This window comes from Lycium barbarum, chromosome 9 (genome assembly GCF_019175385.1).
Source record: "Lycium barbarum isolate Lr01 chromosome 9, ASM1917538v2, whole genome shotgun sequence".
NCBI classification, from domain to species: Eukaryota; Viridiplantae; Streptophyta; class Magnoliopsida; order Solanales; family Solanaceae; genus Lycium; species Lycium barbarum.
Genome location: NC_083345.1, coordinates 78,264,703 through 78,336,791, shown reverse-complemented (window position 1 = coordinate 78,336,791; position 72,089 = coordinate 78,264,703). Strand labels below are relative to the sequence as shown.

Genomic DNA, 72,089 nt, shown 5'->3' with positions numbered 1-72,089 from the left:
GAGCCGTCTGATGGCGAGGCTGATTATGATGAGTATGATAACTAGGCCCTAGTGGGCCTTAGGGAGTATTTCTTTCCTTACTTTGCTTTTAATTTTTCCATCTATATGCTTCGAGGGAAAAGCATGATTTAAGTGTAGGGTGGGAAATAAGCCCCTTTGTAACAACAATTTTGAGGTTAAGGATGGTGATCAAGTTGCCGTAGGGTTTCTTTTTGTTAGTTGTTGAGTCTTTGTGTTAGTTCTTTTTGTTAGTTGTTGAGTCTTAGAGTAAAAAAAAAACTCAAAAATATTTCTAGTTTTCTTGATTTAGGTTTTCTTTATAGCTTCTCGAGTCCCTCATTAGTGGCACACACCATCCACCCCCTTGGGTTTTCTTATGGCCTCAGTTCTTTCCTGAGGGGCGACCTTTGAGCCGAGTTAGTTTTTTTAGTTTTTGTAAAAGAGGCGTAGGAGTCAAGCCTATTAGACCACTTGAATGCTAGGTTCTCGGGTTAGGTGGAATGTGAAAACCATGAGCTATTCTTGATGATTTGGAAAAAAACATGCATGAAAAGAAGTGACCTCTCTCGAAACACTTTTGTAGTGAAGTGCATTGACTCTTATGTGTTGTGTTTGATGTGAGGAAACTCCTGTATGATCCATGTTTGATATTGGTGACTAGAACTTGCCCGGTGTGCTCGTAAAGCGAAATTGAGTGAGAAGTTTAGGAAGTGATCTAGGCATTTTTTTGTTAGCCGAATTTTGAAACGTTGCTTGCCTACCATTTGTGTATATATATATACATATGTATATATATACATATATATATACATATGTATATATATACATATATATATACATATGTATATATATACATATATATATACATATGTATATATATACATATATATATACATATGTATATATAGAGAACAAAGACTACAAGCAGTTAAGTTCGAGTAAGGGCAATCACAGAGTTCTCCATCTCAGACAAAAATGGATGAGACGGGTGTGCATTCCCCAATGAATGCAGTTAGACCCACTGTATCGAGTAAAGATACAGCTAGTCCGGTTCAAACGGTAGCCAGTAAAGACTCATCAAATCTGTTGATGGCTGTCACTTTGCCAAAAAGTGAAGATGACGGATTTTCATCTCTTCAGACAAGACGAAGACTACCAAAGACACTTACGCAAGGAGCACCTTCTACAAAGAAAAGCATACTTGCAAAAAATAAAAAGAACGAAAAAATAGAAAATATAGTAAAAGAGACACTAGAAAGATTTTTTCAGACAAAAGAACAAGATAAACATATAGTTAAAAATCCTAGTCCAGAATTATCTCCAAGTCAAGGGATGTCACCAGTCCATAGTTCAGATTTCAAAGGAGATGATATTAATTTCCAGGACAGTGCATTTCAAGACTCTCAAGATCCAAATGCTATAGACTCGGGCATGAGTTTTGATTCGGTTGCTCTACACAATTTGGATACATAGACAAGACTTTGGTGGAGACAATAATGATAGCACAAGACAAAATTAAAAAGAAGACATTTTAGAAAAAAAAGACTTTAGTGGAGACAATAATGATAGCACAAGACAAAATAAAAAAGAAGACATTTCAGAAAAAAAAGACTTTATTAAAGTAGCTCTAATGAAGTAGTAGCTTTAATAAAGTAACGGGACAGCTCAGCAAACGGACAAATACATATTTATATATATATATATAGTCAACTCCGTTGAGCCTTTAGCTTTTCTTTTGACAACATCCAATTAGCCTACCCTCGTTGTTCTTTTTGATCAATATTTGATCCCTGTTTACTCCTTAGGCATTTTTAATTGCAAATTAATGAAATTGGAGTTGGGATGTGAAATTAAGGGAGAGTTTGTTGAATGAATTTGAAATGAAGTCTATAGATGTACTTGAATGTTTTTGAGTGCTAGTTACTGGGAAATATAATCGTAAAATGCAAAAAAAAAAAAAGAGAGAGAGAGAGAGAGAGAAAAGAACTGAAAAACAGAAAATAGTAACTTTCTAGTTAGTCGTTTGCTTTCTTAGTATTGTTTCCCACTAGCTTGTCGAAAATAGGATAGTGCTTAAAGTTGCGAAAACAAATAGGTGTTGAAGGGATAAAATGGGTGGCTTGTGGTTGAAAGTTATGGATGATGAAGGATTGTGCAAAATGAACAATGTTGTAAGGTATTAAAAGTGCTTAGGGAGGTTAGTCACTCTTTCCAAAATATATCCTACCCATCCCTTAGCCTACGTCACAACCATACAAGTCGTAAGTGATCCTAAATTCATCTCACTCTAATTTGCGGAACAGTTACACTACGGGCAAGCCTGTGGTTCATCATGTTTGAGCATTGGATATTCTTTGTAAGAGTGAGCGATATTGTTTGCATCTTATTTCCGTTGAAATAGCGTCATTAACTTTGTGTGAAATATGGACAACTCTCTTTTGGGGTGATAGCACATAATCGATAGGAGATGGGTGAAGTATTACTACTCGGTAAAGTAGCATACTCGTTGTGTTTTGAGTGGTGTCTGGAGTCATATGCTTGTTTTTAAACGGATCGTTTCTTGAGAGGTCTGGTTGCTAATATTTTGAAATGTGAGAAAATGGTTGTTTTGAAGCATTTGGCATGACTTTTGAGAGAATTGGCTCAATGTGTGTGTTTTAATGTGATTTCACCAAATCCTGATGTAGACCTGTTCGAGTAGCATAGCTGTGTAAAGTATTAGGGAATGTTTGATAAGTAGTTGCTCGAGGGCGAGCAAATTCCAAGTGGGAGGTGTTGATATTTGGCAAAAATATCTAGATTTAGTGTCATTTGCACTTTACATCTTAGCACTTTAATCGCAATTTTTAATGTAAATTGTTGTATAAAAGCTTATGTTGGTATGTTTGTATGAATAGGTACAACAAGGACCAATGAAGGGTATTCCGAGCATTTTTTGATTGATTCTGAGGCTGTGCATGTTGGTTGAACGTTGGGAAGGAAGTTCCAGCACTTGAAGGGAGAATCTGACCACTAAAGAATCTCATGCACTGGCCATGCGTCGTACAGCCAGCGCACAAAAACCAGTCTCTGAATCTCAGACAGGCCATGCGCTGGTCGTGCGTCACGTGAGCAAAACACAATGAAGACCATGCGCTGGCCATGAGTCGCACAACCAGCGCACAAGAGGCGTCAATTCTCTTAATTTGATCGGGATTGGGCCAACTTATCTCATATTTTCCCTAGCTTATAAATAGTCGTTTTAAACATTAGAAAGGCGACTTAGACGATTTTTGAGACGTGTGAAACTCTTTCTAGGTTTTTATTGCTCTTCTCTTATTTTCTTTACATTGAAAAACTATGTTATTCATGAATTCTAGCTTCCATTTTCGAATTATGTGTAACTAAACACCTTAATTCTGGGTTGTGGTTTAGCCATGAATATTGACGTTTGACAAGTATTTTAATCTTAATAGCTTGTTCGTATGCAACTGTTTCTTTACTTCTGTGCTTAATTGCTTGATTGTCTGCGCAAAAGTTGAGTTCTATTTACTAATTGATATACGTGCTTGGGAAAGATGTTGTTAGTTTAGAGAAGAAGTAAAGAGATTGTGATCTGAATATCCTTATAGTTGGGCTAGGATTTGTGACTAGGATAGGAATATACTTAGTTAAATTACATACCGTGCTTTTATTGCGTTCTTGAAAAGTCAATACCATAGGAATATAGGAGGCGAATTATCTTGAATCGGCGAGTAGTGGTTCGGAAGAATACTACGAGATTAATAATCCGGTTAATTAGTAGTTGTGAACAAAGTTACTAAGGTAGGATGCTTGAATGACTCAATAGGATTGGTGAACCAACCACGACCCTGGAATATTTCTAAAATCTTGATAAAAGCAACTCTCAAGGACGTTCGTAGCACAATTCTAGTTTACATTGTTAGTTATTTAGTTTTCATCATTAAGTTACAAAACAAACAAAGCTTTTATTCATTACTTGCATAATTGGTAGCAATAGTTTATTTTCATGAAAGTATTGGGCATAAGTCTCTGTGGGTTCGACATCTGATTTTATATAATCACTATATTACTTGTACGACTACGTACACTTGCATGTGCATTTGGACGCAACAGTGTACATATATGTTGCGTACAAAAAATCATGAAAAATATACTTTCAAGTTTGTGTAGTGATATGAATATATTATTTGTAAAGATCATATCAATAGTTCAATACTTGAAAGTTAGAATATTATTTTGAGATCAAGAGGAAATAATATTGATTTCATTATTAGTTGAAGGCTTTTCGTAAATTTATATGATGAATTTGGTGCATTATATTCAGCAATAGTATGAATTTTGAGTTTCAGACGATAAGAAAGCTCTTAGAATATTGAAAGTATGAGGTATTTGACTATCTTTCAAAAGACAATATTAGATTGGATTTTCTAATATAATTTTGTTGAATTTAAGGACATAAACTTTGTTATGTCAGCCCCAAAAATCTTTGATGAGTACATTGAACTGTTCCGATATTGATGACGACTAGCTGATGGAATAAGAATTTATAGCTTTACCTTCTACTTGAGAAGAAATTTTCTGGATTAGAAGTATTATGGTATTTCGATATGGAGTAAGTCGGTGCCATTTTTTTTGACTATCTATTGTGATGATAAAATTGCTATATTTCAGGCTTCAAGTAATTGTTACAACAGTAGGTCGAGACGAGTTCATCTCACACGCAATCATAGGAGAAAATTATTGGACGATGGTATAGTTTCCGTTTAATATGTCAAGTCCCGGTTCAATTTAGCAGATTTTTGGTCTAATATTTAGACAAATAATTGGTGCTGAAAATTTGTAAAGGAATGGGAATAAAGCCTGTTGAAAATTAATTGTACTTTATGGGAACCCAACCTAATGATGAAATCTTAGGTTCAAAGGGGAAAAAAAGTAACGTTACAATAGTGGAGCACATCAATGAAATTTCCATATCCTAAAAGACTAAGTAGATGTGCATAGGTTGAGATTCTTTTCTCTTAATAAATCTATAAGATCAATCTTGGTTGGAGTTGGCAAGAACACTCCTGATAGATTTGTCGTTATTCCTACTAAAGAGGAGGATGAGATTATATTCTCTTAATAAGTCTATAAACCGGTTTTGGTTGGAGTGTGTAGGCACACTCTTGATAGATTCACCGACACTTCGTTGTAAAGGAGGATGAGATTAAATTCTCTTACTGAATTCATAGACTATTTGGTCGGAGTGTGGAAAGTTACTCTTGATGAATTCACCACGCTAAGTGCGAAGTGGGGGCCGCTTCAATAAGGTTTTAACAGGAAAATCTTAAAGCACTTAGATAAAAGGATTCATGACACATGGTCGTAAGTGTCACGCCCCGAACCATGGCATGGGCGAAACACGACACTCGGTGCCTTACTGCATGTGACTGAGCGAACCACATGGCTTGCTGAATCATCATGAGGCATAACATGAGCGGAATATAATGTGAATGCATGATGAGCCTTTATAAAACGTAAAAGTCATAATGCTTAATAAAAATACGTGTTTAAACATGAGTGCAGAAATAACACAAATGAGCCAAAATGGCTATACGACTCCGAATGTCTAAAATAATATAACTGACTTGTCTAATCTATGAAACCTCTATCATGAGTCTGACTGGAAAACATACATACTGGGACAAGGCCCCTAGCATACCGTAGATGCATAACTAATCATAAAATAAAAAGTTGACTAAACCCCGAATGAGATGAGGCTCACCAATAAGCTGATACGAATGCTGTCCTACTGAGCAAATGTGTCGTCCTGTAAATCAGTACCTGCATCGTGAAATGCAGGCCCCCGGGCAATAGAAAGGGGACGTCAGCACTTTGAATGTACTGGTATGTAAAGCAACTAAATGAAATAAGCATGGTATGTGAAATAATATGATAAGGGCTAAAACTGAAACTGAAACCTGGTCATAAACATGAGTATCTGACATGGACATAATTATATATATATATATATATATATATATATATATATATATATATATATATATATATATATATATATATATATATATATATATATATATATATATATAGGTGTAAGACATGAACTGAAACTGAATATAACCTGAACATGAGCATGAAGCGTGAGTGAAGTCTAAAAATAGTAAATCAATGGAAATACATGTATATATAACTGCTTGTAACGTGGGGAGTGCTATAGTATAACCGACAACATGATCTGGTACTTGCGTCCTACCAGCAGAACACTCACACCTTGCCAGGGATATGAGATTTAAATAACAATAAGCATGTAAGGATCCAAACTGCATAATGAAGTTATTGCCTCCTTGCTGACAACTCTTATCCTAAGGTGGCTACGTAGTTTCAGGCTTTACTGAGCCTTCTCGGTTAACTAAGCAAATCCCAAAACATGTGAATTATCATGATAGCTTGTGAGATCATGGTTTCATGAGATACTTGTCATAGTCTTGCAAACATGTTCTTGATTCATGATCATCATAAATACTTACATAATTAACTTGAAAACATGCTTGTAACTTGCTAGATAAAATCATGAAGCTTCATATAAACATAATGAGAACACATGAGGCAGAATTCATGATTCATGGATTAAGCTAGGGTTCCTAATAACCGTAATGGAAGATTAGAAATACAATAACGAATATAGATACAAAATTCATGTTCATAAATACATAAATACGGGCTACCAATATGTTGGGTTTAATGCCCTAGGATTTGAACTTCATGGATATCAAGAAACAGAGGGTGGGGAAGAACGTAGAGATTCCCACACGTGGATAGAAGTTCTACATACCTTAATCGCTAAAAAACTTGAATTATAAAAACTTGAGCTTCGAAGAAGAACTCCAAAAGCTAGAATCTTGATCTTTGTGTGGGTTTCTTGAAAACCCTAGGTTTGGAATGATTAATTCTTGATTAGTAATCATGGGTACATGTTAGAATTAACTTGGAATGACTTAGAATGGCTTACCTTAGAGTATCTTGAGTTTGGGAGAGAGGAATTTCGTCCTTAGGGTTTGGGAGAATGAAAAAGGGGAACAAAATAAGACCATACCCATTTTAAACGAGTTTTCTGCCAAAACCGGGCAATGTACGCCCTAGGATGTGCAGCCCGTACTTGAAAGTACGTCCAACACTCCTTGGGCGTACATTGGGTGAAATTTCCAGTGAAAATTCAGCTCTACCACCCTTCAGTAAAATGGTCATAACTCTTTGTATGAATGTCCGTTTGACCTCCATAATATACTGCTGGAAAGTCCTTTCAAATAGCTACAACTTTAAAGAAGGAATGTTTCCCAAATTCCTAACGCAAGTTCTCGAAAACTGGCCATGAATGAAGATTCAGCTCTGCCACCTTTAGTAAAATGGCCATAACTCTTTGTACGGATGTCCGGCTGATCTACATAATATACCGTTGGAAAGGTCTTTCAATGATCTACAACTTTCAAGAATGAAGTATTCCCAAATTCCTAACGCAAGTACCCAAAAACTGGTCATAAGTACAGATTGTCTTAGACGTAGACGGATTTAGAAGGCCTTAAGAACTTCACTTTTTGGTTTGACTTCAAAACGACTGTTTATCTCCCGAGTTCATCCCAAATGGATTCGTATGGCTAAAATATCACCTTTATACTAGATTCATACATTCACACCTAATTCAGATATACGGGATGTTACAATATCTCCCCCTTGGGATCATTCGTCCTCGAATGATGGGTCTTGGTTAAGAATGGGACTGGACATGGCTTGAATACATGAATGTGAAGAAACATGACATGAAACATAAAAGCTCGACATGATTACGTGGGAACATGGTCATGGATCATGAGAACTGAATATGTCATTACATAGAAACATACATGGGAGCATAAAAAAACTTACATGGGAGCATAAAAAAACATACATGGGAACATAAAACTGAGTCGTACCTACCTGAATGACATCGTGAAACAACTGTCCTTGATTTATGAATAGAGGGGTAAGAATCACTACTAACTACGGAATCTACAAAATGTTGTGGCATAACTTCCTTCGTAATTCGGATTCTCACGACATTTCTCAAACGCCTATCAGCTAACTAAAGTATCAACATAAATCTCACAGGTATCTTAATACGTACGATGTGACATAATATTGATTACTGAATCTTGAATGTGGCTAACATGAATACTGAGCTGGCCTGAACACATGATTATTGGCTGAATGATTACATGATTACTATGCATGGGGTTTGGAAGAAAATCTGTAGGCACGAATGCCATGAGTACTGGAAAAATAGGCACGAACATGACATGATTACCTGGACGTGAGGAGCATGACGTGGGACATAAATACATAAAGACTAGCTGGCATGAAAACATGAGTGCTAAACTTTTATAAGATACAAATACGTGTAAACATGGACATCATAACATGAGATCTGAATGTCGAAAACGTGATTGTTACAACATGAGGGTTGAATACTGAGCGCAGGTAGGATCTGAACAGTTAGAGACTTGGTCATAGATGTTCGTGTGTTACCACGATAGATATATGAGATAAGAGTACGACTTAGGCTCTGAATGTAAGTGCGACTCGGTGCGAATGAGATAGAGTTGAGTCATTTACTAGGAATATGATTCTAACATAGTGACACGACCCAACCTAGGGCCATGACGAGTGACCGAGCTTAACCTGCACGATAACCCAACTTATGTTACATGTACTCAATCATGGCATTTAACAAGGCTTATTTAATTAAATCTGAAAGCTGTAAATAAAATACCGAAGTCGACCTGCAACTCCAAAACATCCCAAAGCATATTTATATATACATAACATATGACAAGGCAAGCCAACGAGGCTACCAACACTTCTGTACAACAAAATAATGGCCGACAAGGCCAATCAGTAACCATGACACCCACGCTGTTCGCAGACTACTAAAAGAGTATGGCCGTGCATAGGTGATGGGACAGGTCCCCATCGTGCCCGCAATATATACACAGAATTATACCAGAACGGGAACAGTCTCCGAAGCAAGTGGAGCTGTCTGACTCTCAGCGCTGACTCCTCCTAGGTGGCTGGATTGCTGAACCGCGTCCCTGAACCTGCGGGCATGAAACGCAGCCCCCGAAGAAAGAGGGTCAGTACGGAATATGTACTGAATATGTAAAGCATTACTGAATCATAAACAAGGAAAGGCGTAACAGTAAACCAGTTTAAAAGCAACCCGGGAGTAACCTGGAACAGCATTTTAATCTGTGCCATGTAGTACCTTACAAATATTCTAGCATACACAATGTGAATATAGTATCACGATAGTCCCTTCGGACAGCCGCTTCCGGCATAATAATAATGATGGCCCCTTCGGGCATGCCGCTTCCGGCATAATAATAATGTTGGCCCCTTCGGGAATGCCGCTTCCGGCATAATAATAATGTTAGCCCCTTCGGGCATGCCGTTTCCGGCATAATAATAATGTTGGCCCCTTCGGGCATGCCGCTTCCGGCATAATAATAATGTTGGTGTCAACACAACTTAATCCACAAATATCGATACAAAGAAATAATGCTATGGAGCGTAAACATAAATCGTAAATGAAACGAAATAGTAAAATCTCGCACCCCCTTCGGAGTGGTTTTGAAAATCAACTTTATGTTAACTTTAGTACAAAACTAATTTTTCTCGAAATCATTAGTAAACCATAAACACTTTTCAAGTCAATCCGAGTTAGTATAAGAAAGTTATGGACATTATTCATTATAGAAACCTCCATGAACAATCCGAGTTAGCATATGAAAGTTAGGAACGTTATTCATTATAGAAACCTCTACGAACATTTCCAAGACAATCCGAGACCACCTGCGAGAGTTAGGGACATTACTACTTACAGAACTCTTTAAAAAAACCAAGAACTCTTTATGCTTTGCTTGTTATTCAATCGTACAATAAGCTCACCTATACTAAGTATACTCATATCAAGAAGTGAATAAGAATCATTAACAAGCTCGGAATCAAGAATAGAGTTACCCCAAGATACGTATCATAACTTACTTAGCTCTAGGACATGCAAAAAGAAAGAAAGGGTAAGCCTTACATACCTTGCCCGCTTCCTAAGCTAATTCGAACTTACGTCTCGGCTTTCGCAAGATCTACAACAACGTCAAAAGATCTCAAACATTAGCTATAGATACCTAAGAGTCCAATCCTAGACTAACACTTCATTTACAGAAATTTCGGCAGCATTTCCCCTGTAATTACAACCAAACACGATTATTCAACTTGGCCAAATCATCAACAACAATCCCAACAATCATGCCAACAACATCAATAATCAATTCAAAACGCATTCTAACGTTAGTAACTATTTTCTACATAATTCGACAACATCCTATTTACATTCAAATCGACCATATACAGTCAAGCTAACACCAATGACTTCACATTCAAGTGTTAATCCAAAATCATTCTAACATGATTCAAGAACACCTCAAACAATTCTCACAACATTCAAGACAACCCAACCAATATACCACTTCGTCCGAAACCTTCCAAATTCAACAAGAACAATAACAACACATTTCCTTCTTTTAAATTCATGAACTACACCAACAATCTACACATTACCACTTCATTGTCATAATTACAAGAAATCATACTAAAATCACATTAACTTCTACAACAACCCACAAGCAATTTCAATGCTAACTTAAACCATTAAATCTTCATTTGCATCATAGAATCCATAACACAATTAAAAATACTAGATAAAATTAGTTCATTCCTTGCCATACCAAACAACCCATATTCGGCCACCACCCCACACACCCAATTTCATGGTTTTCATCCATTTCCACACACTACAACATATACAAAACATCCACAACATATGAAAAAGAGATTAAACCTTACATTTTTCACTATACTTCTTAGCTTGGCTAAGGTTGTAGATTACAACAAGATGAATGGTTTGCTTGTTCCAATAACCACTCCACGTTAAAAAGGGCCCTCTAATTAGTTGAATTTCTAGAAGAAAATATTTTTTTGATCAAGATTTTTGGACCTTAATTTTTGGTCACCATGGCCGAATGGTCTCTTATGTTCTTCTCCAAGTTTCTTCAACTTTCTAAGTGATAAGGGTGATGAAAAATGTGATCAATTATCATCTTTTATTTACATATATTATGCATCCATGTGGGCCAAGGCCCACACCACCTTGGACGGCCCACTTGGCCCTTTTTCTTCATGACTTATAACTTTCCATAATTCACTTTCAACCCCAAATTTTCCTTAATAGTCCATACTAATAATACTTACAAGCAACTCGTGCATTAAGTCCAAGCCGGAAAATAACCTTGCCCTTGACCTATAGCGGTTAGCTCGGAATGTCCCAATGTACAAAATACGGGATATAACATCCTCCCCCCTTTTAAAACATTCGTCCTCGAATGTTGAATTGGTCCCGTAAGGTTCTATAAAAGGTAGTCTTTTATTTGCTTACCCTAGTTCGGATTTATAGTTATGGCCTTGCTATGCTGTGGGCACTTCCCCCCTTAAGGTTTCAACTAAGTGTCTCACGAAGTCTCTTGTCTCGATTTACCCTGTTAACCGCTATGCTCGTATTCTAACTTATGTTGTGATACATCATGTCATAGTGATAAGGAATGGTTCGGATATAGTTTAAATCCACCAATAAATTATCTAAAGAAGGGTATACCTGATCGTGCATCCTGCGGTGTCTCTAGAACCGGTCTCCCACCTAGAGCGTAGATACGATGCGGCCCAGTACTGGAACTAGATGCTCTACCTCCGCCCCTACCTCGGCTGGAAGAAGTCTGGAGTCCTATCTCGGGGGCTCTCACTGAGGGTGACGACGCTACTACCGAATTCTCAGGGACAATACTACCCACTTTTTGTGGGCAATCTCTAGCATAGTGCCACGGGTCACCACAAGTATAGCATACACCCTGACGACACCGTCCTACATGATGTCTCCCGCAAGTCGCACATCGGGGAGGGGGCATCACCTCCTGCCCTGACCCCACCTGCTGTTGAGGACCCGATGCATAAGAAGAACTCTGTCTCTGCCTAGGGGAAGTCTCCCTACCCCGCTGAGATCCTCGAAACTGCAAAGGTGCACTATACTGGGGTTTGCTCTCTCTAGTGGGACCCCTATTCTGACCCTCTGACCTGGCCCTCTTGGGCTGACTACTACTCTGCTCCGAGATAGCCTCTCGTTGGCGCCTACGATCCTCTGTCCCTTGAGCATAAGCCTGAATACGAGCTATATCCATACCCAGCTGCATTGCTACTGCCATACAAGCCTCCTGCAACCCTGGCTCTAATCCCATCACATATCGGTGAACTCTATCTTCCATTTCCTGCACAATAGAAGGGGCATATCTGGCTAAAGAATCAAATTCCACACTATACTCTCTAACAGACATGCTACCCTGTCGCAGGTTAAGGAACCTGTCAACCCTTGCCCGCCTCAATTCGGGTGGCATATAATGGCACAAGAAGGCATCCGAGAATTCCTGCCAAGTCGGCGGAAGAGCGTCCCTACCCCTCGATAATCTCCATGACTAAAACCAATTAATTGCTATACCCTGCAACCTATAAGCAGCTAACTCAACAGATTCTGTAGTTGATGCCTTCATCACATTTAAGGTGTGCTGCATACCATCTATGAACTCCTGAGGATCAGCATTAGGGTCCGTGCCCTTAAATTCTGGGGGATTTAATGTAAGAAAATCTCGAGCCCTGGCACTAGCAGCCTTGTCTGGATACTCATGACCTCTATCCTATCGTCCAGCCTGGGTAGCAAGTATCTGAGTCAACAAATGTATAGCATCTTTCATCTCTCTTATCTCCTGACTCTGAGCATCTGGCTGAGGGACTGGAGGTACGGGTACTGGTGCTGGAGCTGGGGCTGGATCAGGTGCCCCTCTGAGCTCCTCCGAAGATGGGGAAGTAGGAGAACTCTGGGACTGAATGTGTATTCCAGCGTAAGTCTGAGCTCTGGTAGACCTAGGGGCTTAGCTAACTACCTCATCCACAACTGGTTTGCCCTTCTGGGCTGCTGTCGCTTTACTCTTCTTAGTCATCACTGAAATCATACAAGGTTATTAGATTAAGGACTTCACTTACGACACAGCTCTATCCGCACGATCTACACCATGAAGGAAGGAATGACACCCTATTAATGTCTCATAGCCTCCTGTTTATAGATGTGGTGCATAACACACCGATAAACAAGACTCTACTAGACACCGTCTGTGAACATGCCGAGGACCGAACTACTCTGATACCACTTTTGTCACGACCCAACCTAGGGCCATGACGAGTGACCGAGCTTAACCTGCCCGATAACCCAACTTATGTTACTTGTACTCAAACATGGCATTCAACAGGGCTTATTTAACTAAATCTGAAAGCTGTAAATAAAATACCGAAGTCGACCTGCAACTCCAAAACATCCCAAAGCATATTTATATATACATAACATATCACAAGGCAAGCCAACGAGGCTACCAACACTTCTGTACAACAAAATAATGGCCGACAAGGCCAATCAGTAACCATGACACCCACGTTGTTCGCAGACAACTAAAAGAGTATGACCGTGCATAGGTGATGGGACAGGGCCCCATCGTGCCCGCAATATATACACAGAATTATACCAGAACGGGAACAGTCTCCGAAGCAAGTGGAGTTGTCTGACTCTCAGCGCTGACACCTCCTAGGTGGCTGGATTGCTGAACCGGCCGAGCGAACCCGCTAATTCTTACTACACACATAATCTCTTTGGACTCTAAAATCAAATAAAAATGAAATACATAGTAAAGGCTTTCAGGAACAATCTTTTCGTCGTTCTCAAATCAAGTAAAATCCGTAATCATATGGAATTTGTAACAAAATGCATAATGGTACGACGACTTGCAGAGTCGCTTACAAAACTGACATTCTATACACGTGACTCTGTCTGCAAAGTCTCTAACATCAACCAAGATACCGTAGTCATGAATACTCTGACTCGGCAATACTCCAGGAGGAAATGGAGCTCGCCCATCCAGCTGATACATCCCCTAGCAACGTCCTCTACCCATCTGTATACACCTGCGTGGCATGAAACGCAGCCCCCGAAGAAAGGGGGTCAGTACGGAATATGTACTGAATATGTAAAGCATTACTGAATCACAAACAAGGAAAGGCGTAACAGTAAACCAGTTTAAAAGCAACCTGGGAGTAACCTGGAACAACATTTTAATCTGTGCCATGTAGTACCTTACACAAATTCTAGCATACACAATGTGAATATAGTATCACGATAGTCCCTTCGGACGGCCGTTCCCGGCTAATAACACAATAGTCCCTTCGGACATCCGCTTCCGGCATAATAATAATGATGGCCCCTTCGGGCATGCCGCTTCCGGCATAATAATAATGTTGGCCCCTTCGGGAATGCCGCTTCCGGCATAATAATAATGTTGGCCCCTTCGGGCATGCCGCTTCCGGCATAATAATAATGTTGGCCCCTTCGGGCATGCCGCTTCCGGCATAATTATAAAGTTGGTGTCAACACAACTTAATCCACAAATATCGATACAAAGAAATAATGCTATGGAGCGTAAACATAAATCGTAAATGAAACGAAATAGTAAAATCTCGCACCCCCTTCGGAGTGGTTTTGAAAATCAACTTTATGTTTCCTTTAGTACAAAACTAATTTTTCTCGAAATCATTAGTAAACCATAAACACGTTTCAAGTCAATCCGAGTTAGTATAAGAAAGTTATGGACATTATTCATTATAGAAATCTCCATGAACAATCCGAGTTAGCATATGAAAGTTAGGAATGTTATTCATTATAGAAACCTCTACGAACATTTCCAAGACAATCCGAGACCACCTACGAGAGTTAGGGACATTACTACTTACAGAACTCTTTAAAAAACCAAGAACTCTTTATGCTTTGCTTGTTATTCAATCGTACAATAAGCTCACCTATACTAAGTATACTCATATCAAGAAGTGAATAAGAATCATTAACAAGCTCGGAATCAAGAATAGAGTTACCCCAAGATACGTATCATAACTTACTTAGCTCTAGGACACGCCAAAAGAAAGAAAGGGTAAGTCTTACATACCTTGCCCGCTTCCTAAGCTAATTCGAACTTGCGTCTCGGCTTTCGCAAGATCTACAACAACGTCAAAAGATCTCAAACATTAGCTATAGATACCTAAGAGTCCAATCCTAGACTAACACTTCATTTACAGAAATTTCGGCAGCATTTCCCCTGTAATTACAACCAACCACGATTATTCAACTTGGCCAAATCATCAACAACAATCCCAACAATCATGCCAACAACATCAATAATCAATTCAAAACGCATTCTAACGTTAGTAACTATTTTCTACATAATTCGACAACATCCCATTTACATTCAAATTGACCATATACAGTCAAGCTAACACCAATGATTTCACATTCAAGTGTTAATCCAAAATCATTCTAACATGATTCAAGAACACCTCAAACAATTCTCACAACATTCAAGACAACCCAACCAACATACCACTTTGTCCGAAACCTTCCAAATTCAACAAGAACAATAACAACACATTTCCTTCTTTCAAATTCATGAACTACACCAACAATCTACACATTAGCACTTCATTCTCATAATTACAAGAAATCATACTAAAATCACATTAACTTCTACAACAACCCACAAACAATTTCAATGCTAACTTAAACCATTAAATCTTCATTTGCATCATAGAATCCATAATAACAACAATTAAAAATACTAGATAAAATTAGTTCATTCCTTGCCATACCAAACAACCCCCACACACCCAATTTCATGGTTTTCATCCATTTCCACACACTAAAACATGTACAAAACATCCACAACATATGAAAAAGAGATTAAACCTTACCTTTTTCACTACACTTCTTAGCTTGGCTAAGGTTGTAGATTAGAACAAGATGAATGGTTTGCTTGTTCCAACAACCACTCCACGTTAATAAGGGCCCTCCAATTAGTTGAATTTCTAGAAGAAAATATTTTTTTGATCAAGATTTTTGGACCTTAATTTTTGGTCACCATGGCCGAATGGTCTCTTTTGTTCTTCTCCAAGTTTCTTCAACTTTCTAAGTGATAAGGGTGATGGAAAATGTGATCAATTATCATCTTTTATTTACATATATTATGCATCCATGTGGGCCAAGGCCCACACCACCTTGGACGGCCCACTTGGCCCTTTTTCTTCATGACTTATAACTTTCCATAATTCACTTTCAACCCCAAATTTTCCTTATAGTCCATACTAATAATACTTACAAGCAACTTGTGCATTAAGTCCAAGCCGGAAATAACCTGCCCTTGACTTATAGCGGTTAGCTCGGAATGTCCCAATGTACAAAATACGGGATATAACATATAGGTATTCATAAAGCTCTAGTGTAGGCATGACATAAATACATCAAGTCTGAGTAGAATACTTTTGAGATAAGTACCATAGAATACCTGAAGGGATCTCACTTTGAACTTGGAACATACCTTACTTCGAACCTTACCTTGTTCGCTCTGAAACATAGATATGAATATTTTGGCTTACCTTTCTTATTATTGTAAGCAGATCTTTAAGGAGTGAGAGAAAGGGATCATTCATACGAATCAGACACTTCATCTTAGAAGATAGACGTGGCATGGGTACATCAGACTGAAGAACATAACATGGAACATGTATACATAGAAATGGGACTAATATGGCATAAGACATGAATACATGAGTAGCATGGCATGGGGCATGAGAAACACGGCGTTTACATAAGTACTTTGAAGTTACATACCCTGACATTTGGACATTAGGTCATGAATACTGAAGTGTGAATAAGACATAAGTGTGACTTGCATGGAGTATAAGTTGTAGGCTTCACTCTTGAGTACTTAGAGACATAGGGATGGATAAGATATCACCTTTGGAACTTAGCTATACTTACAGAATGGGACATGGTTCAACATAGTTTACTCTTATTACTGTAAGTCAACACCCTCATTATAAAATAAGACTCATGAAGTGTCACGACCCAACCGATGAGCCGTGACGGGAGTCTGACCTCCAACGGCCAAACACCCTTATACTCATATCTGAATCATACAGAACATCAAGGGCCCATAAATGGCATAACTAATCTCATAAAGAGGGAAACATCAAAACTCTGTACAATCAACATATATATACACAACATGCGGAAGAACAGTGCAAGCCAGCTAGGCTGCTACATATACTGTACACAAAAGAATAGAAGCCGCCGACAAGGCTATATTATCTGACTACTATATACAACTGTCTACAGACCTCTACTGGGATAAAAACTATAGAAGGGATGGGACAGGGCCCCGTCATACCCATATGTACACATCTCAAAAGGGGCATACCAAAACTGACTGTAGCTCCGGTTCGAATGGAGCGTACTAACCACTGCTAGATCTAGAGGTCCTACTGAGCTGGACCACCTGTCTGTCTCCCTGTACCTGCGGGCATGAACGCAGCCCCCGAGCAACGGGGAGTCAGTACGGATAATGTACTGAGCATGTAAAGCATAAGAGCAACATCATATATATATATATATATATATATACACATGAGAATCATGGATAAGATCTGAACTCATAAGCTGAAATAACTGAATGCATGTACTTGTATGAACTAGTATCTACCTGAATCTGCATAAACCTGTATAACTGACAATGCCTCTGTGGGCGCATAATATACATGCTCATGCCTATCAATGAAGGTCATACATCTGTATATATGTACGTATATAACGCCTGGTGTATGCGCGTATATAACACCTGTCTCTTTTCTCATATCATAGCGGCCTCTCTGCGGCCATCATCATATACAGCGATACTTGCAGCCTGATTCTCATATCGTCATCATAGTGCACCAGCTGATCAGGTGGTAATGCGTATATAACGCCTACTCCTTTCCATACCCCATATACATATAATACTTGCGTTTATAACGCCTTCTGGTCATGGGTCAACATACATATATATAAATGAATGTAATGCATGAATAACTATATACGTAAAACTGGACCCATGAACAGAAGGAATAATCATAACGGGGTACATGAATGCCAAAACCCGAAATACCTCTAATGCTTCTAAGAGTAAAGTACTATGGACTCGCTTACTCACTTATTGGATCATATCATAAGATCATGCCAAAAGAAGGAAGGGATAGCCTTAACATACCTTGACGTATATCAAATCGTCCAACTCCTACTTCTCGACTTGTAAATCTACAATTAAGATAACATAGACCTTCATTAGACTATGTACTTCACTTACTAACCTCCTTTAGATGCATAGAGAGCTTAACGAATCATGGAAAACATTTCTCTTATAAGCTTAACAACCCTTCAACTCCTCATTCACTTTAATACCAACCATAACAACAATAACAACACTTATATATCAAAATATATTCAAATCCATTCCCAATCATCGCTTAAGATAACCCTAAGTTACTATTTTGTCTTTCATCAACTTACCACTTTCACAACTACCCCCTCTTTACTTAGAATCACTAAAACTCTTGATACTCAACTTAAATACAAAGGTAGAAATCATTTACATACCTTGAGGGGTCAAGAATCCCAAGAATCACTTCAACTTCAACTCTCTAAATTCCACAACTTGAAGAAACCCTAGAAGCAACCTTTCTTCTTCACCATCTCGGGTTTACGGGGTCCGGGTCTTGTCAAATCTTCACTAATATGATGAAAAATATTGGAAGAGAATATTTTAGGGTTTTCTGATTTTTGGAAGGAGGAAAATATGAAATGAAGTTGTGACCCATATATTTATACTTAGAAGCCAAAAAGGGTACAGCGGTCCGGTTCGACGAGCGGGTCGACGGCCCGTCGTCGTGTCGACTTGCCCGTCGACCTGCGCCTGCAGATGCATGGCTGCGAAAACCCATCGACGGTCCGTTGAACATGTCGATGACCCGTCGACGATGACTGGTGTCTTGCAGGTTTTTTTTTCCTGGTTCAGTTCCGATCGCGTCGACTTGATTCGCTCAACTTCTAACTCTGTAAATTACCCTCAACACATACTGTACTCTTGTACATGGGGTAAGGCACTTCCTATCTCCAAACTCGGGCTCAGGTCTCTATTGCAAGGGCATACCCGACTAGGAAACCATAGGTTCTACTACTACGAAAACAAGGGGTGTAACTTGAAAGAAAGGATCATAGGCATGAATACTTCGTTCTTCAAGCACCTAAGGAATAAGTAGAAAGTCACCTTGAACTTAAACAGGGCATAGGTACTTTGGAAAAGAAAATGGCATCCTTTATGCCAAGCTACGAGCTACTTTAAAACAGTAGCCAGAGGAACATAAGCATGAGTTACGTAGAATCGCGGGTAGGTCATCCATCATGATCTCACAAACATTGTTACGATACCGCTACAAGTGGGATGCATGAAGAAATGAATTGGGGTATGAGTATGTGGCAACGTGGGTAGCAAAATCATTGGGGTCAGAATAAGACATTTACTTTAGGCATTCTCCTCTTATTCAAGGGATAGGTGTAGATCGCATAGGCCTTTTTGTCTTTAAACGTTGACATTACATTCTCCCTGATCCTTATCTAAATCACCATCACATTCAAAAATCACTTCGAAGTTAGAACGTGAACATGAGTATAAAAGCACGATAAATAAGTGGGCCATGAACGCAGTTTTTAACTCTAGGCATGAGCACAACCTAATGTGCGAAACATGAAAGGACATTCCCTTGCATATCTTAGTATCATATATAGTCTTAATTCATGTATCTTAATCGTAGAGTGTAAAGCTCTAACATGGGCATGATATAGGTACGAAAGGAACGAGTAGAGTATGTCTGGGCATTAGTACCACATAGTGCATGAATTACTCTGGAATTAGAACTGTTACACCCTTAAAACCCACTATTAGATCTTGAACTTTATCTCATAACATAAGTACCTAGTACTTGATCTCAACTGGCATAACAAAAATCGCCTTCTACGCACCTTATCTTGGCTACATAAAACTGTGATCCTGTGACATAATATCCTTAACAACATCAACTTACGAAACACATAATCTATATCGGCACCTTATCGCACGATCTCTCCCTTGTTTCAAAAGCTAACGTTTAAAGCGTGTGGATCCCTTGAGTTAGTGATAAGTGATAATCTAGTGGTTCCACTAATTTCCTCTAAAATACTGACAACTCATTTCTTTGGCTTACTTCAAGCAATACTGGGAAAACTGGGTTACTTAAATGAATGGGTTTCTAATGTACATGACTAGCATACTAGCTTTGTCAGTCTTGGGGGAAACTCTTTTTTGATAGCACTTAAAGGCTTTTGTTTTTGTAGCTTACTCTCTTACTGCTTAGATGGTTTTTTTTTTCTTTCACCAATTTCTATACCTCAAATTTAACTTAAACCCTTTGGGTTCTAATACGCCTTCGGTGTATTCAGACGATTGCCCACTCACTAGTGTTAACTTGACTAAGTAACTCAAATTATATTTCTACTAACTCTGCTGAAATTTTCTAATTCACTGTATCTACTCAAACTTACTTACTAGGCTTCTGTTAACCACTTGCTAGTATTATATTCTCTAATTCTTCTCTGAGTACTAAAGTGAAACATAAGGTTATTTCTAACTTTTCCTCCTCATCTGACTCTATTCTTGGATTGTATACTATCTTTCTGAACTATAGGCATAGATCACACTTAGGGAAATTTCATCTGTCTCAAATGAGAAATTGGAACAACTAACCCCCACTTTCAAAATTATACCATACTATACACATCAGGGATAAAATACTTAATAACATAACCCTAAGAGGGAACTATCATATCTTTTTATCTCATAGTAATATTTGCTTCTTATAGTAACTTACTAATGTCATACTCTCTAGGTCTGATTTGAATAAGCTTAAATAATCTAAAACTATCCCTAGAAATTCAATATCATCTGCTGATGGTTAAATTCATAACATGTTACCTTGTAGGGTCTTAAATATGAACTATCATTCTTATACTATAGCTCCATGAAAGAATCCAAATAAACTTACTATGTAAGGTATATAGCCTACATGTACTACTATACCGAAACTTGTCAAAAAAATGGTATTACCGTCTGTTAAACACACCAGGCCCATTTGGCGAGTCTTGGTCTTAAATTTCCTTCTCATCGCTTACGCATTCGATACGTCCAGAATTCGATGGAAAGAGAATGTCACTTACTGCTCTAAGCTTCATGGCATGAGTTAGAATAATTCCTGATGACTCCATCTGAAAATAACATATCGATAATGATTAGATTTACATCTTCCTCATCCGTTGAGACAAGGCGTATTCGGTAGAATGGGGAACAATGCACGAGTTCAATTGATTTCTAATAACATAGCTCTATTGCACGATCTAGAGTTGAAAGAAGTGAGACAATCCTAGATGTCTTGGTGGTCAACTATTTATATGTGTGGCGCGCACACACATATAAAAGTGACCCCACTGGACACTGTTCCATAGACTCCCTAAGACACTTGAACCTAGTGCTCTGACACCAAGCTTTGTCACGCCCCGAGCCATGGCCTGGGAGAAACACGACACTCGGTGCCTTACTGCATGTGACCGAGCGAACCACATGACTTGCTGAATCATCATGAGGCATAACATGAGCGGAATATAATGTGAATGCATGATGAGCCTTTATAAAATGTAATAAGTCATAATGCTTAATAAAAATACGTGTTTAAACATGAGTGCGGAAATAACACGAATGAGCCAAAATGGCTATACGACTCCAAATGTCTGACATAATATAATTGACTTGTCTAATCTATGAAACCTCTATCATGAGTCTGACTAGAAAACATACTTACTGGGAAAAGGCCCCCAACATACCTTAGATGCATAACTAATCATAAAATAAAAAGTTAACTAAATCCCGAATGAGATGAGGCTCACCAATAAGCTGATACGAATGCTGTCCTACTGAGCAGATGCATCGTCCTGTAAATCAGTACCTGCATCGTGAAATGCAGGCCCCCGGGTAATAGAAAGGGTATGTCAGCACTTTGAATGTGCTGGTATGTAAAACAACTGAATGAAATAAGCATGGTATGTGAAATAACATGATAAGGGCTAAAACTGAAACTAAAACCTGGTCATGAACATGAGTATTTGACATGGACATAATTACACACACACACACACACACACACACACACACATATATATATATATATATATATATATATATAATATAGGTGTAAGACATGAACTGAAACTGAATATGACCTGAACATGAGCATGAAGCGTGAGTAAAGTCTGAAAATAGTAAATCAATGGAAATACATGTATATATAACTGCTTGTAACGTGGGGAGTGCTATAGTATAACCGACAACATGATCTGGTACTTGCGTCCTACCAGCAGAACACTCACACCTTGCCAGGGATATGAGATTTAAATAACAATAAGCATGTAAGGATCCAAATTACATAATGAAGGTGTTGCCTCCTTGCTGACAACCCTTATCCTACGGTGGCTACGTAGTTTCAGGCTTTACTGAGCCTTCTCGGTTAACTAAGCAAATTCCAAAACATGTGAATTATTATGATAGCTTGTGAGATCATGGTTTCATGAGATACTTGTCATAGTCTTGCAAACATGTTCTTGATTCATGAATTATAATAATAATAATAATAATAATAATAATAATAATTATTATTATTATTAATATATAGTATATATATTAAGTTATACATATATATAAGTATATATAAGTTATACATATATATAAGTATATACTTATAATATATATTAAGTTATACATATATATAAGTATATATAAGTTATACATATATATAAGTATATACTTATAATATATATTAAGTTATACATATATATAAGTATATTAAGTTATACATATATATGTATACGAAAAGCACTATTCTGTATTGCTGACTTGTATATATAGTATATATAGTATATATATTAAGTTATACATATATATATATAGTATATATATGTATACGAAAAGCACTATTCTGTATTGCTGACTTGCTATTAGCCTGTTAGTCAGTAAATATTTAAACTTTAATTATAAAGTTGTATAACATATGTAAATATACCTACAATATATATATATATATATATATATATATATATATATATATATATAATACAAAAAACAAAAAAAAAAGGTTTTAACCACTCCAAACCGGACCGGTTTCGGTTTGGAGTTTCAAACCGGTAAACCGGAACTGGTTAAGCGGTTCCCTAACCGATTACCGGTCCGGTTCCGGTTGCAACCGGTTTCCAGGCTTACCCACAACTAGACCCACTACCTTCTCTTTCCTTGACTCTTCTTCTCCTTGCCTTGGTCCAGCGAAGGAGTAAATCCTCTCATATTGTATTTACCCCTTTCCCCTTCTCCAGATATCAGTTTTTCGAGGAAGGAGAATAGGATGACTTTACTTTTTTTTATACTCCGTAAATCAAGGATTTCAGATATAATTTGAATTCGACATCTATTCATAGTATAATATATACTCAGCTTAATTTGATTTCGAAAAGCTTAATAGTTTATATTATCAACTATAAATGGCTTATTTTCTTCTGAAATCCTTATTTTTTGTATTATTATGTCCATGTTATTCGACAAGGATAGCAGAAAGGAAAATCAGATTTGTACACAGTCAAGCCTCTCTATAGTGATAGTGTTTGTCAAGATATTTCATGGTTGCTATAGTGAGGTGATGTTATGCATGTATACTGACATTCGATATTTAGATCTCATTTAGCTGTTATAAATAAAAGTGCGCAAACAATTAACTATTTGTACTTTTTATGTTATAAACGAAAACAATATACTTATAAATTTTAAAATCTCAATTGATTTTCATATCTCATAAATTAAAAATTGAACAGACTAATGAATTACTACTAAATCCATAACTAGTTGTGCCACACAAATAAAGAATTAAAATATATGGAACATATGCATTTTAAATTAATTGAGAATTTAGATATTTTAAGTTTGACGTAAGAACTCTACAATTGTAGGCTGTTTCGTAAATTCTAGTCTCTTAGTGACAATATAACACTTGAACTGACGAAAAATTTTGTCCAAACTTCCAGCAAAAGGAAATTCAATAGCTTTCCCTTGAAGACTGTCTAAGTGGTTAACATTTGACTCTTCTATCACCAAGTAGCAGTAGGTTGAGGCTCTTCATCGACACTTTTGTAGTCACATAATATATTTCTTACAAAATATTATTACAGGGTATTTGAGTATGGCTATTATAGAGAGGTAATTTTACAAAGAGTGTACCGTTATAACGGATGTCATTGCTGTTATAGGCAGAATGCTGTTATAGAGAAGTAAAATATAACATGAAAAATCGGTTCCGGAGAAAATCAGGCCATTATAGTGAAATGTTGTTATAACGAATGACAACTATAAAGAGGTTTGACTATATTTAGTTCTTTCAAAAGAGCAGAAAAATTTGAGTCCTTGTTGTCTAGTGAGGATTGAACGAATGAAAAAGTTTATTGATTTTATCCCTTTTTAACAGAAATTCTTGGCGATCCAATAATAAACTTTTCAAATTCATGAATTTGGGTCTTTCAAGTTAGGAACAAACAAAATTAAATACCAAATAAGAAAAGATAAACAGGACAAAAATTCCCTATGTATTTTTTGGATAAAACAAATTGTCTTGCTGTGGAGGAAAAAAGGGCACGAAATGGAGAGGAATGAATTTGGCAACAAGATGAAGTTAGGGACGACATAAACAGTAAAAGAAAAGTTAGGTCCACATATCCATATAGCTTACGCGCTCAAATGGTGGGTGAGTAGCAGAACACATGCTATGTAAGTATTTTGGGTCCAATAGACACACTCTTATGGTTATTTGAGTATCCAATCGGAAATATCTTTAGTTTGAGTGTCTAAATAAAAAATAACAGAAAAGTTTAGAGGCTGTCTATGTATTTGACCTTTGATTATTCTTAAGAACACATAATACTAATTTTATCCTGATTTTATAAATTAATAAATAATTTAAGATAAATATTTAAAAAAAAATATGGTCAAATAATATGGGACGGATAAAAGAAGAAGAAAGGGACAAATGGCAAGTTTTTCTGTAACAATGAAGTGTTAAGATAAGAAACCAAAAGAGACCAGCGTATAAGTGTCCATCTCAAAACGGAGGAAGATCCAAACTCTCACTTTCCTCAATTCCCAAAATGACCTCCACCGTTGCAGCACCTCTGTCACCGCCATCTTCCGACTCTGATTCCGATTCCTCCTCCTCCCATAACCACCCTCACTCCGACCTTTCTTCCACCATCTTCAATTCCTACCTTCAACATTCCAGCAACCACAACAACCAAAATCACGACCTCATTAAAATCCAAGCTTTTCTCACTTCTTCTCGTTCTGGTGCCCTTTCTTGCCTCATTTGTCTCGAAAGAATCCGTCCTTCTCATCCCACATGGTCTTGTTCCTCTCGTTGTTTCGCCGTCTTCCATCTCCACTGCATTCAATCATGGGCTCTTCAATCTTCCAATATGGCTGCCGCACGCGCCCTCACGCGCGCTGCCACTCCCAACGACACTTCCCTTTTATGGCACTGCCCCAAATGCCGTGTTGACTATTCTAAATCGCAGATCCCTAAGGCGTACTTTTGTTTCTGTGGGAAAGTTCAAGACCCACCTCATGATCCTTGGGTTTTACCTCATTCTTGTGGTGAAATTTGTGGCAGGAATTTGATGTATAATTGTGGACATCATTGTTTGTTGTTGTGTCACCCTGGACCGTGTCCCTCTTGTCCTAAATTGGTGAAATCCAACTGCTTTTGTGGGGCTGTCGAAGATGTTAAACGATGCGGGTTTAAGAATTTCACGTGTAATGGTGTTTGTAAGAAATTGTTGGATTGTGATACTCATAGGTGTAATGAAATTTGCCATGAGGGTGATTGCCCTCCTTGTAAAGCTAAAGGGGTATTTAAGTGTCAATGTGGGAAGATGGAGATGAAAAGAGAGTGTTTTGATAGGGTGTTTAGGTGTGAAAATGAATGTGACAAGTTACTTGGGTGTGGGAGGCATAAGTGTGAGAGAGGTTGTCATGGCGGTGAGTGTGGAGATTGTCCACTTCAAGGGAAAAGGACTTGCCCTTGTGGGAAAAGAGTTTATGAAGGGATTGCTTGTGATGTCGCCGTTTCACTTTGTGGAGCAACATGTGGTAAATTACTGAGATGTGGATTTCATCGGTGCCCTGAAAGGTGCCACAGAGGTCCGTGCATTGAAACTTGTAGGGTCGTCGTCACCAAATCATGTAGGTGTGGGAGTTTTAAGAAACAGGTACTAATATTTAGTTATACTTATTTTGAATAATTTTCATAATTATCTTTCTGTTCCAAGTTTGTAAACAATAAATTGAACTTAGAATAGGTTCCTTGCCACCAAGATATGACATGTGAAAGGAAGTGTCAGAAAATGCGGGACTGTGGAAGACATGCCTGTAAACGCAAATGCTGTGATGGGGATTGCCCACCTTGTTCTGAGGTGTGTTTGGCGGCTCATATTTTTGATAATTTTTCTAATGACTATTATTCCTAATTTGTACTTAATCTATCAAGTGACAGATGTGTGACAGGAAGCTTCGTTGTAGGAACCACAAGTGTAAAGCTCCATGCCACAGGTCTGATATAGTTCTTTCTGTTTCTCTGAGTTGCAATTCCCCGGCATTAAATGGAAGAGAGTTTCCATGCTATTCCTCTTAAAGGAAAAATTATTGTCTTATTGATATATTTGGTGGGTTTCGTACATGAAAGAGTTGTTACCATTTTGTGAAGCTCCATTCCTCATATATACATGTATCAAATAGGTGTACTTGCGGTGTCTCTGATGCATATCTCCGTTTTAGGAACAAAAATCATTACAAATTTTTGAAATGAAAGGATGAATATGATAAATATTAGAAATCATTCACGTGTATTTTGTTAGACATCCATCATATAAGAAGTTTAAGATACTTGGGTGATTTATCACCAAGGGTGTGGTCTAGCGGTTATTAAAATGGCAGGAGAACCATGAGGTTTTCATATTCAAATTCCAGCAAAGGCAAAAAATACTAGGTAATTTCTTCCCCTAACCTTGGTGAGTAGAGTTAATACGGTACCTTTGTTGGTGGAAGGTAGCAGGTACCCGATGGAATAGTCTAGGTGCACGCAAGTTGGCCCAACACCACCGTCATTTTAAAAAAAAAAGATCACTTGGGGTGATTCAATAATTTATCTTGCTGCAATTGAGTCTTCTCAACTCTATGGACGAGAACAACGGGAGGCAGCGCGGGAAAGAACTGAATTTTGGCACCTATGGTTTGTCAATGCTGTTGCCTGCTAAACTAAACACCTGATGATATGTAGGAAAAGTAAAAGTTCATATTTGTTGGTCGCTTGTAATTTAAAGTAGTCTTACTTTAGTGATGATTTGCAAAGAAAAAATCGTATGCTCTAAATAATCCAGTTCTTGTTTTATATTAGATATTTGGATGACTGTGACGGTCCTTGATCTTTTATGCCTGCATCAGTTATTGAACAAAATATAACCAATTTTCTTTGGTTACTGCAGAGGCGCTTGTGCACCCTGCCCGGTAATGGTCACAATTTCATGTTTGTGCGGGGAGACACATTTTGAGGTAGGACTTCTGCTGCTATATGTACATTAATCAGACTCCTTGTTTAAAGTTGTATATTTCCTATAGTGGAAAAGATAGTTGTGTTTACTCTATATCTGTTTCCGTTTTACTGATTAACCAAATAGGAGTGAGAGAGAGTTTGCTGTTGTCCATTCATTAGGACTTTCATTCTGTCTGGTGAATTGTTTTATACTGGAAGTCCTCACCAGTATTATGAGGAGTACTGATCACAAAAAAAAAAAAAGTATCTGATGAGGAGTCAAGGACATATTAAGCTTTCACTTAGAAAACTTTATGCTTTGAACATCTAAAGCATATTAGCTTGGGAGATGAAGAAAGAGCCTAGGAACGAACATTTATCTATGAATAGGTTGTAACTCATGGTGCTTACTTATATTCCTCTTTACCTACACTTGTTTTTATTCCCCTCATTAATTGGATAAGTTGTGGCTCAACCACATATGATATAGCATGATGTGCCTAGTGACTGATGGTGACAGGTGCTCATTATTGGATGTTTCTATGACATGCACCAAAAGCAATATAAAAGCATGACAATTTACCTCTGTAGAAATGAGGACTTCATCAGCCTCCCCATTCTCTCCTCTTTCATCTTGTCAGATGATTTGACATCGCAAGGAAGTTCTTCCAAATATATTGGCCCATTGTTGGAAATGATATACTGAAGACACTTTCACTTCTATTATTAAGGTTCTTTTGAGAAAAAAATCAATCTTAAATTCCTAAATGTTAGGAGTTCCAATCTTAGATCAAATAAAGAAAGATTTAATAGCTAAAATTTTAGTTTATTCCAAAGTCCTAAATAATCGAAAGACGATTGAAGAACAATTTGTCCAATGTGAAATATTTTTTGAAGGGTAAAAAGTTTGATCAACATTTCACATTGGAGCTTCATGCTTTTATAATAGTATACATTATCATATAGCACTTATTAGGAAAAATATACATCCTCATATGGTCACTTTCGGATTTATTTGCATTCTGAATTTATCACTTCGAAATTTGATATTTCAGTGAGTGGTGTAGCTATGTCTATGAAGAAGAAATATAGAACGAGTTCGGATTTGGAAATGTAGCTCGCTTAGGTTCCTCTTAAGCTTGATTCCCCTGGTGACATTTGGCAATGACTAGTCCTTGTTAGTGCTCTCCAGTCATGGAAACTTAATGAATGGAATGCCTTTCAGTTATAGAAACTTAATGAACTGGCACAAATAGTGTAAAATATGTAAGCCTGTGCTCAAAGAATAATTATTTTAATATATATAAAAAGAGATTCTATGTACTGATAAGATAATATTAAAATGAGATTTTATGTATGTTAGATGGTATTCTACACTCTTTGGGAGATCGGATCTTACCTTTAACTAATTTATGATATTGCCATTATTTTTATTTTCCTATTAAAAAAAAAATAATAGCAATATTATAAATTAGTTTAAAGGTAAGATCCAATTTCCCAAAGTGAAGTGAAGATCTTATACTATTAGTGTCTATAATTGATTTATATTGTGCATTACTAATCCGTAGGACCTCATTGATTAGTGTTACAAGATCTCATGCATTGAACCCATGGTTATGGACCCGGATTTTATAGTATGAAATATTTTCATTTCTAAGTGAAATACTCTATATAAGTTTAGACTGCATAAAATAAGGACATTTAGCATGGTCTCAAGCCTCTTTGTGCTGCAAAGAAACCTGGAAGAATTGAAGTAGAAAGGTTTACATACTTTTTCTCTCTTGTGGAATGTGTAAAATACTATCTCTCATTCCGATTGCATTTCCCAAGGGGGGCTTCCGTTAATCTTTCCACTTTATTATATCTAGATAATTTTTCTTCTCGCGGAAGAGAAATCTTTCGAATTACTGGATAGTAGTGAGAGCGTCGATAGATGGTTGTAATCATAGAGAGAAGCTGACACTGGACAGGCAAGCTGAAAAGCGATGTAGAAAATCTCAGTTAGGTATGTGAGCAACTTCAATGAGTATCACCGGGGACTAGAAATCTATGTAGAAGGTGGGGAAGGAAGATTCAAGCTTACATGTATAGGGTATTACCAGAACATTAATACCGAAATTGGATACAACAATAGGTAGAGAGAATTGCAGGGAGGATTCTACATTTTTTTGGGAAAAACGCATTGATCGTCATCTGGCTACTCAGGGGAGATCTTATATTGAAGTTGCAAACAAACCAAAGAGGTCGGTACCGGCGGTAAATACAACTGACGTGCTGGGGAATGTAATCAAGATTAAACAAGATACAAGTAAGATTTTCTCTCCAAATATTTAACTAGTAGCTTCAATGATCTTTCAGTCCTTGCCCGAAGCCAGAGGTGATATAAAGTTGGTTCATGAACCAATGGAAAGTCAATGCGAGACTAGAGTAACTCTGTTTCCTCATAATCAATTCCTATTCGATCTACCCTCTCAACAAGAGGCATTGAGCGTTAAAGCGGGGGAGTAGCTCTGGAATGGGAGAAACCTTTTACTGGAATGGTGGTTTTTGGTGTCTGGCTCAAACATGGAAAAAGCAAAGGTCTTAATCTTGTTGGGTCGATCCAAGAATATACACTTCATGAAAAGTCTACATCTCAAAAAAATGGTCCCAGGCACATTTACCAAGGATTTTCTCTCTCCTACTTTTTAGGATTGCAGAAGCTCACTTTTCCGGCAAGGAATACTGGAATTAGACCTTTTCTTTCAAGCCAACAATAGTCACCCACTGTGTGGCCCGCTCTAAAGAGTCAAGTTTCAATCAGAGTGCTAAATGGTAACAGGACATCCTTCTGGAATGATAATTGGCTGGGGAATGGAGCTTTGAAGGATCTATTCTCTGACATATATGCTTTAGCTCATCACCAACAGAGATCTATAGCTGAAATGTGGTCACCTCAAGGTTGGGAATTGATACTCAGAAGAGACCTGAATGATTGGGAGATAAGTAGAATGGTTGAGTTCTACAAACAACTGGTTGATTTCACAGGAACTCAAAACGGGGATGACACATTGAGATGGCAAGGACATAGTAGTGGAAAATTCAGTGTTAATGCAGCCTATAAAATGATAAACCAACCAACACCTCAAGTCACCAACTGGCCCTGGAAGCATATTTGGAAGACCAAGATACCATGCAAGGTTGCATGCTTCTCATGGTTACTGGCAAAGGAAGCTGTGCTCACACATGAAAATTTAAAGAAGAGGAACTGGACTATGTGCTCAAGATGTTTTCTCTGTGAAAAAGAAGTAGAGACAATTGGTCACTTATTTTTGCACTGCAGGATAACTGATCAGCTATGGAAGATCTTCATTAATCTCAGAGGCATAGCCTGGACAATGCCTAGAAAGATTACTGAAGCTCTCTTTAGTTGGGAGGCAGCTGGAGCTGGAGCAAATGACATAAACAGATGGAAGATGGTCACTGCTTGCATTTGGTGGGCAATTTGGAAAGAAAGGAACTCTAGATGCTTTGAGAACAGCAGCAACACAATGCAGGAGATCAAACTTAACTGTATTAAGCTTTTTTCTTTTTGGTGTAACCAGATCTACCCAGAGGATACTATATCTATCCTAGACTTATTAGGTTCCTGTTAGAACTGTAGACTGGTTTTGCTCTCTTCTGCTCACTTGTAAATATGGTTTCAGTACAACCCATGTACTGTTCTGTGTTTAATACATACAACATGTTACCTTCTCAAAAAAAAAACAATAGTCACCCACTGTGATTATTGCCAAAATCCTTATTTGTTTAGTCATCTTTTTCAGTTCTGATTTGAAAGTAGCATGGAGGAGAACATAATTTATTTCAATGCTGGTTTCAAGTCATTTGACATCACTAGGTGTATATCAGGCAATACCATCTGGTTCGACTGGGTGGAAAGAAGCAGGAACAGGTTGAGAAGGATAACTTTGAGCAAGAAGATCATGGAGTGGTTATGCTTCACCTTCAAGGAAGCTTCAAATGACCAAAAAATGTTGGTGAGGAGATGGAGGACAAAAGGTCAGGTGGCTAACTTCTTTGGTACTAAATGACCAAAAAATGTTGGTGAGGAGATGGAGGACAAAAGGTCAGGTGGCTAACTTCTTTGGTACTAGGAAGTACAATGAACATGGCAGATACATGAGCATTTTGTCCCTCAAAGGTGAAGCAAGATCAGTTATTATTGTACCTGAACTAGCCATCAATGCAGGCTGGAGAGATATAGCTTATAAGATTGAAAGATTCATTAATTTCTCTCCTCAACCAACAGTCAGGCATCCCCCCAAACTGACTAACAAAGATTTTTCGTATGCAAAGGTTGTTGAAGACAGTAAATGGCAACCCCAATCAACAACAAAGGATAGCATAGTTAATGAAGAGGGTATATTGGGAAGATGCATAACTGGTTTCTTTGGGGAAAAGGAACCCCCCACCCTTTCATATATTAGAAGGTGGGCATCTTCCACATGGAAGAAAGCTTTCGGGGTTAATATCTACCAGATGGCTGGACATTTGTTCCTTTTCGAGTTCCCAAATAGGAACATGGCCGAGCAGATTTTACAAGGGGAATGGGTTTGGAAAAATTTCAAGATCAAGCTAGAGTGGTGGAACCCTTTTGTTGGCTGTATACCAGTCCAACAGAAGAAAATTTCGACTTGGATCAGAGCAGTAGGGCTGCCACTCCATTTATGGTCACACGACACATTCAAAGAAATCGGCGACAAGTGTGGAGGGTGGAAGAAGACAGAAGAAGAAATTGAATTGAAAAACCACCTAAAATGGGCTCGAATTGAAGTCGTAGGTGAGGCTCGAGCTCGATGCATACCCAGTGAGGTCACCGTCTCTAAGGGGGGATACAATTTCATAATCCCGATCTGGGATGAGAGAAATACAATATTTGAGAAGATTCCGGCCAAAGAACCGGCTAGGGTTCAGGAAGCTGCTGTAGAGATCATTGATCAAAGAAGAGTACAAGAGCAGGTTCATATCCAGAGGTCCAAAGCCTTGTACGAGGTTATTAACCAAGTCTGCTCTATGACAGCTGTTGACTGGAGAACCTGCAGTCACGTGGGTGTTGCAGAATTTTTGAATGCTGAAGAAGCACGTGAGAGGCAGGTGACCTATTCAGAAAACATTAATAAGCAGTTGGGTCAGTCCAGCAACTTCAGTGGGCTAGATTCGGCCCAAGTCATCTTTAATGACTTAAATTCCCAGCCCAATCTGAAAATAACAAGAGACATTATTTTTGAGGAATTAGCTGCACACAGAACATCGTCTTCAGAAAATCCACAAGGCTTATTACTTACGGCTGAAACAGAGGAGTACATGCATGCAAAGACTCCTAATTTTTTAGGAGTTTTAGAAAGAGAGAAAGAAGCAGACATACAATTGACAAGGGCAGAGGGGGAAAATATGGTGGAAGAGGAGGAGGGGGTTCTTGATTTCCACAAAGAACAGCAGTTGGAAAATCTCGATTCAAGCATTAATGGGGAGTTATGGGATGTGGAAGAGGCCGTACCTATTCTAACAGAGCAGGAAATTCTTGCTATTGACAAGGAGAGAGTTACGACTGTTTGGGTTCACCAACATATTATCAAGCTAGGCAAGATTTTTGGCGCTGACTTCAAGGGACATGAAGAAGAAGCCCGAGAACTTCTTATGCAAATTGATGCGTGCAGGCAAGCTAGAAGGATGGAACCTGCCATGGAAATTGATCACAGGAGTTAAAGAATTTAATTGATTTTGATGTTAAATTCAAAAGCAATGGGAGCAGGAACAAGGGGAAAGGGAAAACATAGTCTAAGTAATGAAGCTCAATCTTGTGTCATGGAATGTAAGGGGATTAAATGATGTGGGGAAAAGAAGGATGGTAAAGAGCCTTATAGATCATTGGAAAGCAGACATTCTTTGTTTTCAGGAAACCAAGCTAGAGGGGAACATTCAAGATTTAGTGAAACAAATTTTGGGGGGAAGATGGGTAAGATATGCTTGCCTCGAAGCAAGTGGTACTAGAGGGGGAATTATTATGCTATGGGATGGTAGAGTTTGGAAGGGGGAGGTTCTACAAACGGGTGTTTACACTTTAACTTGCAAGTTTGAGGCTATGCTTCAGAATTTTAATTGCCATATATCTGGGGTCTATGCTCCAAACTGTACGGTGGAAAGAAGAGGTGTATGGGATGAATTGGGGCTATTAGAGGACTTACGGAGGGGCCTTGGGCAGTTTGTGGTGATTTTACTGTTTGTAGGTTTCTTTCTGAAAAGAGGAATTGTCAGAGGAGATCTTCAGCCATGGTAGAATTATCAGATCTCATAGAAAACTTGGAGCTTATTGATTTACACCTGGAAGGGGGTACTTACACCTGGTTCAGAGGTGATACTCACACCACAGCCTCTAGAATAGACAGGATCTTATTCTCATCTGATTGGAATGATCATTTCAGTAAGATGAAGCAAGCAACTCTTCAAAGGCTGACCTCTGACCATGTTCCTATTGCTCTCTTTTGTGGAGCTTGGGAACACAAAAAATCATATTTCAAGTTCGAAAATTGGTGGCTAAATACTGAAGGTTTTGTTGATAGAATCAGTGCTTGGTGGAATTCTTTTGTGTTCTATGGGAGGCCGGATTACATTTTAGCGTGCAAACTGAAAGCTCTAAAAGGCAAGCTAAAAGAATGGAGTAGAAATGAACAAGGGAACCTGAACATTCAAAGGTCTAAATTGCTAAGTCAAATGGCAAATTTGGACTCATTACTGGATAGCAGAGCATTGACAAAAGAGGAATCAATTAGGAAGGCAGCAATAGTTATGGAGTATGAGGAACTTCTCAAAAATGAGGAACTCGCATGGAGACAAAGATCCAGGACCCTATGGTTGAAAGAAGGGGACAACAATACAAAGTTCTTTCACAATTCAGCCAATGCTCATAAGAGAAACAATTTTATTGACCATCTGGAAGTGCTAGGGGTAACCATTGTGGAGCCTGAAAGAGTTAAGGAGGAGATCATACTATATTATAAGAAGCTCTACACTAAGACAGAGAACTGGAGGCCTGCTGGGAATCTGATTAACTGTCCCTCAATAACAGAATCAGAAAAGAACAATTTACAAGCCAGATTTGAGGAACAAGAAGTGTATAATTGCTTGAAAAAGTGTGCTGCTGATAAAGCTCCTGGCCCTGATGGATACACCATGGGATTCTTTATCAAATTTTGGGAAATCCTGAAACAAGACATCATGGAGGCTTTTCACAGTTTTCATGACCAAGACATGTTTGAGAAGAGCTTTAATGCCTACTTATATTGCATTAATTCCGAAGAAGACAGGGGCAAAAGAACTGAAAGATTTCAGACCTATAAGTTTGATAGGTAGTTTCTATAAGCTTTTGTCTAAGGTACTCACTGAGAGGTTAAAAGAGGTGGTGGATAAGCTTATAGATTCTCAACAGATGGCTTTCATCAGAGGAAGACAAATCATGGATGCTGTATTGATTGCTAATGAAGCAGTAGATTCAAGAATATCACAAAATAAGCCTGGCATTTTGTGTAAGTTGGATTTTGAGAAAGCATATGATCATGTTAACTGGGAGTTTCTACTTAGAATCCTCAGGCAAATGGGTTTTGGGGAGAAGTGGATCAAATGGATCAGGTTCTGTATATCTACTGTGAAATTCTCTGTCCTAGTTAATAGAGCCCCTGAAGGCTTCTTTGATGCTCAAAGAGGAATTAGATAAAGGGATCCCCTATCCCCGTTTCTATTCATTCTAGCTATGGAGGGTTTCAACAACATGATCAAGACGGCAAAAGTCAATGGATGGATCACAGGTTTTGAGGTTTCCACAAACAATGAGAGGAGTTTGGAGGTGACTCATCTCCAATATGCGGATGACACTGATTTTTTGTGATGCACATGAGGAACAACTAAAATATCTGAGAGTAATTCTGGTACTCTTGGAAGGCATCTCAGGGCTTCACATCAACTGGGGGAAAAGCCATATATATCCCATCAATTTAGTCCCTAATATAGAGCTTCTGGCCACAATCTTGGGAGGTGAAGTAGGTTCTTTACCCACTGTCTATCTTGGGATGCCACTGGGTGCTAAATCAAGGTCAAAGAACATTTGAGATGTAGTTCTGGAAAAGTGTGAGAAGAAGTTGTCTAGATGGAAAGCACAATATTTGTCGTTGGGAGGAATGCAGTTCTTGATGCTCTTCCAACATATATGTTATCCTTATTTCCTATCCCCTCAAGTGTAGTCCAAAAGACTAGACAAGCTCAGAAGGTCCTTCTGGCAAGGAAACAAGGAAAAGAAAAGTTATCATTTGGTTAAGTGGAAAGTTCTGATCAGTAGTAAAAAACAAGGTGGTCTTAGTATAAAAAATTTGAAGAATCAAAGTAAGGCTTTAAAATTGAAGTGGCTGTGGAGGTATGCTCAAGACTCACAATCTTTATGGGGAAAAGTGATCAAATTGAAGTATGGGGAGCTCGATTTTTGGGGCTACTAAGGAGGTAAATAAACCATATGGTGTAACTGTCTGGAGATCGATCAGAGCATGGTGGCCTTTTTTAAAGAGCCACTCTGTTATCAGAGTATATAATGGCAACAAAACAATTTTCTGGAAGGATAGGTGGTTGGGAAACAGAAGTTTGGAGGAGCTATTTCCTGATATGTTTGCTCTGGCACAACATCAGTACAAAACAGTGGCTGAAATGTGGTCACCTCAAGGCTGGGAGTTGATCTTAAGAAGAATGTTGAATGACTGGGAAATACATAGACTAGTTGAGCTTTATAAACATTTGGAGTCTTTCCAAGGGCTGAAGGATGGGGTGGACTGTTTGTGGTGGACTGGGCATAACAAGGGGAACTACAAAGTGAGTTTAGGCTATAAGATCATGAACATGACTGAGCCACAAAACTCTAACTGGCCATGGAGACAAATCTAGAAAGTTAAGATACCTCTTAAGGTTGCATGCTTTACATGGTTGCTAGCCAAAGAAGCTGTTTTGACACATGAAAACCTGAGAAAGAGAAGGATTATATTAGTTTCAAATTATTGCTTATGTGGGGAAGCAGCCGAGACAGTAGGGCATCTGTTTTTACATTGCAGAATTACTGATCAGCTATGGAAGATTTTTATCAATCTCAGAGGCATATCTTGGACAATGCCTAGCAAGATTGTTGACACTCTTTCTAGCTGGGAGGAGGCTGGGATTGGGGCCAGGAATAGAAGCTACTGGAGGATCATTCCAGCTTGCATATGGTGGACAATCTGGAAAGAAAGGAATTCCAGATGTTTTGAGGATAGAAGTAGCACTCTACAGAAGATCAAGCAAGTTACAGTTGCTATTTTGTTTTTGGTGTACAAAGAATCACTCTGTAGATGCAGAATCAATCTTAGAAGTTCTTTGACTCATGTTAGGATTTTACTTTCTTAGCTTCTTAGTTTTCTTTTTTCTTTTGTAAAGGGGTTTTCAGTACTACCGAAGTACTGGTCTATAATACAAAGTTGTTACCTGTTCAAAAAAAAAAAAAAATCTTGTTGGGTCAGAGCTTTTGATATTCCTCTACATGACTGGTTGGAAGGTAATTTTTGATCTGTTTGGAATCAATGCGGTGGGATTTGTGGGAATCGACATTGACACGAGGGAGAATGCAGACCTGCTTGGGATTGTATCTGTTTGAGCTGCTATATTGAAATTTTGGTGAATTTGGCAGTAGAGATGGGAGAATGGAGTTGTGATATCTCTATCTTGTTGGATGAGCAAACAAATCTCTCTGGCAGAAAGGTCGACGGAGTTCAGAAACCGAGGGAGATGGGAGGGACTACATTGAGCCTCCCAATTTTTGGTAAGGTCCCGTAAATTGATAGGCACGTGGAGGCCCACGTGGGTGAGACACCTAATTTAGGAGATGATTTAAATCTGGCCAAAGCTTTTGGGCCAAACCTGACCAAAAATAAGTCAAATGAAAGGGAGCTGGTTGGCTCATCTAGTGTGAAAACAATGGACCTGACTTATTATTATATGGGTCCAAAAGCAAGAAATAATAAAAAAGGAAAGAGAAACGGAAGGAGAATAAATACCGGGAGGTAAAAGTCCCAATACATATCCCCCCAATATTCCCTGATCTTCTCAATCGGAGCTCACAATTTCGGGTTAGAGATGGTACATACAACAATCAAAATCATGAAAATAGAGATGAAGAACAACAAAGGAACCTCCTTCTAATTCTACCATCAGTAATTGCTGGCATATTCCCATCTGTGGTAAGCGAAATACACTCTGAGTTCTCTTCCCTCTCTTTTATCAATCATGTTGCTCTTCCATGGCATGACCAAGATGATCAGATGAGACAGAGTCCTACAGTCATTAAAACATCAAAGTGGACTAAATTAGTCCTGGGTTAGGCATGCAACTCATTTGGAGTTATTGTGAATGGATTTGAACATGAAATTTTTGATATGATATTAAGAACAGAACAAAGGAGACAACTTCAGCTCCAAATGAAAAAACAAAAATCAAATGAAGGGGTGAAAAAACAAAAAATGAAACAGGATACAGAAGCGAAAAGACTGGTGTGCAGGGTTAATTATGAAGGGGCAGAAAAAAAAAGGCAACGGGAAGGAAATACCACTCTTTTGCAGGTTGAGAGTTAATATAATCGCCTGGAACATCAGGGTGTTGAACTTTGGGATGGAACATGAGCAGTATTATCAAATCACCAATCAATAAGTGGAAACTAGACATTGTGGCTACAAGAAACTAATTGAAGTATGTAATTAACAAAACTCGATGCAAATTTGGGGAGCAGATGGGCAGGCAGGCAAAACTCAAGGCCAATGGTATTAGAGGCGGGGGTGAATAGTAATTTTGTGAGATAAATGATAATGGAATTGCATTGAAATCCAACAGGGGACTCATTCCATTTCAAATATGTTGGGAGCGTCACAGAAATTTCAATTGGGGCTTAGCTGGGTATATGGTCAACATTAAGCTGGAAAGGGAAGAATTTTGGCATGAACTAGGGGTTGTCAAAGGAATCTGGGCTGATCAGTGGGCGATAGGTGGGGAATTAAATGTATGCAGATTCGAGAGTGAAGAGATGAATTGTGTGAAAAGATCCAGGGCAATGAGGGGATTCTCAGATGTGATCCAAGATCTTTGTCTAGTAGATCTGCCACTAGAGGGGGCTCATTCCACATGGACAAGATGGGAGGAGAGTATCCAGGCATCAACGATACATAAATTTTTGATCTCATCTGAGTGGAATGATACTTTTAGGAAAAGATCAAGCAGTTAGCTCTCTTTAAAGTCAAATCAGATCATATTCCTATTATGTTAGAAGTGAGGATTGAGATTCTAATCCTTCATCCTTTAAATTTGAAAATATGTTTGAATATAGGTAGGTTTATCAAGAGGATTAAGGCCTGGAGGCAGAATTTTTTTTTTTTTTTTTTGTTTGAAACTGGTAAAGTTGTATTCCTCCAAAAAGTGAGTAACCAAAAGAAAGGAAAAAGACTTGCAGGAAACCTAGTAAATCTACAATCTGATTTTGTTTGAGGGACTTCTTTGACAGGGAATAAACTGCTTTTCCCTTAATTGACCCTCAAACCTGCTACAGCTTCAAAAACTATCAACATCAATCTGATATAGCAGATCTGTTCAGCATTTGGTTCACAAAAAATAACAGTGTCATCAGCATACAATAAGTGACAGATCTCCATTTCCTCCCCAGCTCTACCACCAATTTGAAATCCCCTGAACCATCTATTATGTATTGCAATTCTCATCATGCTATCAAATCCTTCCATTTCCAGAATAAAACGGAAAGGAGATAGAGGGTCACCCCGTCTCAAACCCCTCTCAGATGGAAAAACCCCACAGGTTCTCCATTTACAAGAACAGAAAACCTGATAGTTTTAATACAAAACTCAATCCAGCTCAGCCATCTGCTACCAAACCCCATCTGCCTGAGAGTGTTTAATAAGAATTTCCAATTTACATGGTCATAGGCTTTCTGAATATCAAGTTTGCACATAACACCAGGTTCCACTCCCTCCATTCTTGAATCAATACATTCACTAGCTGAAGTTATTAAAAAAAGACCATACAACTTGGAACGAGGAAGAATTGGGGAAGTTTGGAGCAAAGTATTGTAAGACTTACTGTCACTGCAGCAATCCACGGAAGGTGGACCACAATCCTTGGAAGCAAAATAAAAAGCCTTAAGCCTACAAGAGGAGGTCCAACAGATGGCTAAAGCATCAGAAGTGTCTTGGAGAAAAAAGTCAAGGTGTCTATGGCTTAAACGAGATAGAAATACTAATTTTCTTGAGAGGATTGCTAACTCAAACAAGAGATCAAAAGGCATTGATAGACTAAAAGTGGGAGATATAACTGAAGATAAGTATCTCATAAGGAGAGAAAAAGTTTCTACCAACATTAGAAGTTTCTACCAACAGCTGTATATACAAAATGAGACCAGGAGACCAACATCATTTGAGGATGTTGCATCAATCATAGATGAAGAGAGAGATTGGTTGGAAAGACCTTTTGAAAAGGGCTGAAGTTTTAGCAGCCATCACAATAGGTGCTCTTAACAAAGCTCCAGGTCCAGATGGACAAACAATGGCGTTTTTTCAAAATGCAGAGAGGTGATAAAGCAAGACATAATGGGAGCTCTTCAGCACTTTCATCAAACAGGTCATATAGTCGGGTCATGTAATGCTACTTTTATAGCTCTTATCCCCAAAAAGAAAGGAGGGGTAAAAGTGAGGGACTATAGACCAGTTTGATTGGTAGTGGTTTAAAATTGCTTCCAAGATCCTAGCAGAAGGCTAAAGGGTGTAATAGGGAAGTTGATCACCAAAATGCATTCATGAAATCGAGGCAGATTATAGATCTTGCATGGCTAGCTAATGCAGTGTTGGACTGGAAGTTCAAAGGTGAAATTTGGGCAGGTGGTCTTTTATTCAATCTAGACACAAAGAAGGCATACCAGCTAAACTGGTAATACAAGGTCAAAGTTCTCAAGAAAATGAGGTTTAGGGAAGGCTGGATTAGGTGGATTAAATTTATTATAACCATAGTGAAGTACTCTATCTTGATTAATGGTGGCCCTGTTGGTTTCTTCTCACCTTAGAAAGGTCTTAGATAAGGAGATCCCCTATCTCCGTTCTTGTTTATTTTAGCTATGGAGGAACTTAGCAAAATGCTGGAAAAGGCTAATCAATTGCGCTGGACGGAGGGTTTTAGGGTGGGCAATGAAGTTGGGAGCTCTGTTACTATCTTCCATTTGTTCTATGTTGACGACACTTTAATATTTTGTGGAGCTGGATGCACCTGAACTCTTATGATCTTTGAAGATATATCAGATTGCACATGAACATGTCAAAAACTCAAAAAACGCTATTCATGTTAATGGAGTCCCTGAACTGGAGGATCTAGCTGAGTTAATGAGCTGCAATGTGGGGTCATTTCCCACAACTTACCTAGGCCTCCCTTTGGGTGCAAGGCACAAATTACAAGGAATTTGGAGTGGAATAATTGAGAAGTTGAGAGAAACTTGGCTTCTTGGCAGATGCAGTATCAGGCTAACACTCTATAAATAGTGTGTTAGATGGCATTGCAACATACTTCATGTCCCTTAGTCCAATCCAGCTAGTGTGTAAAAGGCTTGACTAAATCAGGAGAGCATTCTTATGGGAAAGCAATAATCAACATCACAAATCCCAACTGGTTAAATGGCCAAGAGTAACACTTCCAAAGGAACATGGAAGATTGGGCATAAAAGACTTGGCACTACAAAACAAGAGTACGTTACTAGATAGGTACTGGAGGTATAATCTGGACAATCTTGGGCTGTGGAAAGCAGTGATTAAAGCAAAAATATGGTGAATTGAGCAACTGGTGCACCAGGCAGATCAGTTCATCTCATGGCACGGGGCCGTGGAAGCACATCTGTAAACTTTGGTTGGAATTCCAACTCAATTCTACTCTCAAGCTAGAAAATAAAGCACACGTATTATTTTGGAGGGGCAATTTAGGAACAGTGGCATTGAAAGATGAATTTCCAAACATATACTCAGTGTCAACTAATCAAGACTCTGATATTCAACAGAGCTGGCAACGTAACTCGTGGGACTTACCACTCAGGAGAAACATTGCTATGGGGGGACTCAAAAGGTGGGACATTCACTGTGAAGAAGGAATACTCAAAACTCTGATCCAACCAGTGTTATCACAAGCAAAAAGCACAAAAAAGCTCTAAGTTTAGTTGGGGCTTTAAGCGCAAAACACAAATAAAGAGTTGACTTTAATGAAAAAAGACACAATGGTGGAAAAATACAAATATATAGATGTTTAGTCCAAGACTTACAATAATAAGCATGAATAACAAAAATATGAGATCAAAGAAATTGAAAAAAATTACGATTAAGTGAAATATCAATTATCTAGTGTCACCTCTTCAAGAAAAGCTCATTGGCAAAGAAAAGTATGTCTTAGAGCCTTGATGATGACACTGAAGTGCCCATAAATCTAGGCGAAGCGCTCAACATGTTCTGCGCCTCGCTTCAGGGTTTAAGCTCGCTTTTGACAATGTTGGATCCAACAAGTAGTTCATAGACAAGTGCTATGGACATTCTCTAAAGTGACTTGTTTCATCTTGATGGCCTTATATGAAGCTTGCCTAACTCCAGACAACCTTAGTACGAGGAGCATTCAGATAGTAAATAGGTGACGTGTCAATTGGAGTCTGAAAGTGTGAGACACCTTTTCCTACATTGTACAGTAGCAAGAGATATGTGGAGTATGTTGTTTTTCTAATTTTTGACTAGCTTGGTTATGCCTAACAATATCAAGGAAGTATATGAAAGCTGGTGTTGATGGAGAGTTGGTATTCCATAAAAAAACTTGGGTAGCGGTGCATGCTACAACGTTTTGGTGCATTTGGAATGAAAGAAATCATGCGCTTAAAGTCAACTCCAAATCATGCGCTTAAAGTCAAGTGCTTGGTTAATTTATTTAGTTCGCTCAATAGCATTGGATCTAGCTGTGATTGCTTTTTGTACAGTGTTTTCTCTTTAGTGGTAGACTAGTTTTTGTAGAAGAGCAGACACTTCCTCTCTTTCATGTAATTTTTGCCTGCATTTTCTTGATGCCTTTTTGATGAGGTCCCTCTTACTGTATAAAAAAATGTAAAATACCTATAGATGAATTTTGTTCAGTTCAGGATAGTGTCTTATTCCTTTTATCTATTTGGTGCAACTTAAGGATCCTTTATGTAAAGAAGATTGAGATCGTTCGCAGAAAACCATCTCTTTTTGTAGGATTTCTTCTTTTTGTATACTTCTTGTAGATGGGCATGTTAATTTTTTTTTGGCCCAAACATTTAATAAAATTTGTTACTTTATCAAAAGAATAAATAAGTGAAATACCCTATAGTATATGAAAGAGTGAAAAGTTTGCTTTTTTTGCTGGAACTTATCCCAAAAGGAATACAGTTGAGTAATGTAAAAGAAATCTAATTTTGGTCTCGTGTTTATCTCACTTGATCACTTGTTGTACTCGCTGCTGAGGTTCATTTTGATCTGGGAAAGAGGCCCTAAGATTGCTACCTGCAAGGTGGGGAAATACCAGAATCTGGTTCCTGTATATGCTCTCTCTGTTCTCCTCCATCTAGCTGGCTGTTCACTACAATTGAAAAAATTGATGACCGAGTTTATTAGGTTCTTGTTGATCTTCCTTCTCAACTCTAGAATATATTTCATTCACATTTAAACCAATATGGTATATCAATAAAATAGGCAACTGAACAAATGTTTCTCTAGTAAACATGTAATTTAGGAGTTCTCTCTACTTGATCAAAAATAAAAAATAAAAAATTAGGAGTTCTTAGTACAGAGACATTGTGTTGGGAGATTTGGAGTACTCTGAGAGGTGCGATTTTGGATATTATAGGAGTATAAAGGTTGAGGAGGTTAAGGGTGATGTTCATAGGATACACAGGGGAAGAGGGATTGGACCTGACGAGATTCTTGGGGAATTTTGGAAGAGTGCAGGCAGGGCAGGCTTGGAGTGGCTGACTGGGTTGTTTAATGTCATTTTCGAGACAACAAAGATGCCCGAAGAATGGAGGTGGAGTACAATGATTCCTTTGTACAAGAACAAGGGCGACATTCAAAGCTGCAACAACTATAGAGGTATCAAGCTGCTAAACCACACTATGAAAGTGTCGGAAAGGGTGGTGGAGATGAGGGTGAGGAGAGGCGTGTCTATTTCAGAGAACCAGTTCGGATTCATGCCGAGGCGCTCTACTACAGAAGCCATTCATATTGTTAGGAGATTGGTGGAGCAGTATAGGGAGCGCAAGAGGGACTTGCACATGGTATTCATCGACCTAGAAAAGGCTTACGACAAAATGCCAAGAGAGGTTCTATGGAGATGCTTGGAGGCTAAAGGTGTACCTGTGGTGTGCATTAAAGCGATCAAGGACATTTATGATGGAGCCAAGACCAGGGTAATGACAACAGGAGGAGACTTGGAGCACTTCTCAGTTCTCATGGGTTTGCATCAAGGATTAGCTTTTAGCCCCTTTTTATTTGCCTTGGTGATGGATGGATTGACACGACAAATTCAAGGTAAGGTGTCATGGTGCATGTTGTTCGCGGATGACATAGTCTTGATTGACGAGACTCGCATCGGAGTTAAAGCTAAGCTAGAGGGTTGGAGACAGACGCTGGAGTTTAAAGGATTCAAGTTGGAGTAGGATCAAGAAAGATTACTTGGAGTGCAGGTTCAGTGGCGTATCACATGAGGCTGATGTGGAAGTGAGGCTTGGTCCCAAGTCATCTAAAAGAAAGTAAGTTTCAAGTGTCTTGAGTCTATTATACAAGGAAATGGGGATATCGACGGTGATGTCACACATAGTATTGGCGCAGGGTGGATGGAATGGAGGCTCGCTTCCGGAGTGCTGTGTGACAAGAAAGTGCCACAAAAACTTAAAGGCAAGTGCTATAAAGTGGTGATTAGACAGACTTTGTTGTACGGGGCGGAGTGTTGGCTAGCCAAGAACTCTCACGTTCAGAGGATGAAAGTTGCGAAAATGAGAATGTTGCGGTGGATGTATGGGCACACTAGGAGAGATAGGATTAGGAATGAAGATATCCGGGACAAGGTGAGAGTGGCATCAGTAGAGGACAAGATGCCGGAAGCGAGGGTGAGATGGTTTGGGCATGTGAAGAGGAGAGACACAGATGCCCCAGAGCAGAGATGTGAGAGGTTGGCTATAGACGGTTTCAGGAGAGGTAGAGGTAGGATAAAGAAGTATTGGGGAGAGATGATTAGACAGGCCATGGTGTAGTTTCAACTTACCGAGGACATGACCTTAGATAGGAGGTTGTGGAGGATTCAGATTAGGATAGAAGGCTAGTAGGTAGTCTCGCTTATTCTTTCGTACTAGTATTCGTAGTTTTGCTCTATCGTTTATTGCCCTTTGATTTCTGCTTATATTTATTGGGTCTTGTCTTTCCAAACTGTTTTAGCATGACTTTCTCGCTTTTGTTATTTCTCATTTTCATATTGCTTTGATATGCCTGTCCTTATCTGACTTTTTTTGTCTTGTTTTCTTTTGAGCCGAGGGTCTTTCGGAAACAGCCTCCCTATCTTCCAAGGTGGGGGTAAGGTCTGCATACACTTTACCCTCCCCAGATCCCACACTGTGGGATTCCATTGGGTATGTTGTTGTTGTTGAGTTCTCTTTAGTATTCTTTTGGTTTTTTTAGCTTTTGGTTTTTTTAGCTGTACGTTTTGATCTCTCTCTCTATCTTTCTCTCTGTGACGTTGCTACTCTGAATTAGCACGCCTGCATGTAATTGTCATCAATAAAATTTTTAAGTTGCCTATTAAAAAAGAACAGAAAACTTAGGTGATATCTGATATGGTCTTGACTATATTTAAAAATGGGGAAAAGGGTCAAATATACCCCTCTACTATAGTTTAATAGTTAAATGTACCCTCCCGTTAGTTAAAGTAGATAAATATACCCCTTCCGTTAGTCAAAGTAGATAAATATATCCCTTCTGCTAAGAAAGCACACAAATATACCCCTTAGTCGACAGAATCCCCAATTCCACCATTAATTACCCGATTTAACTTAAAATAACCTATGCCCAACCCGCCCCGCCCCGCAAATTAAATTCTTTCCCCCCAAATATACCCACCACCACTACAACCGACCCAACACAACAACCCCACCACTTCCACCACCACAACCAGTAAATTCTTTATAACCATCCTTAACCACAACCCCAATTGTTTTGTGCCTGAAACTTCAAGAGATTGTTGGTTTTTAGTTTTTAATTTTAGATTGGAGGATCGTTGTATGGAAAGGAGGCTTGTGGCAGGGATTTTCTAGCCTTTTTGAGCCTAAAGCTTTCATTTTTATTAATTTTAATGTTGCTAGCTACCTGGATATGTGATACAATGATACTTGAAGAAATTTATCTCAGTTTGCTCTAAGGCCAAAGCTCTCTGTTGGATAGTTAAGTATTTTATAAAGGGTGAAATATTATAATAATCATGTTTGACTGATGACAATCATGCTTTTTCTAGTATTTTGCATATGATATTCAATGTTGTATTAATGATTTAATGTATTTACTGAGATCGAATGATCTTTTTTGTTTTGTTCAGTGATGTCCTTAAAAGAAAGGAGCTCTCTCTTTTCTCCAGCCTTCTTTTTATTTTATGGTTAAGGAGGGCTATGAAGAATTTACTGGTTGTGGTGGTGGTGGTTGTGTTGGGTCGGTTGTAGTGGTGGTGGGTATATTTGGGTGGAAAGAATTTAATTTGCGGGTCGGGGCGAGTCGGGCATGGGTTTTTTAAGTTAAATCGGATAATTAATGGTGGAATTGGGGATTCTGTCAACTGAGGGGTATATTTGTGTACTTTCTTAACGGAAGGGGTATATTTATCTACTTTGACTAACGGAGGGTATATTTAACTATTAAACTAAAGTAGAGGGTTATATTTGACCCTTTTCCCTTAAAAATGCTTGGGAAAAAAAGAAGTATAAACGTTGTGTATATTTTATGATGCTTAGTGTATCTACCTGTAAAAGAAAAAACCAAAGGAAAGAAGGCCTTGGAGGACCAACTAGAAATGCTAGTTCAGTACTTATAAATATGGTGCTGATATCATAAATCCATTTTTGAAGATTCTTGCTGAAGTGTTTCTGCTAATATTGTTCGCTTTTGTCAGGTTCCTTGTGGTGCAGAAGCTGAACAAAAACCTCCAAAATGTCGTAAATTATGCCGTGTAGGTCGTTTATGCAGGCATGCTTCTAATTGCAAGGTTGTATTCGTTGCACGTGCTACTTACCATGTATTTGGTGATCATATGGACATCCTTAGATCGTCCTTCTATGAATATTATTAGCAGAAGTATCACTTGATGGCTCAATCTTAATCCAACGTCTAGCATGAAATAAAATACTGTTTAACGTGGAAGCTAACATGTGCACTTATTTCTTTAGCCACATAGGTGTCACTATGGAGCTTGCCCACCATGTCGTTTACTTTGTGATGAAGAATATCCTTGTGGGCACAAGTGTGAATTGAGGTTTGCCTTTATTACATTTCTGGATATCTACTAATGTATACTGGTTCATTCGCTGAATCTTTACTTCGTTGATTGTAAGCAGGTGCCATGGCCCTACACTTCCTCCTCTTCCAGAGTTCACTTTGAAACCAAAGAAAAGGAGACCGAACAATCAAACTGAACGTACTCCTGGTTCACCATGCCCCCCATGTCCACAACTTGTTTGGAGGTCTTGTTTGGGTAATCATGTAGGAGCAGAAAGAATGGTGAGAATCATATTATCCTCAACTCATGGACAATACTTCCATTTACCTTTTGTTCATTCTTTTCAGGAGCTATTTATTCTTTAGTTTCTGTCAAAAGCTTCATATTTACTTGCCAACAAGAATTTATGTGAGCTCTTTCTCGTTTCAGATGGTCTGCTCAGACAGGACAATATTTTCGTGTGACAATTTGTGTGGAAATCCCCTTCCTTGTGGAAATCACTACTGCACTAAAGTTTGCCATACCTTGGTTACTAGTACTTCAAACTTTGATAGTAGGAGAGCTGAATCCTGTGAAAAGTGTACTCTTCCTTGCCAACAGGTATAATTAACTTTTATATCCATCTCATCTGTTGGTCTACTAGGTTTTTCTTTTGGGGCATAATTCAACAATCAATACTTTCCATGACATGTTTGGTGGCTGTATCAGTTTGATGGTTGCACTCCTTTATTAGTTGGCTTTGTGATTCGGAGATTAACTGTTTACTTTTATTGATCCTTATTTAGGAACGGAAACCTACTTGTCCTCATCCGTGTCCCTTGCGTTGTCATCCTCGAGAATGTCCCGCTTGCAAAGCACTGATAAAGCGTTCATGTCACTGCGGTTCCATGGTTCATGTCTTTGAGTGCATATACTACAACAGCTTGTCAGCAAAAGAGCAGCTGACCGTTCGGTCCTGTGGAGGACCATGCCATAGGTAGTTCATTGAACTTGGCTCGCTTTTCCATCAAATCTAGGATAAACAAAAGCTATTATTTCAAGGTTTTATAGGTAGCCTATATGTCTTTTTTATAGCACCAAAAGCAAAAGAGGTATGCACCTTGATAGCTAGAGAGGCTATTAGGCTTTTCAACTTCTTTGCGCAACCCCCTTCCCCTTTAGGCTTTTAAAAAGTTGAATTATTTGCATTTACAATGCTTTTGAAACTTCCTAACTTACCTCGATGAACCTTTGTTTGGTTGGATGTCAAATGTGCAGAAAATTACCCAATTGTACGCACCTCTGCCCTGAAACATGTCATCCTGGTGAATGTCCATCTCCTGATCAATGCTCCAAGAAGGTAATTGATTGATGTACTCTCACTGCGTTGTTTTGTTGACCTAATTATATTGGTCTGTTATTACTTAATCCGAATTGCAAAGAGCTTATGTTCTTAGCATCTTGTTTTAAATCAAACATAATCATTCATAAGGCCGTATTTATTATTGAAGGAGGAAATCTATCCCCCACCAAAGTGAATATCCTTTCAATCTTTTTTACTTTTAATTGCGAAGGAGTCGGGGGGGGGGGGGGGGGGGGGGCATTTTACTGGTTCAGGTGGTACAATACCCAGTCTGATATCCATTCACTTCCAGGCAAGACCTCTATTGAGCAGATTTGGCTGATAACCTCCTCCCCCCCCAACCAAAAAAAAAAAAGGCAGAGAAAACCTCCTTTCCCTGCTCGGAGCATGTGACAATGGGGCAAGAAGAGTGCAAATGAGTATAACTTAGGGTGATCAAAGCATTATATATACATACACACACTGAAACGTGTGATGGGTAAGTCTATGTCTGTGTGCATGCACACATGAAATAGAGCAAGGACAAACAGAAAACAAGATCAAGAAATGTCTTTTCCTGTTTGGTCCATAAAAGTGTAATTTCCATGATGCCTCCAAACAAGGAAACATCATTTGCGTTTTCAATTCCTTTTACTTGCTTTTCTAGCCCAAGGAAGGATTTAACTTCATTATTGCCCGTACATAATGTTTTTCCTTCCACTACTTTCTTTGCCACGCTATCCTATCAAAGCAATCATACATTTGGGATTTGATGGGCTTCACTTGATGTCATTAAGCATTGCACTAACTGGTGTTTTCAAGGAAAAGCATCTCTATGAAGCTGCATGAAGGCCAGTTGTCTGATGGTTTTCCATCAGCTACTTTTTATTTATGTCAATTATCTACTGAAATTTTAGGACCACAAAAGAAAGAAAGTTCCATTCTGATTGTCAGTGAGAAAGGAAAAAGTTGGGTGAAAGAAAAGAAAAGAGAAAACCAGTTGTCTGATGGCTTTCCATCAGCTACTTTTTCTTTATGTCAATTATCTACTGAAATTTTAGGACCACAAAAGAAAGAAAGTTCCATTCTGATTGTCAGTGAGAAAGGAAAATTGGGTGAAAGAAAAGAAGAGAAAAAGATGCAACTTCTGTGAGATTAGACTATTTCAGAAATAAAAAAAAAGGGTTTTAGCTTCTGTGAGCTCATCCAATATACAACTAAGGTCCATCCCAGAAAGTTGAACAGGAAATTTTCTCCCAAGCCAGGTAACTCTTTCTATGAGCGCTCTTAACCCAGATAACTCTTTGTATAAGCGCTCTTAACCCAGATAACTATTTAATGCAAAATGTAAAATCAATTCTCTTTTTTTTATTGATGGCATACAGTTTGAGTTCATAGTTGATGAGCCGAGAAAAGCCAACCCTATATCCCAGAAATAGTTTCAGTTATTTAGTTTACAGAATCACTTTTTTCAATCCTGTTTACATGTCCTATCCCCACTATTTTATGATGAAGCATGCCCTATCTACAGTTAATTTTTAATGACTCTTTTATTAGGTTACTGTTCGCTGTGGATGCCAAACTTTGAAAAAAGAGTTGCAATGTAAGGATGTCCAAGCAGCCTATCGAAGTAGTGGTACTGATCCCAAAGATGTATTTAGAAACCAATATGGACTTGGCCTCCTTCCTTGCAATTCAGATTGCAGGAGCAAAGCGAAAGCTGCTGAGGCAGAGTTGCTACAGCGTAAATCAAAAGCTCCTGAGGTAAGCCCTTATAGTTTTTTTAAAATGCATGTCGCATCTTTTATACAGGTTTTCTGGAGTTCAACATGAGGGTTACTCCTCTTGCCTTTGTGTTGAATAGTTTATTGATCCAAAACGTCCCCACTATTTGCTCTTGTTCAGGAAAAAGAACCAGAAACAAAAGATCATGTGACGAAGCAAAGACGGAAACGAGGACGAGTGCTCGAAGACAAGAAAACTTTGACACTGGAGGTTTGTCTTAGAATTAATGATGCATCCGTTCTCCTTTCGAAACTTCAAATGCTTAACTCAGTTATTTTAACTTGACAGAGAATTGTTGCTGGCATCAGGAGATTTCTTCTTTTTGTTATCATCATAATAGCTCTAATTGCTTCAGTATATTTGGTTATAAAACCCTACTATGGCTCTCCGAACGGATGAATGAAGCCGAAATACAACGACAAAGAAGATATGCACGAACATAGTTTGTCAGGATCAACTTCATACACAAATGTTTAGTCTTGGCTGATTTTCCTGGAGAGGAAGCCTTCTTTATTCATTTTGGATTTTAGTTCATATATGTAGAATAGCTTACAGGACATGCCCTGAGAGAAGCTTGGAGGAGTGGTGTGACCAAGTTTTCTTTTTCCCTTAGAAGAATGAATCAGAATTACAGTTTGTTATAGTTACTTATACAAAATAAAACAATGCATGCATCCTCATAGTAGATATTAGGATGACATGTCAAAAGTAGATTATTAGAGAACAAAGCACTAGCTGGCCTCTTGATTTATAGAAATACTTGGGAAAAGGGCGCTCTTCATAGACGCACATTTATTTAGTTCAGATGTTGGGACTTTGTCCTCTCTGTTTGTGATAATGATGCTACTATTTTACTTTCTACCATTTACTACTGCTGGGCTTACTTGCTGTTGGAGTTCGTTTTTCATCATTTTCACATTTCTTTTTTAGTTGTAAGACGAATAGTATTACGCTTAAACGGTCTGGCATTGGCATTGCATAATAATTCGCTGTTTGCTAGGGAAAAAAGGTGACAGTAACATGAAATTGAAAAGCACGTTTTTTTTTTTTGGTTTATATCTATATATTATTAAAAGCAGGAAAGTCTAGCCTAGGATTAGGCCAAGTGGAATAAGTATATCTTGACATGTGTACAATTTTAGGACAAAAAGCCAACTCTAATAACTAAATTTTAAAAAGGGAAAATGGTTAAATATACCTTTCTACTTTAGTTTATTAGTTAAATTTATCCTCCGTTAGTCAAAGTAATCAAATATACCGCTCTGTTAGCTAAAATATACACATATATCCTTTGAATGGATGGAAATTCCAAATCAGCCAAAATTATTCAATTTCAATTAAAATTACTCGACCCGTCTCTTATAACCCGACCCGTGACCCCATTTCCTCTCCCTCATTGTTGCTTGCTCCATAGCCATCATTGCCGGCGAGCTCGTGACATCGGAGCTTCGGCGAGTGTCGTGGAACATTGTTTTTTATTCCAGTGTCGTGGGACAAGAACAGTATTTCGATAAGATTTCAGATATACCAATAGCTTAGGGTCTGCTGCAGTAGCATTCCATACCTAAATGACATATAACACACCAATAAGGAAAATAATCTACAGTTAGAACCGTATACAAACAGAGGTCAATGGCAGTAGCTAGATCAAAACAAGTCAGATGTCGAATACATGAGAAATCAATACTATGCTATCCAAGAATGCAAAAAAACCTGCATCAGATCATGCAAAGGCTGGTTCCAGTCCTGAGGAGAACGAAAAGATGATGGCAAAGACGTATGTGATGATGGCATTAAGTAAGAGCATACTTATTATCACCGGAGCTCGGGCGAGCTCTTGAATGTTGAAAAAACAAACCATGAAAGTCAAGTTCTTCGGAGCCATTTGTTTGCCCGCCTCTTTCTCACTTATGCTTTGATGTGATAGTGGACGGAGCTTGCCAGAGCTCCGGTGTCACGCGCTCGCCGGCAATGATGGCTATGGAGCAAGCAACAGTGAGGGAGAGGAGATGGGGTCGCGGGTCGGGGTTATAAGAGACGGGTCGGGTAATTTTAATTGAAATTGAGTAATTTTGGCTGATTTGGGATTTCCATCCATTCAAGAGATATATGTATATACTTTGACTAACAGAGGGATATATTTGATTACTTTAACTAACGGAGGGCAAATTTAATCAATAAACTAAAGTAGAGGGGTATATTTGACCTTTTCCCTTTTAAAAAACAAGTGGCATCTAAAATAGAAGCCAAGTGTTATATTTTTGGAGAAAGCTAACTGCCTTTGTAATTTAACTTATGAATGTTAAATATTTTAAGTTGATTTAAATTTTCACTCTAAATTTTTTGAAATTGAATCGTGTAACGGTGCATCATCTAATGCACGTTTGGTAACCATGAATAATCCAAGGCATGTTGGACTCTTTTTTGGAAGTTATCATATGAATAACTATTCACATTCACATAATAATAATCTAAATTTATATTTATATCTATATATTATTAGAAGCAGGAAAGTTTAGCTTAGGATTAGGCCAAGTGGAATAAGTATATCTTGACATGTGTACAATTTCAGGACAAAAAACCAACTCTAATAACTAAATTTTAAAAATTCCAAGTGGCATTTAAAATAGAAGCAAAGTGTTATATTTTTGGACAAAGCTAACTACCTTTATAATTTAACTTATGAATGTTAAATATTTGAAGTTGATTTAAATTTTCACTCTAAATTTTTTGAAATTGAATCGTGTAACCGTGATCAATCCAATGCACATTTGGTAACCATGCATAATCCAAGGCATGTTGGACTCATTTTTTGGAAGTTATCAGATGAATAACTATTCATAAACAAAAGAAGGAAATCAGCACCCTAACTGCTACGGAAGTACGAGGTAGTTTATGTCCATATACTCTTCCTAAAAAAATGCTCCTAAATCACAGGCACACACTAACCCATGTCTCTCCACTCAAAATAACAAATCGGGAAATTAAAAAGATAAAGATGGATATTTTCTTCAAAAGAAAATAAAACGTCCAACTTATATAAGTTGGGTTATTCAATTTTGAGTACTACATATTCTTATAGCAAATATATAAACTATGAATTTAATAGATAAAATTTGTAAATTTTCCGACGATTATATTTTTATAACTTTTAAAATTACGGACGAAATCTAACTGGTGGACTCAAAAAGGAACAATTGCATAAATCATCCAAAAAATGCCACATGTGCTTAGTGAACATATATCGTGTATGGCATATTACATTTCTTAGGCATAGCCAAAACTTACGTAAAATAAAACAAGACGAGATTTTAATTTTAATTTTTAAGCTTGAGAAACAATTTTTACGCTGCAGTTGTAATTTCAGCAAGTGCATACACTATTCAATATACGAAACAAATTTGGAATAGCAAACTTGAATTTAAATTTAAAACATGTGGTAACTAATTTTTCCGCATATTTTGGGCTATCAGTTTTTTGAAAAAGAGAAATGGCCTCAAATATAGGGACGTGACTTCACGTTTAACCTCTCTTCACGGGTTCTATCTATGATAAATTTGAGTGTTGCCTTAATGGTGACGGTTCGTGAGTAGCCACTGGATCTTATTGGTGTGTAGATTTGTTTTTCTTATAGATTTTTTTTTCTTTCCTTTTGTTTCTCCAGCAATGTGATTTATTTTTCAACATATAATAATTTCTCCTATTTTGGCAATCTTTTTCGTGTGTTCGGTTGTGCTACGGGCAACATCGAAGCAACTACATTAGAACCGAGCAAACACCACAAGTACCTTTATTAAAAGCTTTTCAGCATGTAAATGTATAGCTTTTTCCTATATCTAATAATAGTTGAAATTTTATGATGCATTGTAGGAGCAAAAAGTCCACTTCTTTCGCCATTCGTCACCCTTGCAAAGAGAGAGTAGTAGTAAAAGTGAGCGTTGCGGCAGCAACAGTGCTGCAATGAAGTTTACTGATAAACATTATTTGAGCAAATTGCAATGAATGGGGCAGAAGTAGCAGCGTATAAGAAGAGTACATTAACAGGTCAAGGCGTCAAGCTTACAACGTATAAAATGTTTTGCAGATTGTATTTGGATTACGGCTTATGCATCTTTTCTTTTCAATGCAGGAGATATTTGGCCATAAACCTGTCATTCGCTTCAATGCTAAAATTATATCGTATATTTTTAAACAAAATAACATGCCATAGAAAGAATTAGCATCAAGAATTGCGTTTCAAAGAGAATTCCCGAGGGAGCCAAAGGATATGAGGCCAGGAAGAGGTAAGTTTCATGAAAATTCATATCATTATTAAAGGAGCACACATATGGAAATAAATATACTAAGGAGTTGTAAAAGTTAATCGTTCATAAAAATGCCATTCAATTTTTTGCCGGGCTTATCTAGAAAATCATATCTTTGAAGTATAAGGATAATAGGATCTTAAAATCCTATACATTATTTTTCTAATTAAAAAAAATAGCACACATATGGAAAGAAATATACTAAAGAGTTGTAAAAGTTAATCGTTCATAAAAATGCCATTCAATTTTTTGCCGGGCTTATCTAGAAAATCATATCTTTGAAGTATAAGGATAATAGGATCTTAAAATACTATACATTATTTTTCTAATTAATAAAATTATGTTCCTAATAGCTCATTAACTGATACTATTTTGAAATTTGAGTTGATATAAATTCTTAAGCAATTTATCATCTCTGGGTAAGCTTGAAAATCAACTTATTAAGTAAGGTGATGCGTTAGAAAGAAGCACATGATAATATTTGGACAAAAAAGTTGAAGCATTGTAATAGTACCACACAGTTGAAGCAGGATAGTCATAATCAAAAAATTTAAAACAATTATAATGAAAATAAAAAAGAAAAATAACAGTAATAGATTCTACTTCTATTTATATCTATCTTATATTAAATTAAAAGAGGAGTTGCGGCAAGGATATTAAATCAAGTGAAAAACTAATGAAATTTTCATACAGGTAAAAATGAAAAATTAAATTTTAAAATTTTATAATGATAACAAAAGAGAGAAGGACAATTCAATTTCTTATTACAATTAATATAAGAAAAAATTATGAAAAATATAAATAGATTTTAGAACAAAATATTCAAAGGACTTATATATTTGTTTCTAGATTACTTTGAAATTATAATTTAGGGTAAAATATGATATTATTTGGATTATAGCTAAAAGTCAAATGGTAAAAGCTAATAAAAATATAGATAGTAGGCAAATGAATAAAGAGCATGATAGTTTAACAAATATAATTAATTTTTGATAATTAAAAATCAAATCAAAATTTTATATTGATAATAAAAGAGAAGAAAATTTGAAGTTCTTATTTGCATGAAATGAAAAATAACAGTCATTGAGAAATATCAGTACATATCTTGATAATATAATAACAAGAATTTTTCTTTTATAGTTTGGACGAATTCAAAGTCGCATCTTCATTTTAGACATGACAATATTTCATGATAGGTAAATTAACAAACAAGAGAAAACAAATTAAATTAAGAAGGTACGAAAACGTACAGATAGAGATAACGTGAGGATATTTATACATTTGAATCATTTTAAAAATAAAACATAATGACTAAATAATATTAAAAAGTATTATTTGTGATTTTAGACAATTTGTGAAAAATAATATAAAAAGTGAATAAAAGATAATTCAAGCAAAAGGTTTTATTTATTTATGTTATATTAAAAGTAGTGTAGTGGACAATAATATTAATTCAAGCGATAAGTTAATATTGTTTGCCCATTTTTACTCGAAGTTGTTAATGTTTCTTATGTATATAGCTTTGCGCAAGAAATTAAAGCATTGGAGATGATTGCTAGGGCTGTAATGGTGTTGCTATTCTTAAAGTATTTTTTTTTCTTATGTTTGGTTCATCCAGTGCAATGAAGGTATCCGATTGTGAGTAAAATATGATAACACTTCGCATTAATTAATATATTTGTATAAAATCGAGTTAGGCTTTTGAACGTCTCATAATAGATTTAAATATTTATGTTACAGTTAATTTGTTTGTAGCAAATATTGCTTAAGAAGTGCTCTTTGATTTTATAAAATAGTTTGCGCATAATACGTAATGTTGGTGATAATACAATGAAATTACAATTACAATTGAAAAATAAAATAAAGAAATAAAAATATTGTTACACCCCGTACTTCCAACGTTTGCTAAGTTTAAGTACAAGTACGTGGAATTATGATCAAGATGAGCCGTCTTTCGGGTTTAAGGAATGGTATAATTATTAGGTATACTCATGGATAAAGTGATATATGAGGAGCACTTGGAAGTCTCAAGACCAAATGGAGTTGAAGGAATAAGCTATTGAGACCTTGGATTTTGTGAAAAATATGAAGGGCAAATTTTGGTCCCACTTTGACAAAAAATATCTTTTAGTATATGAGAAGTTTTGAAGCAAAGCAAAAGCCTAAAATGAAGTTCGTCGAGAGTAGTTTCCAACGCAACAAACCGCTCATAGATACGACATCGGAGTAGAGAATTATGAACGTTGCAATTTAGGCCGACGGAGTAGAAACGCTGCTACAGTACTGCTACATTATTGCTACAGTAACCGACTTGCTACAATACTGCTACAGTGACCCGACCTGAATTTGACCCACTATTTAAGGACCAAATCTGATCCTAAACTTCATTTTTCAGCCAAGAACATTCCAAATATTTCCCAAATTCTCTAGAAAACTCTCCCAACTTCTGTCCACTAGATTTTAACGCGAATTAAGTATAATCTCCGGATTTAAGTTTGTATAACGCGTAGTTGCGATTATACTATCGTTTTGCGGTGACTCTTGGTTGAAATTCAAGGCAAATATTAGAGATATCGCAGTTTTAACAAAAATAAGGTATGAATCTCTCCTTATTAATATTATTTTTGGTTTATTTACGAAGATAGAGTGATGAAATGGTTGTATAATAAAGTTGTTGGTTGAGAAATTGGACAAACATCGCGTGGGATGTTTTATGGAATATTTTGGTGTTGATAATATTGTTGTTGATGTTGGTATTGTTGTTGTTGTTGTTTGTTGCTGAATTGAGATTTCGGGTTAGGCATATAAACAGGGTAGATGCTGCCCGATTTTCAGCAGATTCTAAAGGGATTTTAACTAAAGGCTTAAGACAAGTGTATGATAGTGAGCCTAATAATAGTATGAATGATTTTATATGTAGATTGCAAGTCAGGAGATAAGTGGGAAGGTCAAGGAGTAAGGTTCCAGGTATGTTAAGGCTAAACCTTTCTTTCTAGGCATGATTCCTTTATTGTGAACCTATATATGACATCTTCAATAAACTCGTTTCTGAAAGTACCAAAGGTTACAGTTCCCGATGTTCTTGTGATATCTTTGAGCTTGTTTCATGGCTATTGTTGTTATTCATTGATGTTGATCTCATCTTATGACTTTGTTCCTTCAAGGTGAGACGTGTTCATGATGACGGTTCCATAATAATAATCCGATGAGTTTAGGAACAGGTTCTTATGGGATGTTTTATAGGACATGAATAGGGTGCTAGCAGAGGATCTCTAATGAGGTATTTAGTGTTCGAAGAGAGGTTTAGGTTGTATCTTAAGACTTGGTTAATGTTTAGTCAAGCGGGAAGAAGTACTAATGACCTGAGTTGTGCTTATAAGTTTTATGTGATTATGTAGACCCTACAGTTAAGTGATGACCACGGGAAGGGCATAGAGATTACTTGTAGATGTTTAGTTATGATGTTGATTATAATTACCACTGGTCTACGACCAGTCGGGCAGATGTTACCACCGGGCTACGACCGGTTGGGTAGATATGTGTTTACCACCAGGCTACGGCTGGTTGGGCAGTTATTACCACCGTGCTACGGCCGGTTGGGCAGATGTATATATTTACCACTGGACTGCAGCCAGTCGGGCAGTTACCACCGTGCTACGGCCGGTCGGCCAGTTACCGTTGATTAGTCGGGTAGTTGTGCTCTACCGTCGGGCGATAATCGGACAGACGGTTATTACCACCGGACTGCAGCCGGTCGGGCAGTTACCACTGATCAGTTGGGCAGTTAGTATAGGATGATTAGTAAGATAAAGGCACAGTACTGTACATAGATATGGTTAAGCATGCGAGAGTATAGAGAGACATGTATCATATATGAATCGGGTTGCACATCGCAACACATGTTCAGATAACGTTTGATAATAAGGTAACCAGAACTATGGTAGGGTATACAGACCTAGTAAAGATCGCAAGAAGATGAAGAGGTATGTATACATATGCTAGATTTCCACCGGTAGTTCAGAAATGCCAGGTTGATTCTTATTCTTCTCATCTTTAGTATATGGCTATTTTGTTGCACTTTCCACCTTGCATACTAAGTACATCGCTCGTACTGACGTCCCTTTGTTGGGGGCGCTGCGTTTCATGCCCGCAGGTCTTGAGATACAGCTTGACGGATCTTTCAGTAAGGATACCAGCTCAGCAGGCAGAGTCATGGCACTCCACTTGCTTCGGAGTTGCCCTGTGAGTTAGCATGGCTGCATATGCATTTGCATGGGTATGGCGGGGCCCTGTTCCGGCCACTTTATGTCACGTACTCCTGTAGAGGCTCGTAGACAGATATGCACAGTTAGATATCTTATAATTATCACGACTTGTACTATGTTGTATCATTGTTATGGATAGCCTTACCGGCACATGCACTCGAGATTAGTTCGAAGACGTAAGTATGTTATCTTTTGGGCTTGTGCTCCTATGGCTTATATTACCTTGGTCTTATGTTGTCTTTCGAGATACAGAAAACGTGAGTTACAGTTGGTTCGCTCAGTTGCCGTAGGGTGCCGAGTGCCAGTCACACCTTACCAAGGTTGGGGTGTGACAAATATCTTCGGCTGATGCGCGGATATCTCGCTCTCTTTAAGGAGATTCAAGCCCACCGTAGCAAATCTACCGGTTCAGCAGTAATCTTTCTGACTTGTCCCCTCCAGGATACAACAGCCCGATCACGTCATACAACTCAACAAACTCTGGACAAGATGTTGAGTTCAAAGCTCCACCAAAAAGAAGAACACCTTCCTTCAACTAATAAACTCTCTTTTATTTTCCTCACTTTTTAAGAGCTCTCTCAAGTATATATTTTTCTCTACTTCCACAAAATAAAGATGACAAACTATTTATAGTTGAAAATTTCATCCTTGAATTGAATTGGATGAAAGAGTGGAATAATGGGGTATTAAGAAGGTGTAAATATGAAGAATATGGGAGAATTATGAGTAGGAGGTTACAAAAGTAAATAAGACCACATTCATCCATAACTCATATGAATAATGAGATAATAAAAAACAAAAGTAATGGCCAATTAAAGGCACAAAAACATAAGGAGAAGGAAGACCACAAATTTGCATTGAGTTGATGAACTTTAATACATATTATTTAATATTAAAATGCACTAAAAGTCCATCACGTAATGTGATTTTTTTCTTTTGCTGTTCTCCGCGCATTGCGCGGGTACTTATACTAGTATAATAAAAACACATTTCTTTGACAATTCTATAGGAAAGCAAAGTGGGCGGATTAGCCGGGCCAACTGGTCTTCGGATGCTAGAGATGAAATAAAGATAAAAATAAAAATAAAGTGAAAGAAAAACTGCGTTTTCACTTACAGAAACAAATGCAAATTGTTTTTCTTATTAGGATCGTTATAGAGAATACAAAATAAGACTTATGTTTATAATAATTCATTGTATAATTTCACTGTCAGAATATATCAATAAAAGTTTCCCATAATATATACAATCTTCAAAAATTCTATCACATTTGAAGTACTCAAAATTTATCTTGGTACTCAAGTTGTATTTGAAGTACATAGACAGGTACTTAAAATTTGTCTTGCTGATTTTATTGAGCTGAGATTAATCCTTCTTGTTGCATTTGAGCTTCAGTTTTTGGAGTCGCCATTTTGTGATTCTGAGTTGATGGAAGGTTTGAAAATCTGTTTTTTGTGGTGTGGAGCTTAAATTGCTAAACTCAGTTGAGAATTATCATGAGCCAATTTCACTAAGTCGTGCGGGCACCTACCTTTCCCACCTCGGTAGGCGAACTCTTAACTCAACATTCACAAATAATAGAAAATAGCGGAAGAAGTAAAATAGCGAAAGTCTCACAATTATAATATAAATAAGAATATGCGGAAGTAAATGAAATCCACCCCAGTATCTGGTCTGGTCATACAAGAGCATCTAACTAAAATCTACAAGTCTGAAATATCAATAATACATCAAGTCCGAATATGTCTCGGAATAGGAAATAAGACATAAATAAGAAGAATCTTCAAGGCGGCGGACGTCTCGTTCTCACCCTGTAGACTCTAAGCAAATCTCGGAGCGACTTTCAGCCACGAGAATCAGAAGTAGATCCAACCTGGAATTCTGCATTCATAAAGGAATGCAGCAAGTGCAGGTCAGTACAAAACCACAGTACTGGTAGGTATCATCGGCCGACTAAGTATAGCCAACATAATTCAGACAATAAAGCAAGATAGGCAAATAAATCAACAAGTATAAGTCAAACATAATTGGAACCAAGTACACGTCATTGCCTAAGTAGAGCATCTAAACCCAAATGTGCCAAGTCATAATATATATGTCCAATCGGAAACCAATCATCACAAGTAAAACACCAAATCATCTCAATATAAGCCATGATGCAATGCAATGCAATAATGTATGAATGCAATGCAATGCCATGCAATGTTGTGTACACATGTACTCCAGACGGAAGTATTGACGTCTCGGTAGCACAATCCAAGGTGACTTGCGAAATCTAAGTGCCATTCGTCTCGGATCTTTGCCCAATAGACAGACGAGACCCCGGATCTTTGCCCACGGGGGGTTCTCACCGGCACCACCCTGGGAGACCCGCGGAGTCCATGCACTCACTCAATCCACGATTCCGGAACGAACATCGGATATCGGACTGTCACGTCACTCAAGTAAAAATCGAGCCCAGCTCATCACAGTGTATCATCAAGTATCAACAGTATATCATGAATGGATGAGAATGCGTGCAGTGCATGTGTCAACATCAATAATCTGATCAATATCACAAGTACTAACATGATTACGCCAACAACATATTAATGTCACAAGTACCAACATGGGTACGCCAACAATATCTGTGTCGCAAGTACCGACATGGGTACGCTAACAATATCAGGAAAGACCATACAAGTCACATAGAACTCTATCCTCGTATCAACATCAACCCGTAAGATACTAAAATATCACAATCAAGATGGAACAATGGATTCCAATATCTACTAATAACACATGGCATCAAGCCAACACAATAAGACAATCAAGTCACAACACAACGGGATAGCTAGTTCCAATCACGCAACAAGGCCCAACCTAAGACAATATCCAACCTAGCTTCATACCCGAAGGTTTACATGCTTTCTCCGACAATATAATCTAAATATATGCTTCGCTATACAAAGTCTTACCAAGGGTAAGCCATAACCTACCTGGAAGGCCGAATAACAATATCACCAATAATCACACCTTAGCCTTTCCTTTCCTTGAGCCTCGAGATCAAGAAAGTCTATTCATATTCGAAATCTAGATTAGAAATCATAAAGATCGATAGCTATATTGTTATCATTCAAATTGGGTCAAAATCAACCCTAAAATTTGGGGAAACGGGCCCACAAGGGCAAAATGAAAAATTCGGGGGTAAATTATCCAATTAAACACTAGGTGATCAAACCCATCAACTAATTGCTAAATTAACTCAAAGATTCATTCAATTTTGAAATCCAAGAAAAACTCCCAATTTTGGGTATAAACCCTAACTCTTAAATTCAAGAATTCATCACTAATAATGGAAGATATACGATTAACAACCTTAGATACATCATAATCTAGCATAAACCCAATCAATTTTTTCATTTAAAGAAACTTAGGAAGTTTAATCAATTTTATGAACTTCTAAAGAAAGACCCATTAAACCTTCTTCATGAAAAATCCTAATTTTCTCAGTTTAGAAATCATGGATTAAAGCTTAAAACCAGGGAATCAATCAAAGGGAAATACTTAGATTATGGTTTAGACCTTATCCATGGAAGAAACTTGAAGAACAACCTTTAATTCTCCCAAACCTAAGGTCTCAAGATGAGAGAAACTCCAAACAACAATAAATAATAAAAATGCCCAGTTGTTCTTCCTCGTTTCTTGTGCTAGACGATCCCAAAACTCGCTTTTGATGCCTCCAATGGATTCCTTGTGAAATTATAGTCAAGTTAGGCTTTTGAATGCTCCATTTGACCTTATAATGAAGGAGATATGGAAGTTTCATTATTTGGAATAGTGCAGATTTTTAAATACGAATTCAGTGGCAATTTCGTAATTAAACTGAAAAAAATCTGGCAGCCCAATTCTTAGTAAAATGACCATAATCCCCTCATACGATGTCAAAACTTGATGATTTCAGTTGCTATGGTTCCAAAATTACGATACGGATATAATGGTTCAGTCGAAACACGAATCAAAAGCCGTTTGCTCAATATGGTACCCTTTATACTCAAATCGACGTCAAAATCGAAAACAATCACCATACAACCCAAACTTATCCAAAACTCATCGGGATCTAACCAAACTTTGTGGACATGTCCAAAATCATCATACAAACTTATTGGAACTTTCAAAACATCGACACGGGATCATCTTGACCCGATGTTGACCGTGGTCAATTCCAATTCTAACTTAACCAGTTTCTCAACCAATGACCCAACTCACAATTGAACCCTTCGGGAACCAACCAATGACACCACTAAGTCATAAATCACCCTCCGGACCTAATGGAACTGTCGGAATTCGATTACGGGCACGTTTACCCAAAAGTCAACTTCGAGTCACACAGTTTTCGCTTTAAGACCAAGTTTTTCTAAAAGTCATTCTAAATCCCAAAACGATGCCTAGGGAGCTATGCCACTGGTCCCCATGGATCAAAATAGTACTAACAAGGCTGGGGGACGAGTCGACGGGGGCAAAAATGGTAAAAACGCAATAACGACCTAACAGGTAGTTACAAGAATGGGAATCATTAGGGTGAATTTGGAACAAGTCCGCCTTTGATTAATCATTGAAGCTTCATACCTGAAATCACAATCATTTTCTGGTTTATATTGAAATGCTGAAACTAGGGAGAATTAATTACAGGTGACAAAAGAGTTATAAAATTGAGTGGAGCAACTCAATTGTTTTTATTGAGTAGGGGTGACAAAAGTTAGATTAGTGATTAATGAGATTTAAGATATTTTTGGACTTGCCCTCAAATTTTGTTTTGTACACTTTATGTAACACCTCGTATCTTAGAACTCATGTTAGACTCGTAACGTTAGAGTTTTAGAGAAAAATTTGAAAGTTTGTACGTATTACGAAAAAGGTTGACCAGCCTACTTCGGGCAGCGATAACTCCTTGATTAGTTGGGAATTTGGGAAAGTACCCTCAATGAAAGTTGTAGTACGTATAAATACCTTACTAACGATATACGGACCAATCGAATCATAGATCGGAGCAAGGAGTTATGATCGTCTAAATATGGCTAATAGTAAGGCACTTAAAATTCTATAGAATCGGCTAAGTTTTCGATACGTCTGCCTTCTAGTCAAATGTCGTGTACATCCATTGGGAATTTGAGGAAACGGAAAACATGAAAGTTGTAGTACTTTGAAATAGCTTTCCAACGGTATGTTGTGGAGCCCAAACAGAGCTCTGTACAAGAACTTATGACCATTTTACTGAACAATGCGTAGAACCGACACACGGGGCGCGTGAGGGCCCGTGAGAGCGCGTGCGATGGCCCCGCATCACAGGCCGATCGGGAAACTCTGAGTAGTGACCAGCAGACTATCGAGCGATGCACCCGCATCGCGGACCCATCGCGAAACAGGTCGATTTCGGGTTAAAAGTTGGAATTTCGCGTTTTAAGTTATATTTAAGCTTGGGGTATATTTCCCTAACACCCCTAGTCATGAAAAATTACCCTAAATTAAGGAAGAACAAGTCTCAAGCCCCAAGAACCTTCCAAGGTAAGTTTTATCATGATTCTAGGTTGAATTCAAGTTCCTAATCCCTTTCTAACTTGAGTAAACCTTTCCAATTCAATTCTAATATACACTCTAATAATCTAAGCAAGAAATCATTGTTCCTAAGCTAGGGTTTTCAAGAAAACCTATCCCAAGGTTCAAGAATTCAAGAATTTGGAATTGTTTTTCAAAGATTCAGACCTTTCTTCAAGTTTTGGAGCGATTAAGGTATGTAGAGTTACTATCTACGTGTGGGAACATCATTGTTCTTCCCCACGCCTCCTAATCCATAAAGTATGAAACTTTACAAAACTAGGGTTTCTATTCTATACTATGCTCATGATAACCCTAGGTCAATGTCTATGGCTATATTATGTTTGAATTGTTATTATTCTATCATTGTGTTCTTGATACTCATTATGATTATTGAGAATCTGTCCGTAATACATGAAAACCCATATTTTGTATTCCATGGGTCCTTGCATGCATGTTTTTGACTAAGAATGATTATTTCATGAATATCCTATATGTCTACAAGTTTTCATGCAACCATATTATATAATTACTTTCATGCTATGATACAAGATACATACATACTAAATATAAGTTATTTCATGAAACCATATTTACAAGTTATTTCATGAAACCGTGTTTACAAGTTATTTCGTGAAATTATGATTTCAAGACAAGTACAAGTTAATTCATGAAAATCGTGGGCTTTTTAGCCAACTATATTATGTTTATGTTTTTGGGAGTTGCACAAATTACCGAGAAGGCTCAGATAGCCTGAAACTACGTAGCCATCGCAGGACAAGGACCGCTCCGCCCAGATAAGACGATACCTTAATTTTACACTGAATGGATCCATCAGGCACGATACCACCTTATACCTTTGCAAGGTATGAGGGCTCTGCTGGTCCGGCGAGGTACCAGACTCCACGTACCCATGTGGTGATATCACATGTCGGTTTATGAAATGCTCTCCCTACTTATCATGTTTTACTTATGTTATATATATATATATATATATATATATATATATATATATATATATATATATATATATATATATATATATATGTGTGTGTGTGTGTGTGTGTGTGTGTACTCATGCTCATGTTCATGTTCATGTCCAGGTTTTCAGTTTCAGTTCTTATCATGTTATTTCATGTCCTGTGTTATTTCGTTCAGTTGCTTTATATACCAGTACATTCAATGTGCTGACGTCCCCTTTTATTGCCCGGGGGCCTGCATTTCACGATGCAGGTACGTATTTACAGGACGCCACATCTGCTCAGTAGGATTTGCTCGTATCAGCTCATTGGTGAGCCCCATCTCATTCGGGGTTTAGTCAGTTATATTTATTTTACTAGTCATGCATTTAAAGGTATGTTGGGGGGCCTTGTCCCAACAAGTACGTTTTCCAGTCAAGATTCACGATTAGAGGTTTCATAGACTAGCCAGTTTAGTTATTTTAGACATGCAAGGTGTTTAGCCATCTTTGGCTCAACTTATGTTATTTCCGCATTTATGATTTAAACAAGTATTTCATTAAATTATAATGACATCTCATGTTTTATAAAAGCTCATCACGTTCATGCTATATTTTCGCTCATGTATGCCTCATGATGATTCAGCAAGCCATATGGTTCGCTCGGTCACATGTAGTATGGCATCGAGTGCTGTGTTACGCCCAGGCCATGGTTCGGGGCGTGACAAAGCTTGGTATCAGAGCCTAGGTTCAAGTGTCTTAGGGAGTCTATGAAACCGTGTCCAGTGGGGTCACTTTTATATGTGTGTGCGCGCCACACATATAAACAGTTGACCACCAAGACATTTAAGCTGTCTCACGTCTTTCAACTCTAAATCGTGCAATAGAGCTATGTTCTCAGAAATCACTCAGACTCGTGTGTTGTTCCCCATTCTACAAAATATTCCTCATCTCAGTGGATGAGGAAGATGTAAAACTAATCATTATCGATGTATTGCTTTCAAATAGAGTTACCAGGAGTTATTTTGACTCGTGCGCATTGCGTTCTTTCAGAAAATGTCTACTAAGAGAAAGGCAACTTCGGGCCCGAGGGCTACCATTGATGGGACCCCAGAGACGAACTCTTAAACTCCGAGAGTTCTAATTTTTCAATTCTGCGACTGTAGGTCATCAGGACCTGCTTCAAGTACCACTAACGTCCCAGCTCAAACCAATGTGAGGAAGAGGGTTTTTCATAATCCTATCTGTTGCAAGTGTAATAAGAGACATCAAGGGGTGTGCCGCTATGGCACCCATAGATGTTTTGGGTGTGGCTGGCAGGGTCACTATCTGAAAGATTGCCCACCAGTGAAACAGGATAACAAAAGTTTTTCGCACCCCATTTGCAGTAGGTGTGGAAAAAGACATGCATGAGTGTGTAGGATGGGTTCGGATGTGTGTTATAATTGTGGTCTCCAAGGTCACATGCAAAGAGAATGCCCTTCAGTCAAGTACAATAGTAAGACTAAGGATGGTGGTGCAATTCCTTTTCCCAGACCAGGCATAGCCAATTCAACAACACCGTTCGCAGCCCGTAGTACTCGGGCAATAGCAGACCAAGGCACTGATAGGGATGAAGTATTTGGATTAAGTGGGGATCAAGCACGTTATCATGATATGGTAGATCACCAGGACTCCGATGTGCCGTCACATGTGTCATAGGTATGCCAATAATTTTCCCTCCTTGTCACATATGAGATATTATGCCCTAGATCTATTATGTCTTATGTGGTTATTGTGCAGTTAATAGTTCAGATTTAAGACCCTACAAGGTAACATATTAGGAAGTTAACTGCAGCAGGCATAAATTGTCCATGGTAGTTTTAAGTAGGAAATAGCCTAAGAGCCAACCACCTGTAATACTAGAAAGTCTCGATTTTTTTTCAAAGGTATATATATATATATATATATTTCCATATGAACTATGTATATGACTAAGAAGGGACTGAGTGCGATAAGAAAAACCACGAGCAGACGATATTGAATTTTTAGGGATAGTTTTAAATTATTTAAGCTTATTAAGATCAGACCTAGAGAGTATGATGTTAGTAAGTTACTACAAGAAACAGCTATTACTATGAGATAAAATATATGACAATTCCCTTTTAGGTTATGTGATTAAGTATTTATCCCCGATATGTATAGTGTAATATAATTTTGAACTTGTATAGGGAGTTTGGGATTAGTTGTTCCAATTTCTCATTTGAGAATTTGAGACAGATAAAATTTCCCTAGGTGTGATCCGTGTCTATAGTTCAGAAAGATAGTATACAACCCCAGAATAGAGTTAGATAAGGAGGAAAAGTTAGAAATAACCCTATGCTTCACTTTAGTACTCAGAGAAGAATTAGATAATGTGATGCTAGAAAGTGGTTAACAGAAGCATAGTAAGTAAGTTTGAATAGATACAATGAATTAGAAATTTTCAACAGAGTCAGTAGAAGTACAATTTGAGTTACTAAGTCAAGTTAGAACTACTAAGTGGATAACTGTCTGAATACACCGAAGGCGTGTTAGAACTCGAAGGGTTTAAGTTAAATTTGAGATATAGAAATTGGTAAGAAGAAAACCATCTAAGCAGTAAGAGACCAAGCTGCAGAAGAAGAGCCTTTAAGAATTATCAGAAAAGAGTTTTTCCTCAAGTCTGACAAAGCTTGCCAGTTATATACATTAGAAACCCGTTCATTTAAGTAATGCAATTTTCCCACTAAGTAAGACTTGCTTGAAGTAAGATAAATAAATGAGTTGTCAGTATTTTAGAGGGAATTAACGGAACCACTAGATGACCACTTATCGCTAACTTAAGGGATCCACAGGCTTTAGACGTCTACTTTTGAACTAAGGGGGAGATAATATGATAAGTTGTCGATATAAATGTTGTGTTTCGTAAGTTGATAGGCATCAGAGGATAATGTTAGAAGATCACAGTTTCATGTAGCTAAGATAAGGTGCGTCGAAGATGATTTTTGTTATGCCCGTTGAGATCAAGTACTAGGTACTTATGTTATGAGATAAAGTTCTAGATCGAATAGCGGGTTTTAAGGGTGTAACATTTCCAATTCCAGAATAATTCATGCACTATGTAGTACCAATGCCCAAACGTACTCTACACATGCCTAGCATACCTATATTATGCCCTTGTTAAAGCTTTACACTCCTTGTTTAAGATACAAGAATTAAGACTCCATACGATAGTAAGCTATGCAAGGGAATGTTCTTTCATGTTTCTTACATCAGGTTGTAGTCACGTGCAAGGTTAAAGACTGCATTCATGTCTCACGTATCTATCGTGCTTTTATACCCATGACCTCGTTCTAGCTTCTAAGTGCTTTCCGAATATGATGTTGATTTTGATAATGATTGAGGAGAAGGTAACACAATAGTTTAAAGACTAAGAATCCTATGGAATGCCCACCTGGTCCTTGAACAAGGGAAAAATGCCTTAGGTAAATGATTTATTTAAACTCCAAAGATATGCTACCTACGTTCTCACATACTCGTGCCCACGACCGACTTCTTTGAGAATCCACATATGGAAATTGCATAGCAATGGGGTAGGTAGGTAATGATAAGAGTAAGTCAAGACGGATGTCCTACCCACGATTCTACGTAACTCATGCTTATGTTCCTCTGACTACTGTTTTAAAGCAGCTCGTAGCTTAGCACAAAGGATGCCATTTTCTTTTCCGAAGTACCTATGCCCTGATTAAGTTTAAGGTAACTTTATACTTATGACTTAGGTGCTTGACGAACGAAGCATTCATGCCTATGATCCTTTCCTTCATGAGTCTTATTTTATAATGAGGGTGCCAACTTACAGTAATAAGAGTAAAATATGTTTAACCATGTGCCATTCTGTAAGTATAGCTAAGTTCCAAAAGTGATATCTTATCTATCCCTATGTCTCTAAGTACTCAAGAGTGAAGCCTACAACTTATACTCCATTTAAGTCACACTTATGTCTTATTCACACTTCAATATTCATGACCTAATGTCTAAATGTTAGGGTATGTAGCTTCGAAGTACTTATGTAAACATCGTGTCTCTCATTCCCCATGCCATACTACTCACGTATTCATGTCTTATGCCATATTAGTCCTATTTCCATGTATACATGTTCCATGTTATGTTCTTCAGTCTGATGTACCCATGCTACGTCTATCTTCAAAGATGAAGTGTTTGATTCGTATGAATGATCCATTTCTCTCACTCCTTAATGATCCGCTTACAATAATAAGAAAGGTAAGCCAAGATATTCATATCTATGTTTCAGAGCAAACAAGGTAAGGTTCGAAGTAAGGTATGTTCCAAGTTCATAGTGAGATCCCTTCAGGTATTGTATGGTACTTCTCTCAAAAGTATTCTACTCAGATTTGATATATCATGTCATGGCTACGCTAGAGCTTTATGAATACCTATGTTAGAATCATATTCCTAGTATATGACTCAACTCTATCTCATTCGCACCGAGTTGCACTTACATTTAGAGCCTAAGTCAAACTTTTATCTCTTATGTCTATCGTGGTAACACACGAACATCTATGATCAAGTATCTAAGTGTTCAGATCCTGCCTACGCTCAGTATTCAACCCTCATGTTGTAAAAACCATGTTTTCGACATTCAGATCTCATGTTATGATGTCCATGTTTACACGTGTTTGTCTCTTATAAAAGTTTAGCATTTATGTTTTCATGCCAGCCAGTCTTCGTGTATTTATGTCCCTCGTCATGCTCCTCACGTCCAGGTAATCATGTCATGTTCGTGCCTATTTTCCAGTACTCATGTCATTCATGCCTACAAATTCTCTTCCAAACCCTATGTATAGTAATCATGTAATCATTCATCCAATAATCATGTGTTCAGGCCAGTTCAGTATTCATGTTAGCCACATTCAAGATTCAGTAATTAAGATTATGCTGCATCATACATATTAAGATACCCTGTGAGGTTTATGTTGATACTTTAGTTAGCTGACAGGCATTTGAGAAAATGTCATGGGAGTCCGAATTACGAAGGAAGTCCTGCCATAATTTTTGTAAATTCTAGAGTTAGTAGTAACTCTTAATCATTATAATGAATCGAGGACAATGGTTTCATGACTCTAGTCCATGTAGGTGCTACTCAATTTCATGTTCCTATGTATATGTTTATATGTAATCAAGTATTCAGTTCTCATGATCCATGACCATGTTTTCATGTAATCATGTCAAGCTCTTATGTTTCATGTCATTTTCATCACGTTCATGTATTCATGCCATGTCCAGTCGCATACCTAACTAAGACCCATCATTCGAGGACGAATGATCCCAAGGGAGAGATATTATAACACCTCGTATCTTAGAACTCATGTTAGACTCGTAACTTTAGAGTTTTAGAGAAAAATTTGAAAGTTTGTACGTATTACGAAAGTGGTTGACCAGCCTACTTCGGGCAGCGATAACTCCTTGATTAATTGGGAATTTGGGAAAGTACCCTCAATGAAAGTTGTAGTACGTATAAATACCTTTCTAACGATATACGGACCAATCCAATCATAGATCGGAGCAAGGAGATATGATCGTCTAAATATGGCTAATAGTAAGGCACTTAAAATTCTATAGAATCGGCTAAGTTTTCGATACGTCTGCCTTCCAGTCAACATATCGTGCACATACATTGGGAATTTGAGGAAACCTAAAACATACAAGTTGTAGCCCTTTGAAATAGCTTTCCAATGGTATATTGTGCAGCCCAAACAGAGCTCTGTACAAGAAGTTATGACCATTTTACCGAACATTGCGTAGAACCGACACACGGGACGCGTGCGGGCGTGTGAGAGAGCGTGAGAGCGCCTACGATGGCCCCGCATCGCGGGCCGATCACGCAACTCTTAGTAGTGACCTGCAGACTGTTGCGCGATGCACCCGTATCGTGAAACAGGTCTATTTCGGGTTAAAAGTTGGGATGTCGCGTTTTAAGTTATATTTAAGCTTGGGGTTTATTTCCCTAACACCCCTAGTCACGAAAAATTACCCTAAAGTCAGGAAGAACAAGTCTCAAGCCCCAAGAACCTTCCAAGGTAAGTTTTATCATGATTCTAGGTTGAATTCAAATTCCTAATCCCTTTCTAACTTGAGTAAACCTTTCCAACTCAATTCTAATATACACTCTAATAATCTAAGCAAGAAATCATTGTTCCTAAACTAGGGTTTTCAAGAAAACCTATCCCAAGGTTCAAGAATTCAAGACTTTGGAATTTTTCTTCAAAGATTCAGAGTTTTCTTCAAGTTTTGGAGCGATTAAGGTATGTAAAGTTACTATCTACGTGTGGGAACATCATTGTTCTTCCCCTTGCCTCCTAATCCATAAAGTATGAAACTTTACAAAACTAGGGTTTCTATTCTATACTATGCTCATGATAACCCTAGGTCCATGTCTATGGCTATATTATGTTTGAATTGTTATT

The 72,089-nt window shown here is 37.8% G+C and overlaps 2 protein-coding genes across 2 annotated transcripts; one reads left to right on the top strand and one right to left on the bottom strand.

Annotated features, from left to right (window-relative positions):
- Positions 1-11,723: 11,723 nt before the first annotated feature.
- Positions 11,724-12,377, bottom strand: LOC132611985 (uncharacterized). Its single transcript, XM_060326339.1, has one exon. It carries the CDS (start codon positions 12,375-12,377, stop codon positions 11,724-11,726), a length of 654 nt encoding a protein of 217 aa, XP_060182322.1.
- Positions 12,378-25,228: 12,851 nt separating this feature from the next.
- LOC132608996 (NF-X1-type zinc finger protein NFXL2) lies at positions 25,229-51,391 on the top strand. Its single transcript, XM_060322830.1, is given in 14 exon segments — positions 25,229-26,473; positions 26,564-26,677; positions 26,758-26,813; positions 27,746-27,812; positions 47,074-47,166; positions 47,348-47,433; positions 47,516-47,678; positions 47,827-47,997; positions 48,183-48,373; positions 48,655-48,736; positions 50,276-50,482; positions 50,624-50,713; positions 50,792-50,858; positions 50,861-51,391. Coding segments are annotated over 14 exon segments (2,589 nt in total). The 5' UTR covers positions 25,229-25,357; the 3' UTR covers positions 50,947-51,391.
- The last annotated feature ends 20,698 nt before the right edge of the window (positions 51,392-72,089 follow it).

Excerpts from the sequence above, each read along its gene's own strand:
- LOC132611985 (XM_060326339.1), bottom strand. The coding sequence starts at position 12,377 with ATGGGATTAGAGCCAGGGTTGCAGGAGGCTTGTATGGCAGTAGCAATG.